This window comes from Setaria italica, chromosome III (assembly GCF_000263155.2).
Source record: "Setaria italica strain Yugu1 chromosome III, Setaria_italica_v2.0, whole genome shotgun sequence".
NCBI lineage: Eukaryota > Viridiplantae > Streptophyta > Magnoliopsida > Poales > Poaceae > Setaria > Setaria italica.
The window spans coordinates 12,596,996-12,669,084 of NC_028452.1; the positions used below are offsets into that span (position 1 = coordinate 12,596,996).

Sequence of the window (72,089 nt, forward strand, 5' to 3'; positions counted from 1 at the left end):
ATCTGTCTAGCTTAGGCAGCCATTGCAATCTCCATCACATGGGATGGGAAAGCTCCGAGTGAGCTTCCCGTGCGAGAGACCAATCAGGCATTCAGGCAATCACAGTCTGGTGTTAGGTATGTCGATGACCATCTCAGATGGCTGAAAGAGATCTTCCCTCGATAATCGTCGTTGTCTGCGCAGCGTGGACGATCCGTCGTTTGATCGGCATCGACGCACGCATCGTACCCGTTGTACCTGAACTGCCTGCAGGAAGTTTTGTCACTGACAGGCTGCGTCAGGTTGGTCATGGTTTGAACCAGTGGGAAACGAAGCAATGGTAGGTCGGCGGCACTGCAGCGTGGTCCAAAGCTCAACTGCAGCCTAGGACAAACCCGAGACGTGCTGGGGCACTGCCAATCGGGACACTTAAAAGCAGGAGCGAGGGTTGCTGACCAAAAGACCCATTATTGCCAGTCACTCCATGTCTGATGTCTCCATTGGAGCCCTTGGTAGGTAAAAGCAAAAACTGAACAACCAATGAAACAATGCGACCGGAAGGGAGAGACGTCGTTCTTCCAAACAAGGCTCCAACAACTTTGAATAATGTCGAGCACGAGCTGGGAAAACGAGTGGTAAAAATGACTTGGTGACTGCACATTTGGTGAGGGTAAGTTTCTCTGAACTGTTTGCTTCTCTGATTGCGTTTTGCTGTGGAGTTCACTAGCACCAGCTCAGAACATGAGCTAGGTGATTTATTCGGAAAGCTTTAGTCATGGTCATTAACCAGATGATTCCAAATGTACCTTTTCATTTGTTCTGGTAACATTTTTTTTAATCACGGGCATCTGAACCTAGAGTACGAACAATCTACCATGAACATGTACTCATTTTAGATCATGGGCGAGCTGATATGATTCAGGAATCGCCAAGCAGATACCACATGACTTCGCCAAAGTCAGATGTGGAACATGGTAGCGATAGCTATGTCAACTAGAAATTTTACTTTATTCTCCCCATCTAATTAGTTTCCTTATGATCACTCGATGACCAATCATTTGGTTTAATCGCGCTCATGCCTGTCGAGAACATCCCCTCTGTTTCTAAACCGTATCAGCTGGAACCCAATAATCAAGAGCAAATCATAAGCAGAGAGGCGTGTGGAGTTAGTTACTAGACTTGGTCATCGAGCTCTAAAGATGTCCTCCACTACTCTGCATTGCTCGGTACATTTCCGAGCTTTCGGGTGTTTGGATTTCAGGCGCTAAAGTTTAGCCATGTCGAAGGTTCGGATGCTAATTAGGAGGACTAAACATAAACTAATTATAAAACTAATTGCAGAACTCCTAGGCTAATTCACGAGATGAATCTATTAAACCTAATTAATCCATCATTAGCAAATGGTTATTGTAGCACCACATTGTTAAATCATGGACTAATTAGCCTTAATAGATTCGTCTCACAAATTAGACTCCATCTGTATAATTAATTTTGTAATTAGACTATATTTAATACTTCTAATTAGTATTTAAACATCCGACGGCTAAACTTTAACCCGAGCCAAACACCCCTTATCCTCCTCTGAAGCACACAGGCATTGGCATAGAAACCCATTGACCGAGGCACCGAGCTCGTCAAGCTCAATGCCGAGTTCTCTTGAGGCACGTTAAGAAATGTTTATGGTGTACGAACGAGATCTTTTATTCGGTGCACGTAAATAAATCCTTTTGCTGATGAGCTGGTTAATCATGGGGGGACGTTAGTTGCGTATTGCTAATCAAATGGGCAAGGCCATCCTTCGCTAAAAAAAGGTTGGCAAATCATTACAGTTTTGTTTTTCCATAAAGTATTAATTTACATTGTGAAATTCTCTTTCTTTGAAAGGCTGCCGATGTGCCATTGGGCAGCAACAAGCAGAATGTTGAGAACAAGTGTGGTTGACACGGGACAGAAACGATCCACGACAGCTGGTTGCGGTTTATCCGCATTGCTTGCCGCTTGTAAGGCACGCATTTCGTCTCCTCTCTCTCCCCCTTCATGTCTCGCTCCAAACCTCTACACCACTCATCACTCATCAGGAGTAGTAGCCACTTGCATGGCCGTCACCTGTCAGCTGCGGTTTCAGCTTCAGACCAGGCGCGTCCCCTCACCAACCAATGATGCTTGCTGTCACCGCACTCACCAAAGAGCTCGAGCACGCCCCGACGAGCTAGCCTGCCGAGCGGATGATCGCCGGGCCGCCTCGCCCCCCTCAGGAAAAAAAAATAACCTGGCGTCGTGGGCAGCGAGACGCTCCTTGGGACACGAAGGAGGAAGGTGCCGTGCGCGCCCATGCAGGTGCAGGCCGCAGCCACACGGCACGGCACATGCACCCGGCTCATGATGGCGATCGATATCTTCTCGGGTGGCAGCAGGCAGCCGCGGCCGGCACTGTCCCGCCCCGCGATCTCACTGATCACGTTAGGTGCGCCCACTCCCACGGGCACGTCCCCTGGCCGCGCAGGCCTGCCTGCACGCGGGCGCGGCCCCGAGCGAGCCGGACGTGGGGCGGTGGGTGGCGTTCCGTATCGGTGGGCGCGGGGGCGTGCTGGTGCCTGCGTGCGCGGCTGATGCGAGCGAGACGAGACGAGACGAGAGAGTACGAGACAACTCACCGTGCACGTACGCGGGGCGGGGGGGTTGACGGCGAAAAGGGAGGTTGTGGCCGGCAGACCGGGTAAAGGGGGGGGAGGACGTGAGCACTGTCGTAATCGCACATCCTGGCGCGCGCAGGCCAGGTAGAGTGCCCGGCTTGGCGCGCGCATGCCCACGAGCTGGAGGAGGAGATTCTGCGCCAGATCATCGCAGCCCCAGCCCCCAGCACAGCAGCCATGGCCAATGGCAACTGGCCTGCGGTGGTTACAGGTCAATTCTCTTTCTCTTCCCTGTGCCCGATCGTCCCATCCATGGTAGGCGCTGGCGCGCTGCTCTTTCTTTCCGACTCCCTCCAGCAGTCCGGCAACTGCATTGTTCGATTTTCTCAGCTCTGAAAAACGCCAGCGCGCAACTATAAATGTGCCCATTTGACCTGGACCAACGAGTAGAAACCATGAAATCTCACTGCAACCGCGTGCAGTAGCAACATTTTCTGAGCTGGCCGGAGCGGATATACCGGCCGCGGCGCCGCAGCTCCAAGGCCCTTTTTAACGTTTGTTTTCGGGGCGGCGTCGGCTTTGTCCCCGATAAATTGCTGCCCGTGTCTCCCCTTTTCCTCCTCTCGGCCCCCGGCTTGCTTGGACTCGCTTGTCCTCGGCACGAGCACGAGGGTGCCTTTCGCACGCACACACGCGCGCAGCCAGCAACTCATCAGCGAGAGAGAGAAGAGGAACGGGAACGGAGGGTGACCACGACTCCACGAGCTACCGCGTTTTAGGTCGCGCCCGCTTGGACTGTTGCGCGAGCTATACCTCGCTCCCACCCAAATCGTCAAAGGAAGTTTGGTGGTGGCTTTCAGCGGGTAAACAGCGCCAGGCGGTGGGAGGAGGAGGAGGACAGGGGAGAGTAGGAGGAGATGCGAGGAGGAGGAGGGCCGGGCGTCGGCACGCCGGGTCGCCCGCGATGGGGCTCCGGCGCGACGACGCCGCGGTCGCTGAGCACGGGCTCCTCGCCGCGCGGGTCGGACCGGAGCTCCGACGACGGGGAGGAGCTGGTCGAGGTGACGCTGGACCTGCTGGAGGACGACAACATTGTGCTGCGGAGCGTCGAGCCGGCGGCGGCGGCCGCCGCCGCCGCGGGGCTGGGGATGGGGGCGTCGCCTTCGTCGGTGGCGCCTCCTCCGCCCCGGCGCCACCCGGAGCCGCCCCAGGCGTCGTCTTCCGGGGCGCCGTCGCGGTCGCGGTCGCCGGCCATGCGCCGGACCTCCTCGCACCGCCTGCTGCAGTTCTCGCAGGAGCTCAAGGCCACCGCCAGCCGCGCCAAGCAGTTCTCGCAGGACCTCACGAAGCGCTTCACGCGCACCCAGAGCCGCGCGAATCTCGCCGGGGACCAAGCCGCCGCCGCGCCCTCGGGCATCGACGCCGCCCTCGAGGCCCGCGCGCAGCGCCGCCGCCGGGCGCAGCTCGACCGCACCAAGTCCGGCGCGCAGCGGGCGATCCGCGGCCTCCGCTTCATCAGCGGCGGCAACAAGGCCAGCAACGCCTGGATCGAGGTCCAGGTCAACTTCGACCGCCTCGCGCGCGACGGCTACCTCTCCCGCGACGACTTCCCCGAATGCATAGGTTCGCTTCAATCCCTCCGTGCTTCCCCTTCCAGAAACCTCAAATGATTAGCTCCTAACCGCATTGGAGTTTCGGATGCAGGGATGATGGAGTCGCAGGAGTTTGCAATGGAGCTGTTCGACACGCTCAGCCGCCGCCGGCAGATGCAGGTGGACAAGATCAACAAGGAGGAGCTGCGCGAGATCTGGCAGCAGATCACCGATAACAGCTTCGACTCGCGCCTCCAGATCTTCTTCGACATGTAAAGTCCCAACAATCTGCGAACTGCGAACTAAATAGTGCTACACGAACACCATCGGTTATGCAGTTCCATTAACGTGTCTTGGTTTTGTTATAATTTTAATCAGGGTGGATAAGAATGCAGATGGCCATATCACGGAGGCAGAGGTGAAAGAGGTAAACATCCCCCCTGGCTGTGTTTGGTGTTTTCACTCGCATTTTTTTTCTTTGCTCTTGCCGTTTGCGGATATTTCGCTAGAATTTGTATTTGGAGTCTTTTGATAATTGAGCTGTCCATTTCCCATGCCTCTGTATATACGTACTTGTTTTTTTGTTGTCTTACAAGTTTATGCTCCCGGATTTACGCATAAGGATTACGGAATCGGTTGGTAGCTTGGGAAAACATCCCGGCGAAACTGGCGGGGAAAGCATCCCCATCACCGGCCGGTCTCCACACATCATTTTTTTTAGCAATTGATTGATATTGTTTGTTCTAGAACGTGGGAGGGGTGTTTCGTAAATTTACTATTGATGGAGATGGAGCTGATCGCCCGGAGACCAGAAGGCAGTAGTTGGTGGGGGCATTTCGGTCATGCTGCCCAATTAGTACACTAATCTGTTCAAACGATGCGTGGAAAGGGGGAAGCTTTTGGATTAGAGTTTAATTTATTTTAGTTAGCTGAGGTCATCGTGGAAAGGGCCAGGCCAGGTTGTTTGTTTAGGCTACTTTTTCCGAGGTGTGAAAAGGATGGTTGGTGATCCGTTGATTGAAAATTGCAATTGTTCTGTTTCCAGATTATCATGTTAAGCGCTTCTGCTAATAAACTGTCGAGACTTAAGGAGCAAGCCGAAGAGTATGCGGCCTTGATCATGGAGGAACTTGATCCTGAAGGGCTTGGCTACATTGAGGTAATAACATGTGTTTTATCCTGTACCATGCATTATCTATGACAAGAGTTGGTGCACATAATTGTTTAGATGATTCCATTTGTATCCACTGATTTTGAAGGTTTTCACGAGAAACATTTTAACTGGAGAAGTGTTAACTTAAGGAATAGGGTGAGAAAATAGTGATTGTGACTGGATATATTTGGGTTTTAAATTGACAATGCACGGCTGCATTGACTTCGTTTTTTTTGGAGAACTTGTTTTAACCTGACAACACGGTATGGTCGGTCCTCAGTTTAGTAGTATTTGGTAAAGACTGAAAGCGAAAGTTGACCAACTTTTCCATCAAAAGAATCCCATTCCTGCCGGTGCCAGGAAGGAATCATTGGTCAGAATCTAAAGGAAAAATGTTATTGCTCCTGCCCAGTCAAACCCTTCCACTGATTTCTTCCTGCTTCCCTTCTGTATCTCCACGTAACATACCAGAAGGCAATGTCGGGTAGCAATAACCTTCTCGCTCATGTTCAGTTCCATCTCAGATTTCTTTTTGACTGCACAATGGATTTTCTTTGTAAGGAACTGAATACCTGGAGGGCAGAGGCTTTGGAGCCCTTCTGTCTAAAAGTTTAGCTATCTGACTTCATCTATGGAGACCCTTGATCTTTATATTTAAAGACATTATACACTGGCTCACTAGGGGTCACATCTTCTAGCAAAAGTAATATAACTCTAGCCAGCAGACATATGCTGTAATTAGACATATATAATGTCAACATTCATATAACAAAAAGAGAGAGCCTAGACATGGCAGCTTAAATTGTTTCCCAGCTATTGTAAAATCCGGTGAGAATATCAACTCCAGCTGTGGGAGCACCAAAACTACTTATGTTCAAGTTGGTTACCAGCTGTATGAGAAACTTCCACCCATCTTCCTCTTTGTTTTGCTGCCTAGTTCTATGCATACCTTTATCCCTACAGCTCATTTTTCTTCAAATGATATCTTCAGATCTTCTGCATGGCAGACCACACAGTATGATGCTTGTTTAAATTGATAAGATCATTCGTTCATATCCACTCCCTCTATTCCAAAATGAAAGAGGTTTCAGGGCCTTGTTAGCCCAACTCCACCTCCAAGAACTCCAGAAATCCATGGATCTGGAGCTGTTGGTACTATGAGAGTGTTTTGATAAATCCTTTTATTTTATAGTCTGGACCGAGATCCAAACAGGACCTTAGTTTTGTCTCGTAGGAAAATATACTGACATCTATAATACCAAATAAATGCATTATCAAAACATATTTAATGAAACTAATTTGATGTCGGTGTATTTTCTATAAACTTGGCCAAAATTAGATAAGTTTGACTTAGGACAAAACATCCATAATGAATCTTAAACTTTTGAATTTTTCCCAATGAAGCATTGTGGTCATCACTGGGCATCTGCTTCTCCATTTATTCCTGAATGGCACTAATCATATTTAGCTGATTATTTCAAGGTCACCTGATGATTGATAATGATGACTGATCCTACATTTGTCAAATACAAGGCTAGGAGTCTCGATGTCCTTTCTTGAATTAAATTTGCCCTAGCAGGTGCTGCTGATAGTTTCATTGGGTGTCTAATACTAATGTATTTGTTTTGAACAAAGTAGCATATCTAGTTCCGTGTTATTTAGATAATTCAATAAGTATTGCTATTTATGTATTTATGCATCTTCCGGTCTTTGAGATAGTGCGACTACAATTGAGAATTGAGTTCATGCCCCACCTTTCTCCATGGGAATTATTGCGTGCATGTTAGACAGCATGTATGGTGGGCTCATATGGGAGCCATGTGCACCACCAGGTGCAATTATAATCTTGTGGGGACCATCTGCAGTTTGGTGGATTGTTTGACTTTTGTCCCTTAAATTGATGTGTATGGTTAATCTGCTTCTTCCCCCCCCCCCCCCCCCCCCCTGAGAATTGAGAATTGTAATTTAGGATGCCCCCCATCCTTATGGGCTCTTTGCTCTGTTATTTGTATTGATGGGATTGATTTTACTAAGACAGTAATTGTTAGTGTTAATTCCACTTAGGCAATAATGCAATAATATTGTGGTTAAAACAATGCTGTGCTAATAAACACAAGTACTGCAGCATTTTGAATCCATGCTCAAGTACCAATATACCGTAGAAGCATCTGTGAAATTACTTTAAAGTACTAATCGTTATCCTGAATCCTAACCCTATGTGATATTTCTGAGCATTTTGACTGTTCTGAAGTCTGAAACAAGGATATTTTTGCTTGGGATTTCCTTTCATGTAGTGGGCTCTTCACTGTCATATTTTTAAAAGTTTATCATAGTTTCGTTCTTTAATTTCATTTGTGCCGCATTCTAAATGTGCCATATTTACATGTCCAATTGTATATATCGCTTTGTTTGTTTATCAGTTTTAGGTGTGAGCCTGATCAATAACCTTTATGTTGAAATCTACAACAAATATATTGGGATAATTTTCCATATTATTATTTTCAATTTGCTGGAGTGCAATTTTGTGACATAGAAAAAAATACTGCTTGTGATTGGCATTGCAGCTCTGGCAATTGGAGACACTGCTACTGCAAAAGGATACCTATGTGAACTACAGCCAGGCGTTGAGCTACACAAGCCAGGCACTAAGCCAGAACCTCGCTGGTCTAAGGAAAAGGAGTCCGATCCGAAAAATTAGCAGCACATTGAACTACTATCTGGAGGACAACTGGAAACGTCTATGGGTGCTTGCATTATGGATTGGGATAATGGCTGGATTATTCATTTGGAAGTTCATCCAGTACCGCAACCGGTATGTCTTTCATGTGATGGGCTACTGTGTTACAACTGCAAAGGGTGCTGCTGAGACTCTCAAGCTGAACATGGCACTTATTCTCTTGCCTGTATGCCGCAACACCATCACCTGGCTGCGGAATACAAAAGCTGCAAGGGCATTGCCATTCGATGACAACATAAACTTCCACAAGGTTAGCCAGTGTAGACTCAAATTACTTCTTTCTTGTCCTCTGTTCCAAAATTGAGGAGGTTTTAGTTTTTTCCTAAGTCAATTCTCTAACTTTGACCAACTTTATAGAAAAATGCACCAACATCTTCAACATCAAATTAGTGCCATCAAATCCACCATAATCTGTCCTGATAGTTCATTTATTTGGTGTTGTAGATGTTAATATATTTTGGTATAAACTTGGTCAAAGCTAGAGAAGTTTGACTTAGGACGAAACTAAAAATCTTATATTTTTGGAAAGGAGGGAGTACAAATACAGCTTAATTAATGGATTGTTCCTCCATACATGATACAGTTAGAGTCAGGACATAATCTAGACCTTTATGTTAGATCAAATTGAATACTCATTGTTCTTGACCATAAGTATTTTATCCTTCCCAAGAGAGGCACTAATCTACCCTTTGCCACTTACATAACAAAGAACATCATTTGGTTGATTGAATCATACACATACCTTATATTTACTTAAAGGAGGTACTAGGGAAGCTAAAACCATATGGTTGGTAACATCCAAATTGCACGTGGGCCATGATGACCATAGCAATTTGCTAAAAGCCTTGGGCAATGCCATTTCAAGGCAGCTCATGACATACCCATTCTTGCTGGCTATGAATGTAGCATAAACATTTAATGGGGTAATTAGTGGTGCCTCATAAGGGCTTTTGTCATAAAAGGGCATATGACATTTCATTCAGTCAAAACCAAGAATATGGCTAAAAGCACAAAATTTTTCTTGTGATGTAATGGCAGACTATTGCAGCGGCAATTGTGGTTGGTGTTATCCTTCATGCAGGGAACCACCTTGTATGTGATTTTCCACGGCTCATAAGTTCACCAGAGGCAAAGTATGCTCCGCTGCACGAGTACTTTGGGGAAAAGAAGCCAACATATTTAGAGCTGGTCAAAGGAGTGGAGGGCATAACAGGGGTAATCATGGTTGTGTGCATGCTTATCGCATTTACTCTAGCAACAAGGTGGTTCCGCCGTAGCCTGGTGAAGCTTCCAAGGCCATTTGACAAATTAACTGGCTTCAATGCATTCTGGTACTCTCATCATTTGTTCATCATTGTGTACATAGCACTTGTTATTCATGGAGAGTGCTTATACCTTATCCACGACTGGTACAAAAAGACGGTGAGATAATCTTCACCTTTTCTCTTAACTCTCTGGACTTCAATAAGTATGTACATGTCTAATATATGTATATATTTTTATTTTGTACAGACATGGATGTATCTCTCAGTGCCTGTTGGTCTGTATGTTGGGGAGAGGACGCTGAGGTTCTTCAGGTCGGGCAGTTATTCTGTCCGGCTATTGAAGGTCACCCTCGAAGAATTTAGAAATCTGAGTTTTGAATTTGTTTACAGTTCTCTGACCCATAGTTCCTTTGCAGGTGGCCATATATCCTGGTAATGTTTTGACATTGCAGATGTCTAAGCCTCCCACATTCCGTTACAAGAGCGGGCAGTATATGTTTGTTCAGTGCCCTGCTGTTTCACCCTTTGAATGGTGTGTGGCTCTTCTTAGTAACTAAACTATTCATAGATCACATTGTCATTGTGGACACCTTTTTGTTTTTCTTTAAGTAGTTAAACAGTTATTTCTGCTTTCAGGCATCCTTTCTCAATAACTTCGGCACCTGGGGATGATTACCTAAGCATTCATGTTCGGCAACTTGGTGATTGGACACGGGAGCTCAAGCGGATATTCTCAGCAGCTTGCGAGCCACCAGTGGGTGGGAAAAGCGGCCTTCTTCGAGCAGATGAGACAACTAAGAAAGCGTATATTCATTCCCTATATGCATATTAATACTCAATAGTCTGTTTCTGCAATTGGGGCTTCAATTTTTTTTTTTTGAAATACAGCTTACCAAAACTTTTGATTGATGGACCATATGGATCTCCTGCACAAGACTACAGCAAGTATGATGTTTTACTACTTGTTGGATTAGGGATTGGTGCCACACCTTTTATTAGCATATTGAAAGATTTGCTCAATAACATCATCAAAGTGGAGGAAGAGGAAGTAAGTGATTTTTCTCATATCACCAAATGGCCTCTTACATCTTTTTGGTGATCTAGAAATTATTAATTGATTTAACCTTTACTTCTTTGTGATTTAGTTGGCCATCTGTTCCAAATTTTTTTTCTCACCAATACTAGACAGGCAGGAATTAATTTATTTGCCTAAAATCTTCAGGAAGCTTCAAGCGATCTTTACCCACCAATTGGTCGCAGTAAGGCACATGTTGATCTTGACACCCTTATGAGGATTACCTCAAAACCAAAGAGGGTTTTGAAGACAACAAATGCTTACTTTTATTGGGTGACACGCGAACAAGGCTCTTTTGATTGGTTTAAAGGAGTCATGAATGAGATTGCTGAACTAGATCAAAGGGTATGTATCATCTAACCATTTTTCATTTACATATCATGCTATTTGTTTTTTCTCTTTGCAAATTTGTTCTTACAGATGCCTTTTGTTCACTATTAGAATATAATTGAGATGCACAACTATCTCACAAGTGTTTTTGAGGAAGGGGATGCTCGATCAGCACTCATCACGATGTTGCAAGCTCTTAACCATGCCAAGAATGGCGTTGATATAGTTTCGGGTACCAAAGTAAGTTCTAGTACTCTTGCATATTTGATGTAGAGTGCTTAGCTTTACTATAGTATCCGATGACAAAAAATGTGAGGCAGAATACTTGTAATGTTCAGTATGCCACTTATAATTTTATTTTGCTATTGGTATGCCATCTTTTTTCCTACTCCAACTTGTTTGGGATAAAAGGCTTTGTTGTCATTATACTGATTTGCTGTTTTTGCAGGTCCGGACACATTTTGCAAGGCCAAATTTTAAGAAAGTCCTATCTAAGATAGCCACCAAACATCCTTATGCTAAAATAGGTCAGATACCCTTCATATTCCTGATATAGTCGAAAGTTTCCCTTCTATATCCTTTTTAGCTGTGATATGTCATTCAGGATGGGAGTGTTGTTTAGTCCTTTATAAAACCTGGACTAGCACTTTTATATAACTAAAATAAGGAACTTCCTATAGTGAAACTACCAATTCTCAGAGGTAAATGCAAGAAAAAGTATGTTAATATGAACTACTTAATGGGTAGATGTGGCAAATGACTTGAAAGTCTCCTTGCAAAAACAAAAGGAGTTTGAAAGTCTACTCTCTTTTTTTTTGGTTTTGCTAATTTCATGCTCCCAAAAGAAATTAAATCTAGTGGTTAAAAATACCCATTTCTGGATGAACCAGTAATCTCGGTACCATCTTCTATGTCTGATCACTTTAAAGAAGGTAACTTTTGTTGTTGTGTACAGGAGTGTTCTACTGTGGGGCTCCAGTTTTGGCACAGGAACTAAGCAAACTTTGTTATGAATTCAATGGCAAGTCTACAACGAAATTTGAGTTCCGCAAGGAGCATTTCTGACATAACAAGGTAAATACATAATAGGGGAACCAAGGGGGAAGAAGATGTGTTGTATGTAAGCCATTTTTGTTTAACACGTTGCCTTCTTCGCAATGAGTTGGAAGAGCAGGGGATTCTGCACATGGTGTTGTGTCGCCACGGTGCCGTCTGCACCGTGATACTCACCAGTTACAACAGCGAGATCTATTGCTTGAGAAACTCAAAAACAGTAAGAGCACATATAGAAAGGGAACTGGGGGTGGTACAATACACATGGCTTCCATCATAGTTGAACAATGAACAGCACATACCCCAGGTGGACGTGGACCGGCAAGGGCCAAGGGGGGGGGGGGGGGGGGATCCCCTCAATATGATCTTCGGATCTCCCATGCGCGGAGTCCACACTTTCTGAGGATGGATATGATTATATGCAGCGTGATGTAGGAAGTAGGATGAAGGCCAGGATGTCACAAGGCTATCTAACTGTATATTTGCATGCAGCTGAGTGGTTGACTGAGTCCACATGCTTGTTCTAACTTTGTAATTATACACAGGGGTGAAAAACAGGAAGAAAGTATAGTTGGTTTTTGTACGTAGTGTAGGTTGGTAGTGACTGGCCCCAGATTGCCGGGCTCAAATTTGATTGAAGCGTGTTTCGTTGCATTGCCTGAGTGAGGAAGCAATTCTTTTAGGGTATGACTGAATGATGTATATCTTACTTTAGTGAAGCCCTTCTTGTTTTTTTATCTTTTCCCCGCTGTTTGTAAGATGTCGAAATGAAAGGATTACGTGTGCTAACTGCTAGTGCTAAATGATGATAACTTGGGTGAAATTTGCACGAATAGTTGCACCTGGTAGAGTTGGTACCTGCTGCTTGCCTGCAACGAGTGAGCCACGATAATCTGCCATCTACTAACTGGGTATCCAGGCAACAAGGTGGGTATGTGGGGTCTCGTTGCTGATACAACCCCGAACGCTTGTATGTGTGTACCAGTGTATGGTGCATGAGTAGCTGGAATTTCCACGATACTACTTCAAGATTTTTCTTTTGAACTCTTGTGCTTGTAGCTCAATGGTAGCAGCACTCTGGTAGTCTGGTAGCACCTCTGGTTTGGGGTTGACTCCTCGTCGGATTTTGATAAAAGTCTATTTGGATCCTTCATTTTCTCCTCTTTTCATTCTTTAATTGGAATCCCTCCTTTCCTTTTGCCTTGATGAGAGAGAAAAGGATTACTATTTTTTGTTACCAGATTATTAGATGTGGCTAGGTGGGTGGTGTTCGACAACGACATCTACCTAGGACCCCCGCTTCCTTCCGCGACGACGGCGGCGGGCGAGATGCATCGCGTCCAATGGCGACCCCGTCCTCGTCTCCTTCCGCCTCGTCGCGCTGCCCGGGGCGTCTCACCTCTACCTTCACTACCCGAGGGAAGCCAAGGGGTTTAGCGGGACCGCGCTCGTGGCGGCACCTCGACTCCGTCCTCTTCCGCGTCGTCGCCCCCTCCGCCCCCGTCACCACCGACTACCCCTGGTGCTGCCACACGGACTACTTCGTCTGCAAGGCGGGAGGCCCCTTCGGCCTGTCGCTCTCCGGCCCTCTCCCGCCGTGCTACGTGGACGGGCGGCGCATGGCGGTGGGGCAGGGGCAGGGCCACGCCGAGCGTTCGCACATGCTGGAGCGTGGGGACATCGGCGTCCTCCGCCGTGGCGAGGAGGAGTTCGCCGTCGCCGACCTCAAGGTGCTGATACCCGACGACAACGATTCCGTGCCGGTGGAAGCCGAGCTCTTCAGGTATCGCTCCAGCGCCGGCTCCAGGCAGTGGGAGGCCAAGCGACTCCCGATCCGCCGGCGCGAGGGTACGGGGCATGGGCTGCGCTGGTGGACGACGGACAAGCGCAGGTCGTCTCCTTCGAAGGCTACATGTGCTGGATCGACTACTTCAGGGGCATCCTCTTCTGCGACGTGCTCGACGAGGACCACGAGCTCCGGTACGTCGAGCTCCCGGTGGCGCCTCCCGATGGCAACCTCCACCACCCGGAGTTCGGCAGGTTGCACCCGTTCGTGACGCGGAGCGTGTGCGTCACGGACGGCGGCACGATGAAGTTCGTCAACGTCGCCCGCGCCGACGTGGAGATCGCGAGCAAACGCAGGCCTGGTTCTGGTTTCACCATGACCGCCTGGTCGCTGGTGACGCCGTTGAACTCCGAGAGGTTAGGCTGGGCGATGGACGGCGCCATTGAAGCGGACAAGCTCTGGATGCACGACTCGTACGCCAAGCTTGGTCTTCCCCTTCTCTCGCCGGAGTTCCCCTTTGTGAGCCTGCGTGAACCCGACGTCGTTTACGCCGTGCTGAGGGAGAGGCACTACGATGGTGGGAAGACATGGGTGCTTGTGATTCACATGAGAAGTAAGGTTGTGTTTGGTTGCCTGGCTAAGTTCCTGACCAGATTAGTCTAATGCAGCTTGTGATTGTTTGGTTGCTTGTCCAGAGTACATAGCCAGGCCAGCGCAATGCAAAAAAGCACCTAAGTCAGGCTACGCTAGTACGTCCGAATCGGGCGTACTAGCTGAGCCAGACTAAATCTTAACCAGGCTGGATCTAAGCCATGTAACCAAACACACTCTAAGGCGCTGCGATCGGCCATTCCCTACAATGAAGTGGAAGATTTCGACCATGGTGAAGATGACGACGTTGAGATCAATGAGATGGCCTCATGTAACATCTACAATAACAGCCCCGTTCTTCCCAGCTTGTTCTCCATGTACTTGAATACATCTACAACGACCTAGCCACTAGCTTGAATTTCGTGTTCTTTTTGACTAAAGTGTTTTGAAGTGGGGTTGGCTGGCTACTCATCCTTGGGTGATCTTGGTACATCCTTCACGTGATTTTCATGGCTGCACGATTTCAAAGTCCCAGAAACAAATGAAATCAAACATCAAATCTCTGCTGTTACCAACCGATCACACATCTCCGTTGACAGGCATACCAAGCAGTGATAATACGAGAGAGTATCAGACATAATTTGGTAGAGATCGAGTTCCGGAAAGCAGAAAAGCACGGGATTGAAGAAGACTAGACTAAAGGTACAGAAAGAGATGCTTGAGATAGAGGAAGGAGATCGAGGCTGGGGATTTGGTTCGTCAGTAGTTAATTCATCTCTGCCTGGGGAACGATGTCATTTTTTTGATACTGGGGAACGATGTCATTTGTAATGTGTTGGTCTTGCAGCTGGGCTGAAACTTGAAACTCCACGGCCCATGGCCCAAATACGCAATAGTCCTTGATGTCACGTGTATATATTTCTTTCTTATAAACAAAGCAAAAGTTGTACAACGACCAAAGTAGCAAAGGTGTTTCATACTTTCACTCGTGAAATAATTTAGCATCTTACTATTACTAATTAGAGACTCTTTTTAAGCCTCCAGATGAAGCCACCTACAATCCTAAGTGAACACTATAGAAAAAGAGAGAAATCCTAAATTTTTTTAAAAAAAAACAGAACATCTAGCCGTCAATCGGTAGACTCAAATCATCATAGCCATGAGATCTATTATATTTTTTAAAAATTACCCACCTATGCCATTATGAAAATAGCCTAAAATAACCACCTAAATGTATATCTAAATTACCCACATCTGCCATTATTTAAAATAAACTAAATCAACCCCCTAATCTTCATCATATTTACCACCGTGCCATTATAAAAATAATTTAAAATAACCTTCTAAATTTCCAACTAAATTGCCCATCACTAATACTTAAAAAATAACTTAAAGTAGTTCGAAGTAACCTCTTAAAATTGCATCTATATTACCATACCATTATTAAAAATAATATGAGGTGACCCTAAATTTGGATCAAATCACCTTAATTAAAATTATACACCAATGTGTGATTTTAAATTGTCTATTTCTTACACTATTGGTATATGATATAATAATTAAGGTATATACGTATGATGTTTGTCACCATTTATACAGATATGGAGGAAGTGATGATAATATATATTTCTACGTTAAAATTATAGCTCAAACTCATGGTCCATTAAACAAATTCAAGCGTATACCTACGATGTAGAGTGAAAAGTTAAATATTATAAATGTGGGTAAAAACGTTATAGAGTAATTACTAACTAAAATCTATCACAATCGGATGAAAATAATAAGTTTACATCTATATAAATACCGTGTTTGAATATTTAACAAGTGAGAGATAGCTCAAGTTAATAGCTTTGTAGCAATATGGTCTTAATTTTTTTTCCATTAGAGACTTCACATTAGTTTTCACAGGACACACTAAAAAAAGACGGATCCTAGAATTTTCCATAAAAATCAGAAACATCAAACATCAATCCTATAAACTGTAATAATCATAATCATTGGTTTATTATATTTTTTTTATAAAAGCTACCCACCACTATTATTATGAAAATATTCTAAAATGAACCCTAAAATATATTATGAAAATATTCTAAAATGAATCCTAAAATATATCTAAATTACTAAACTCTACCATTATAAAAGATAATCTAAAATAATCCCATAATTACTCACGCATATCATTATAAGAGCATAACTTAAAAGGTCATTCTAAATTGTACCTAAGTTACCCACGTATGCCATTATTAAAAATTATCTAAAGTAAATACCTAAATCTTAATCTAATTATCTTCATGTGCATCATACAGAAATAACTAAAAGAAAACTAATATATGATTCTAAATTACCTATTTATGTCATTGTTAATATAGAAATACTAAGTTAAGGTATATACGCATGATAAGTATCACCATGTAGACCATTTATACATGTATGTGACGATGCTAAACGCAATGTATGGAGGTGCGATACAAAATGAAAAAAAATGTGAATGTGGATAAAAAATTATGTAGAGTAATTACTAATTAAAAATTAATTACAATTAGATAAAGATAAGTACACATCTATATATGTTATGTTGAAGTATTGAAAAAAATGAGAGAGTAGTAGGTAAACAAGTTTGATTATTAGATAGGAGTTTAGTTTCTAAATAATTTTTAAATACAATAAAATATTAGCGGGAGTGTGAAATAATTAATACTGCCAAGTTTGTTGTGAGTTGTGACAGCGATGGATTCCCCAAGTAGAGCCGACCGAGCTGTTTGCATCGCCATCATAAACCATTCGTGCGGTTGTGGTGGTGCCACCTGCCATGCCATGCAATCTTTGTTCGATTTAGGGGTATTTATTTCTTTAGTCACTCCTAAAATTCCTGTCACATCAATTATTTAGATACTAATTAGGAGTATTAAATATGAACCAATTACAAAACCAATTGCACAGATGGAGACTAATTTGCGAGATGAATCTATTAAGCCTAATTAGTCCATAATTTGATAATGTGATGCTACAGTAAACATGTGCTAATGATGGATTAATTAGGCTTAATAGATTCATCTCGTGAATTAGTCTCCATCTGTGTAATTAGTTTTATAATTAGCTCATATTTAGTCTTTCTAATTAGCCTCTAAATATTCGATGTGATATAAATTTTAGTCCGAACTAAAGATCGAAACACGCTCTACAGTATAACAAATGAGGTGAGGTCGGCGCGTAATCGCCCTAGCCACGTCGGTAAAAATTTTATTTACCATCCGCTTTCACTTCTCCGGCATTCGTTTCGACCGGCGCCTCCCCTGCCCATCTCGCGCCGTCCACTCTCTAGATTGTCATTCCACATCTCCGGTAATGTTCTCTCCCCACCTGAATGGATCAATCTTTTGAGTGCCTTATTCAATTTGTAACTCCACTTGATAGTGGTTAGGGTTTTGGTATTGGTCATCTTTTTTTCTCCATATTACTGGTTTTGGGGATGTTCTCGCCTGTCAATTTCGTCACCAAGGTCAATTGATTGGTCCAGGGATATGTTTCCCTCGTGATTGATTTCCTTTTCTTCTCTCACATCTGATCTGGTTGGCAAGATTTAGGCTTTTTTCCCCTTTCCCTGTTCCTCTAGCGTTGCCAGGATTCCTTGATGCAGATCTGGTTCAATTTACACGCTGCACTAAGCTTCACTTTCTTCTATGCCTTTTGTTTCATTGGTTTAATTACTTTCCTTGCGTACCTGTTGGTTCAACATTTACAGATGCCTTTTGTCCTCTCATGACTTGAGTGAATAAAAGAATAACTTCAGATTTTTTTCTATATATTTGACCTTTAGCCTTGATGCTCCATTATTCTATTTGGAGAAAAGGCCATCTCACAGGTTAGGCATCCTAACTGAAGCAAAGCTGGCTTCATATTTTGTGGCGATTCTGGTAGTTCTGCTTTTTTAGAACACTGTTGGTGTTCAAAAAGTCCGTGACATATGAATATTTATACTTTTATCCTATAGCCAAAAGCCCAAAAGACCGAATGCTTAACATGCTGCTTCATGTATGCACCTTCGTGCGGGGTTGGACTGTGATTACCATGTGCACAACTAGCACATTTGGGGTCTGAGCTATGGTTTGAGATGTTATGGAAAACTGGACAGAGCCTTTGATGTAGGATACGTTGCCTCTGACAGAATAGGATATTAGCATCCCACGCAGGTGTCGCACCTTGTTCATGAGAATGGATACATGAGGGAACAGTTGCATAAGGTGAGCCTTTATTTTGCTGTATTTCAACCCATTAGTTTTTTTAAAATCCTACTGCCAAAGTAAAAATGCTTCCCAAGCAATTATGGGTTATTAAGTTATATTTCACTATGATATTAATGATGTGCTATTTTAAATACATTTTGCAACCAAATTGACCATCAATGGTGCGTGATCAGTTAGACTTGATTGCTTGGTGTTTTGTAGCCTTGATCACTTAGTGTTAAGTTTTCTATTCAGGTCCAAAACATCATGCACATATATTTGAACTGGATTGGATCATTTCAGAATAATTAGTTACCTTCAGAAATAGGGATGCCAATTTCAGTAATCATAATCTTGTTTTTTATTTAGTAATGATGTTGCTAACCAATTTCATTTAATCATGAACCTTTTATGTCATATTTGTACTCCATGTCCAAAAATATCATACACGAATACTAGACTAATCTAAACAGTTGTGGAATGGAATAATCATCTGGGTTCAGGATCATAGATGCTATTTTTTTCTTACTATCTCTTATCAACTTTAATGCTCTAGGCTATGTTGGAATTATCACCACAGCTTAATGAATCAAAGAAGATGGATGGTTAATCCTTCTACTGCTGTCCTTTTTCGCAGTAGTTAGAACTGTCTCTTCTGAAGAGCCAAAAGAATCCTTACTGCACACATCTCTTTTGCAGCAAACTGTTTCAGCTACTATATAATCTGACAACCTTATTGCACACATCTCTTTTGCAGGTTGTTCTTCACCTGACAGGTAAAAGGTCTAAAGCATCCTTTGCATATTGTGTGCAAATCTTCTTTTCATATGTTACTGATTGTTTCAAATATTCTGGTAGCATCTTTATGTTAGGCAAAGGACCAACGGTTATAGGATTCTTCTGTTGTATGATGTTTTCCATCACGATATGCATACCATCCAATTATTTCCATAAAACATGCCAATTTAATATTTCCACAATTGGATGACACGATTTTCATAAATTGATGTGTTTATGGTACATTCTAGGAGGACTAAATAGTAATTTTTTGACTCAATTGTATGGTTGAAGTAAGGTAAAATGATTGCAAACTGCATATGATTTTAGAACTTAAATTTACCTATATGTTAGTCCAAGTAAAACTCCTGCGACAATGCTTGCATACATTGCCCCACCAGACCCAATTATTTGCCTAGCTACTTAATCCTATACTGAACTATTAATGAGGGAACTCATGAACATAAGGCTGCTTCACTGCTCCAAATAAAGCTCCTACAAAATGTAGAAGCTGTCCCGCTTCTTTGTGTTTGAATCTCTTCAGTTGAGTACTGTTGTATAATTAGGATAAACAGGACACATCCATCTAAACTGAGCTTTATCCTAATTATAATTTCAGAGCTAATTTTTTTGGTTCTCGTTGATTTGAATGGCAACCAGGACAATGTACATGGCAGCAGTTTTGGGGAGCATGTGAGTTCACGTCGATGATAATCAAGGTGAGTACTGATATGTAATGTCTAAAGCTTTTGTATTTAGAATAAAATGTTATAGTCACCTGCATGAAAACCTCTTGCTGTGAAATGCCTATACAATCCTTTTTGTATGTTGCATGGGAACCATACAAGATTTGTGCTTAGACACACATAGAACTTTTGGGATCAGTGATAGGCTGTTCGAATGATTAGTTCACCATAAGGATTTTTGTTAGTTTCATTAGTCTATGCTATTACTGTGTAAGACATGCTCCAAAAAGCATAAATCTTACCACTGAATTAGGTCTATTTAGTTGCTGCATTGCTACAAAGAAATTATGATCAAGCACTGCAATTTTATTCTGTGCAATTACTCATCTAGAATACATTTAATTGATGTTATTGAATTGCCAAAACTTACCTTCATTATCTTTTTCTGTTTAAATTCTGAATGTAATTGCAGGTACACTTTGTGTGGTACATATTTTAGCTTCAATGAAATTTAGAGAGAAATGCAGCTTTCATATTTTCTTTCTTATCTGCACTTCTTACCTAGCGATGATATCAAATCATTAACTCTGCGAGGACTTATATTTGGTAAGGTATGTGTATACCTATATGCACTGACAAAAATAGATGTTTACTTGAGCCCATCATTTATATGGTATATATGCAGCTTCTCATCTTATTCCGACTTCTGCTGCTCTAAATTCTATATGCAACTTCGGTCTCATCTTTTTCTGACTCTTGATGCTCTAAATTCTACATAGATTGCTAATGGGCATGGAGGGTATCATGAGATTTATCCAAGTTTCTTACCAAGGGGCATCACCCTATTTTGAATCTGCAATGCTGCAAACAAAAGCTACAGGGAATCAATCTTAGAAGAAATTCAGATAATCATCTTTTCTCAACTTTGCTACTGCAATAGGCGATGATAGCTCTACCTTCATATACATTGGCTCATACTGAGCAACTAAGGCCCTACACACGCATGGAGCCAATACAATCTTTTGCTTTCTATGGGTACATTATCACTTACTATTTGTAAATATTGTTGTTTCCACCTTTCAAGAGACATTGGATCCATACCTATTTTCTTCGTTTTGGTAGAAGAAATATCGATGCCCTCCCACGGTACAGCTCTCTGCAATAGCTCTTTGGGTTGATTCCTACATTTTACAATTTATGATATGGCCAGGGCACTTTAAAGCCATTTTTAATTTGATGCAACCCCTAGCAATGCACTTACAAATGTAGTGCAATGCCTCCACTGATCTACTGTACACGAATATGCTGTGTATTATCCAATCATCTACAACACCATCAAAATCTACAACGCTCCCGTCTTCGGCTCCTTCTGAACTGGCGCATCTCCGCTACAGCTAGAGCTAGCACACTCGACTTTGCAGCCGTTGGATGAGCCGATCCAATGGTCCACAAACAGCCCAGGTAGCCCTGTCTTCTTCTATCCCGCTCCCGCAGGCTCGATCCGCCGCCGCCGCCGCCCAACGCGCTCCCGAGTCCCGACCGCCGTTGGCCAGCATAGGACGACGCCGGCGAGCCACCGCGACAAGCCCAGGTGCACAAGCTGGCCTCCGGCTTCTCATCTTTGAACTCCAACAAAGCACGCCATCGCTCCCACCCCTCACTTCTTCCCCGTCTCTGGCCGCTCTCTGCCGCCGGATCCACTGCCGCCGCAGTAATCCGTTGACTCCCCGGCCCTAACCAACCCAACCGGCCTCCTCCACCTCCGCCGGGCCGGCCTGCCAGCGGCGGCCTTTCCCCTATAACCACCACCACTCCCAGAAGGAACCCCCATCCCCAAATCCCAAACCCCGAACACTAACCCTCACAGTCACAGGAGAGCAGCCGGAGTTGGGGAAGACGTGGATCGTTGATTGCTCTAAAAATTCGGGTGCTGGCCATGGAGAAGAAGACCGTCGTTCTGTACCCGGGCCTCGCCGTTAGCCACTTCGTCCCCATGGTGAAGCTCGCGGACGTCCTGCTAGAGGAAGGCTACGCCGTAGTGGTCGCGCTCATCGACCCAACCGTGAAAGGAGACATCGCCCTGGCCGCCGTCGTCGACCGTGCCGCCGCCTCCATGCCGTCCGTGGCCTTCCACAAGCTCCCACGGAACCAGGACTCCCCCGCCGTTGTCCACGACGGCAACTTCGTCGTCAGGTACTTCGACCTCGTGCGCCGCTACCACCAGCACCTCCATGGCTTCCTCCTGTCGATGCCGCCCGGCAGCGTCCACTCCCTGATCGTGGACATGATGTCCATCGAGGTCCTCGACGTCACCAACAAGCTCGGGATCCCAACTTACACCTTCTTCCCCACCAACGCCTCCGCCCTTGTCGCGTCCGTCCAGGTTCTGTCGAACCGTGCGGAAGGCCAGCCGAGTCTCAAAGAGGTGGGAGACATGCCTCTGAACTTCCATGGCGTCCCACCAGTGCCCGCTTCTCATCTCAACACTGAACTGCTGGAGGAACCAGGGAGTGAGACATACGTGGCAGTGATGAACATGTTCACCAGAATACAAGAATCCCAAGGAATTCTAGCGAACACGTTCGGATCGCTTGAGGCTCGTGCAGTGGGAGCTCTTGGCGATCCACGGGTTTTCCCCAAAATGCCTCCGCTCTACTGTGTCGGTCCGTTTGTCGCCGGGTACGGCGAGGCAAAAGAGAAGCACGAGTGCCTCGCGTGGCTCGACGGGCAACTGAGCACAGCGTGGTGTTCCTCTGCTTTGGAAGCACCGGCGCTGGCAACCATTCAGAGGAGCAGCTAAAGGAGATGGCCATTGGTCTGGAGAAGTCCGGGCACCGGTTCCTGTGGGTGGTGCGAGCCCCTGCACCCGACGACCTGGAGAAGCCGTTCGACCCCTGCGCCGACCCAGACCTCGATGCCCTTTTGCCCAAGGGGTTCTTGGAGAGGACCAGTGGGCGTGGTCTCGTCGTCAAGCTGTGGGTGCCGCAGGTGGAAGTGCTCTGTCATAGGGCGACAGGAGCGTTCGTGACGCACTGCGGGTGGAACTCGGTGCTGGAAGGGATCACCGCGGGCGTGCCGATGCTCTGCTGGCCTCTGTATGCGGAGCAGAAGATGAACAAGGTGTTCATGGTGGAGGAGTATGGGGTCGGCGTTGAGGTGGTCGGATGGCAGCAGGGGATGGTTAGGGCCGAGGAGATGGAGGCCAAGGTGAAGCTGGTGATGGAGGCCGAGGAAGGCAAGCGGCTCAGGGCACGGGTCTCCCAGCACAAGGAAGCCGCCGCAGTGTCCTGGAAGGATGGTGGCTCGTCGCGCATTGCTTTTGGCCAGTTCTTGTCGGACGCAGGTTGTCTCGGGCAGCGACTGACACGCCCATGATGCGGTGGGTCAGCTACAGTTTGGAAGCATCATTGCATTTGCTGCACGCCTGCAGTCTTTATTGGATTTCAGCATGGTGGTATGTTCCTTCTATATGAAGAACTTGAACTCATTTCTAATTATAACAACCTTACATATATGAAAATTAGCATTACCATAGTCAGTTTAAGAGCCAATCCCAACCTTATATATATGCCATTAAATGTTGTCAATCACAGCCCAAATTTTGTTTAGAATCGCTGGCTGGGATTTGCTGTTTTTCTCCTGCGCTGCTCAAATTGGTTGGTCTTGTTGGCGTCAGATATTTGTGATGCATCCTATCGCTATTACAAGTCTATGGTCCTTGCCTCCTTGGTTTGGATTTGAGTTGCTGATAGGTTTGCAGTTGGTGCACCGCACGCCATCGCCGTAGGGCCGCAGCCGCACGCAGTCGGTAGCCGAAACCCATCAGCTCTTGGAGGTGAAGACGTCCATGAGCTAGACAACAACGGAGCTCGATGGCGCCGCGACCCCGAGTATGCGAAAGGGAAAGGCCATCGGCCAACCTGATGGACGAGGGAGTGTCGTATTCGGGTGTTATGGGGGCCTGGATCGGAGTCGGACCACTGCCAACCCAGACAAGAAGCTGCGGCCGCCGACCACGAGCTCGGGGGAGAAAACTAACCGGAGGAAAGGAGATGGTGCCCTACCGCCACCATGATTGTTGCCGTGCGGGCTTCCACCAGTGAATCTCTGGCAGCGGCTGGCAGCGGCAAGACGGAAGAGGGGGAAGGTACGGAGGCGGAGGCACGAGGTGGGGTGCCACACCCCTACCCCCTAGGACAACGGGGACCAAAGAGTTTTTCGGGCAACCCCGATCAAGTTGGCCAGCCCCAGTAATTTTTTTTCGAAATTATTGGCAGGAGCTCTGCCTATTCATTTAAGAGGAGAAGAAATTTGGACATAGTTTTACATATAGACTACATGAAAGGAAACGACCTCAAACACAGGAAGTAACAATAAGAAACTGAAAAACATCATGAAAGAGCAATCTCCTCTCGGATGAACGGGGTACCGCACGCCCTTCTTCGAAGCATCACGCCATTCTGAATTAGTTGAAATACCTGATCCGGTCGCATGGATTTGTTGTCAAACACCCGACAATTTCTTTCTTTCCAAATATTCCATGTGGTGTACATAATAAGAGCTGCCACCGATCTTCGCACCTTTCTTGCAAAAGGCTTCAGGAATTCATTCCACCATTCCTGTATGTCCTGAGCTGGAATCATGAAGCAGTCAGTAGGCCACCCCATCCAAGTGGCGAGAAGCACCCAGATTTCCTTTGCATATGGGCAATGTAAGCATAAGTGAACAGTCGTTTCCGAAGCTTGGTCACACAAAGAGCACACATCTGAGCATGGCCAATTCCTGATCAAGAGTTTATCTGCTATCAGAAGTTTGGACTGAGTCATGAGCCAAGCAAAAAACTTCAGCTTCCCTTCAGCATAAGCCTTCCAGATGCTATCACTTTGCAATGGTGAATAGGTTCCTCTTAGCTGGGCAGTGTATGCAGATTTTGCAGTGTAAACACCGTCTGCCATCCACCGCCACTTAATTGAGTCTTCCTGATCTGTCAGCTGCACATTTTGCACTAAATCCCATAGGACAACAAATTCAGCCATCTCCTGAATTGAGGACATGCGCCATAACCCCCTGGTCCAATTTTGGTTTAGAAGATCTTCCTGAACCGTCTGATTCTTTCTCCATGCCAACTTGTAGAGATTTGGAGCGATATCCATCGGTGCTTTGCCTTGTATCCAGGTACTATGCCAGAATTTAGCCTTTGAGCCATTCCCAATAGTGACAACCGTACTTACTCTGAAGAATAGTCTGTCAATATGATCACAAGGTACTGTTGTGCCAACCCATGGTCTGTGAGGGTCACTCCATTCAATCCAAAGCCATCTTAATCTCAAAGCTCTACTGAACATCTCAAGGTTTAGAATGCCCAATCCTCCCAGGTTATTAGGCAGCATGACTTTCTTCCAAGTGACTAGACAGTGCCCCCCATTCACATGTTCTGATCCTTTCCATAAGAAACCTCTCCTGAGCTTATCAATCTTCTTTACGGCCCATTTTTTGAGTGGAAAAACAGTGAGGAAATAGATTGGTATTGATGTGAGCACCGATCTGACCAAAGTTACTCTTCCAGCCTTGTCCATTAGTTTACCTTTCCAAGTTGGGAGCTTTGCAGCAATTCTGTCTAGTAAAGGCTGAACCTCCACCCTTCTTAATTTTCTTAAACTTAAAGGCAGCCCAAGGTATTTGCATGGGAAATTGTTCACTTGGCAAGGCATGTTTTGCATAACCTGTTGTAGTGGAACCTGCTGGCAGCATATAGGGTAAACTGCAGTCCTGGCCAGGTTTATATGTAGGCCTGAAATTGCTCTAAAAGTATCAAAAATTTCCTTGACAGCATCCACTTCTTCTTTTACTGGATTCAGAAATAAGGCAGCAACATCTGCATACAAACTTATTCTAAACTTGGCATGCCTTCCAGCCAGAGGAGTCAGATAAGAGGTTTGCTCTGCTAGATCTAGGAGCCTCTGCAATGGCTCCAATGCCAAAATGAAGAGCATGGGTGATAGAGGGTCTCCTTGTCTTAGGCCTTTTATATGTCTGAAGAAAGAAGTTCTTGACCCATTTACCAAAACTGAGGAGGAAGCAGTGTGTAGTAGCACAGAGATCCAATCCCTCCATCTTGAGCCAAAACCCATGTGCTCCAATACCTCCATCAAATAATCCCATTTAACTGAATCAAAAGCTTTAGCTATATCAAGCTTTAGGAATAAGGCTGATTTGTGAGCTCTATGAAGGAATCTGATTGTGCTCTGAGTGTATAAGAAGTTGTCATGTATTGATCTCTTCCTGATAAAGGCACTCTGATTCCTGGAGACAAGCTGATGCAAGTGCTGAGCCAATCTGTTAGCTAGAAGTTTTGAAATGATCTTGGCAATACTGCTGGTGAGACTGATGGGCCTGTAGTCATTGATCCCTTTAGCTTCAGAGGTATTAGGCAGCAGTACAATGTGGGCAGAATTAAGTAGGTTGAAGTGCTGATCATGAATGTTGTAGAAAAAATGGATGGCTGCCACTAGATCATCCTTTATGATATCCCAACAGTTTCTGAAAATTTTTCCTATATAACCATCAGGCCCTGGAGCTGATTCTTGTTTCAGATCCATAATCACTTCTTTTATTTCCTCCTCTGTGAATTCTGTCTCCAAGTGGCTCGAGTCATGCCTAGGCATGTCAATTATTTCCCAGTTTAGAGTTTCTAGTCTTGTGTCAGAAGATCCCAGCACTGAATTGAAGTGATCGTATATGGCCTTTTCCTTTTCTTCCTTTTTGTGTAGAGTCCCTTGGGTTGTTTGCAAACTTTTGATGTACTTTTTCTGTCTTCTTCCATTTGCAGTGATAAAGAAAAATTTGGAGGAAGCATCTCCTGCTTTCAAGTAGTTGACCCTTGCCCTTTGTTTTGCTCTTAATTTTTTAATTGCTGACATAACCAGGAATCTATTCTTGAGGTCTCTCTTCAGAAGGATTTCTTGTTGGCTCAAAATTCTGTGCTCCTGAACCACATCAAAGATCCCAATTAGCTGTTTTGCTGCTGTCATCAAAAGTTTGTTGTTCCCAATCTTTGATCTTGCCCACAATCTCAACTTTTTCGCAGTACATTGCATTTTGATATGTAGTCTAAGGAAAGGATTATGGATGTTAAGCTCTCTACTCCAGGATGCAGCAACCTCTTCCTTGAATCCCTGTATGGTGGGCCAGAAGGACTCAAATCTGAATCCCTTATAGCTTCTGTAATAGCTTTCAGCAGATAGGATGAGGGGGCAATGGTCAGAAACCAAAGAGGCATCAGCCTGAAGTTTGCAGTGTGGCAGCATGACCCCCCAATCAGTGGAGCAAAAGAATCTGTCTATCCTAGTGTGAGTGACATGATTACTCCATGTATATTTCCTTCCTAACAAAGGGATTTCCTTTAACTCGAGATCCTGCACTGTATTTCTGAATGCCCCCATAATTCTTCTGTTTATGTTATCATTGCTCTTATCATCAGCATTCAAAATCATATTGAAGTCCCCCATTAAAAGCCATCTGTCAGATTGTACTGGTTTGCATTGCTTGATTTCATTGAGAAATTCCAGTTTTGAAGTATCATCCTGTGGTCCATAGACTCCAGTCACCCACCAGTCAAGGGGATATGTCCTGACCTCCAATTTGGCTGTCACTGTATTTTCACCAATTTGTGGCTCACTCAGCTTGTAATAGTCCTCATGTGCAGCAAGAAGAACACCCCCTCTTGTTTCCTGAGCTGCCAAGAAAGTGAAGTTCTTGGCAAATTGAGTGCCCAAAGTCTGTCACTATGAGAGTCAATGTCTTCCAGTTTAGTCTCTTGCAAGCATACCACAGTGGCTTTATGCTCAGACACCAAATCTCTGACCACCTTCGTTCTAGCTTTAGCATTCAACCCCCTCACGTTCCAGTTAAAAACAGTGCAATGTTGTTCATTCATTGTTGTGGAATTGTAACTCAAATAACAATCTGCTCAAGACCGGACCCCCAAAGCAGTCTTCAGTTACTTTCAGTGTTACTTCCTCAACAGTTGGTAAGAAAAAAGAAACATGCAACTTGCAGCTGATTAACACACACATCCAGCAGGTTACACCCCACCAATTATTATGCCAACAGACACACCACCTGACAACAAAGACTTCACTAAACAAAACATACAAAACTAAAGCCGTTGGCTTGAACTTCATGGTTGCTTGGTAGATGATGGTTTTCAGGTTACTTTTATTCCCTCCAGAATGAGCAGCTTCTGTACGAAGAAACAAGATCGCTGGACTCCACGTCCCTTTTATGCAAGACAAGGCTGAGCAAAGAAATAACTTCCGCATGTACGGACGCTGGACGAACTGTGGTGATGAAGGACGCCAGGATCCGACAGCTGAGCCGGGGACCGTTGCCGTCGCTATCGGTGTGAATCACGTGTTAGACAGAGGCTGAGGCTCAAGCTGATGCTGCCGTGCGACGCAGTCCGCACCATCAACAGTACAGAAACGCTAGCTAGCCGGGGACCGTTGCCACCCCTCTCCTATTTGAAGCCACCGTTCGATTACTCATGCATGATAAAGTAGTGATAACCTTCATCTTGCCACCATCGAGCTAACCAGAAAAATCAGCCGGCCATGGAGAAGAAGACCGTCGTGCTGTACCCCGGCCTCGCCGTCAGCCACTTCGTCCCCATGATGCAGCTCGCCGACGCCCTCCTGGAGGAGGGCTACGCCGTCACGGTCGCCATCATCAACATTACCAAGGACCAGAACATCGCCTTCGCCGCCGCCGTCGACCGGGTCGCAGCCTCCAAGCCGTCGGTCACGTTCCACACGCTCCCTCGGATCAACAACCCGCCCACCGTTACCAACGATGCGCAGTTCCTCATCGGGTACTCGGAGCTGCTCAGGCGGTACAACGAGCACCTCGGTGAGTTCCTCTGCTCCATGCCTCCGGGAAGCGTCCACGCGGTGATCCTGGACTTCACGTCCAACGTGGCGCTCGACGTCACCAAGGAGCTCGGGATCCCGGCTTACACCTTCGTCGCCTACAGTGCTTCCGCCCTCGCGGTATATCGCTCCAGCTTTGTTCCATCCGCACGGGGGGTCAGCTAAGCTTCAAGGAGCTCGGAGACTCTCCTCTCGACTTGTTTGGTGTCCCACCCGTGCCGGCTTCCCATCTCTTCCGTGAAATGCTCGAGGACCCAAAGAGTGAGATATACCAAGCGCTGGTGAACATGTACTGCAGGAATCTGGAGGCAAACGGCATGCTGGTGAACACGTTCGCGTCTCTAGAGGCTCTGGCACTGGGGACTCTCAAGGACCCGCGGTTTCTCCCCGGAGGTGAGTTCACGGTGCCTCCGGTGTACTCCGTCGGGCCACTTGTGGAGAAGGCTGGTGAGACCAAAGGAAAGCACGAGTGCCTCACATGGCTCGATGAGCAACCGGAGCACAGTGTCGCGTTCCTCTGTATTGGAAGCTTGGGATTCCACTCGGAGGACCAGCTCAAGGATATTGCCGTTGGCCTCGAGAGATCCGGCCACCGGTTCCTCTGGGTGGTGCGAGCACCTCTTCGTGACAACACGTTCGCGGTCCATGGTGACCCGGACCTCGACACACTCCTGCCGGAGGGATTCCTGGAGAGGACAAATGGCCGTGGCCTCGTCGTCAAGCTATGGGCACCGCAGGTGGACGTGCTTCGTCACAAGGCGGTAGGCGCATTCGTCACGCACTGCGGGTGGAACTCTGTGCTAGAGGGGGTCATGGCTGGTGTGCCGATGCTCTGCTGGCCTCAGTATGCAGAGCAGAAGATGAACAAGGTGTTCATGGTGGAGGAGTTTGGGGTTGGTGTGGAGGTGGTCGGGTGGCAGCAGGGGCTGGTCAAGGCTGAGGAGGTAGAGGCCAAGGTAAGATTAGTGTTGGAGAGTGAAGAAGGGGCCCGACTCCGGGCGCGGGTGACGTCGCTCAAAGAGGCTGCAGCCATGGCCTGGAAGGAAGGTGGGTCATCGCGTGCAGCATTTGGTCAGTTTTTGTTAGATGTGGCGGACCTAGAGGGACGTACACGTGCTTGATGCATTGGTGCCTCTTGTTACTACAAACATGCATGCGCACATTGTGCCTGTGATGTTCAATTATACAGCAGAACAACTACAATTTGGAAAGGATTCTTGCTCTTCTTTTTTATTGTTTGCTCCTAGAGGGACTAGGAGAGACTGAACATTCAATCTGATGTATGCATCGAGTACTCTTCGTGGCATAACACCAATATCAATGTTCTTTTTTTTCCCGAGGAGAGCCACTTTCAATGTTTTGCCCTTGTTTATTTTTTAGAGATGGAAGAGTATATTAAATCCATTCTTAAAAGTAAACTTCCCAATGCACAGGTTGTTGTTTGTTGAAATTATTGCTTTTTTTCTGTATTTTATCTTCTTTACCAATACACTAGCAAATATGCCCGTGCGTTGCTATGGGTACATAAAAACTACATCGATATATTACCATACTATATAATATGGTCTATATGTAGCTAATTATATTTTAATATGACTTAATATGTACCTTTTGATGAAATGGATGTAGTTGAGAGTTCTAAGAGTAATATCTATTTAGATGTTTGCAAATTAATCAATTAATGTATGGACTTATAAATTATGGTTATGAACCACAAATTTGATTGTTGCATATCATTTTGTACCTTTTTTCAGATAATGTCTTGTGTGTTGAATATAATCCGATGAGAAGGACTGCATTGAAACTTTATATTTATTTCAATGCCCTTATTACCTACCTAAAGGACCTTTCTTTGAAAAATATGTTTGTAAAGGGTTGTCATCTAAAAATCCAAGACTCATCTAAATATCTTACAAACTTCTGAAGTTTTGTATTTAGAGCAATCACTTTATTCTGAGGTAAAAACACGGTACATAGAGAATGGTACACCGATAATGCGAGTAACATCTGCAGAATTACTGCATATGCTTACAGTGCTCCAAGTGTTATTAATAGTTGGAACTATGACAGCAAATTCTTCACTAGTGAAGCTAGGATACATCTTCTGCATCCACTATCCAAAATCACACCAAGTAGTCCACACGTGGCATTACAGGATGGATAACCCACATGGTGACGCATTCAAGCAACCACCGCAGTCCCAACAGAGCTGGAAGTAAGAACAACATCAGATTCAGACCGATCTTGACCATCCCATATCTCGGGCAAAGCTTCCTTGATGTTATGAATGCTCTCCAGAGCATGGTCAGCCACGAGAACAAGTGTCGACCTGCCAACATGCAAAATTCAGGAAGTTTTGTAAATTAAGTTTTTCCTTTGAACAAGATGATGGTTAATGTGGAATCTGGGCTATGTACGACGTCTTACAATCACAAGATGGAAGCCTGCAACCTTTCCTGAAGCTATGTTCCGAGTGCTGTTGTCAAAAAAATATCTGAAAAATATATAGAAGGTAAATTTCCACCGGGGCATTCCTTGCTTGTTTGAACGTGTACTTGGTCATGTTTCAGAGAGGAGAATTCTTACTGTCTTCTTAGGATCAACATTTGCAATTCGAATTGCAGCTTTCATGCCTTCAATGGAGGGCTTGCAGAGGATGGGTGATTTGGGTCTGAACCCATTTGATTCATTCAGATCAACCAAGTCGGCAAATGTTTCATCCTTGAACAGCATGCAATTCTGGGACTGAGCATATCAAACCATTGCAAGGATTCAGTGTCTCAAAGCATATCACACCATCAAAGCAACCCTGTAAACCCAGCCTGTGCAGAGCCTCCTCCGCATGTGCTTTGTCAGAGTTTGTGAATACCTGCAACAACCAAAATTAGGTTGGTAAAAATGCTCTCTTAATCATTTTTTCAAGCATGTCATTTGTGAGTACAGCAACAAAACAGAAAAACCGGTGCTTCTCATACTATTTTTCTCTATGGAATTGAAAGTAGGAGGGTCCTCAAAACAGGGTTGGGCCTCAGATTGTGATATGGCAAGGTACCATGAACATTTGCATGAAACTCATCATTGTCAAACTCGTAGCCTAATGCCTACGGAGAATAGCGATTGTGTGATTAGAAAGGAGAAGAAAATGTACAGGTCATGGTAAACACTCAATGAACAACTAATGAAATATGAGTTGTACCTTAAGGCTAGCCATTGTGGTGCCCCATCCGCGACCTCGGGGACGACCTCATCCTTGAGATCAGCCCTCACCTGCCGCGCCTTCCTCGCCGCCGTCCGATCGTCCCCTGAATTGCGCCGCTGATTCCGCGCGCTCCGTGGGGATCTTGTTCTCGCGGACGACCGCTCGTGGGAGGCGCTGCAGGAGGACCAGTCAGGCCTCCTCCGCCCCATCGACACCAAGACCCTCGTCCACGCGTAGTACCGCCGCCGCCTCCTGCTCCGATCCGCCGCTGCCGCCGCGGCCCGCATCTAGAAGGGTCGAGACGACGAGTGCACGCAGCCGCAGGCCGCCGCCAAGCGCCCGGCCGACCTCGCCGCCGAGGCCGCGCGGGGTAGCGGCAGGGCGCCCCGCTCCGGCCTCCGCCCGCGCCCAATCCCCTCCTGCGCCTCTCTGTTGTGGAGAAAGGAGAAGCCTTTTCCCCTTAACCCCCTCCCTTCCCTCCTTTTCCCACCCGAGCCCCCCTCTCTTCAGAATATGGACTGCGGGTTCATTACCAAAAACTTGAGGGGCTTTTTTGCAAAATGACCATGACGGTTGGAGGGAGGGGAACGAGGGAGCTGAGCTCTTTCCCCTTTAACCCCCTCGCTTTCCTATTTTTTTCCAACCGAGCCCCCCTATACTCAGAATTGGACTGCGGGTTGATTTCACGCAACGTCAGGGTTTTTTTTGCAAAATTAGGGCGACGGACGAAAATTACTAGCAGAGACGTTGCTTGCTTTAATAATAGGTATAGATAGACGGACAATTAACTTTATTTTGTGAGTAAAGAAAGCTCTTTATTAACTGAACAGATTTGTTGTTACAATCATTTTGGATAAGGTGTGACACGCACGCAGGAGTTCCTCAACCAAACTGCAGAATGTAGTCTAGCTAACAAAGCTAATTCATTTGCTAGCTGATTACCCTCTCTCTCTTACTTGAGTCATCCTCCATTCGCCAAGCAGTTGGGATAGCTCAGTTCTGACTTGTCGATGTTCTCGCTCTGCAAGGCCGCGACTACTCATGCGCAATCCGATTCAATTATCACCGGCTGCCGACACCGTTGTGTAGCTAGGCGAATTCCTTCCACACATGCTGTGGTCTCGGCTACTGCAGCTCCTGCGCGTCTGAATAGTACGCGCCATGCACTGAAGTGCACATTTCCTTTACTGTCACGCGCGACCACTCCTATATTCTGTTAAGAAAAATATGTGTGATGTCTATGCGATTTATCATAGCGAAATGTAGCACTAGAGCGGCCTACACGCATGCGACGGTAACGTGCAATAATGCAGTCCGCAGTGGTTCAAAAGCACCTTGTGTTTGGCTGCTTGCAACATTATTCTCTAACTCTCGTCTGGTTTCAGATAGTTTCGTACTCCCTCCCTCCGTTCCAAATTATGTTCCAAATTACAAGTTATTTTAATTTTTTTGAGAGTCAAACTATTTTACGTTTGATTATAGAGAGGATAATAAAGATTTATGTCACCGAATAGATATACTATGAAAATATATTTAAGGAAAAAATAATAGTACTTCTTTGATATCATGAATGTTAGTACTTTATTGTATAAATTTGGTCAAACTTGAGATGTTTTGACTCTCTAAGAAAGTTGGAAAGACATAATTTGAAACGGAGGAAGTATTGCTCATTTTTAGTGGCTAGCATCGGTCGACAGCTAGCCAAACAAGCTAGCTGATCGAGCGTGGTCCTGTTCATTATATACACGTGGAATTTGAGCCGTATTCCGGTAGGTTCTAGTTCTTGTCACTTTAGTTCAGGGCGACAACAATTGAGCTGGGTGCTGCTGCTATAAAGGTACTCTTTAACTTGTCACCCGTCTTCTCCTAGTTTCAAACCATTGCTCAATTACTCAGGCACAATAACCTTCATCCAGGTTCCTTGCGGCCTGCTAGCCACAAAAGCAAGCCACAGCCATGAAGAAGACTATCGTTCTCTACCCTGGCCTCGCCGTCAGCCACTTCATCCCCATGATGCAGTTTGCCAACAGCCTCCTAGGGGAGGGATACGCCGCCGTGGTCACCCTCATCAATGTTACCATGAAGCACAACATCCCCTTCGCCGCTGACGTCGACCGAGCCGCAGCCTCCAAGCCATCGGTCACCTTCCACACGCTCCCCTCGGATCCAAAACCCTCCCACCATCACCAACAACGTGCAGCTGCTTCTCGGGTACTTCGAGCTCATAAGGCACTACAACAAGCACCTCCATGAGTTCCTCAGCTCCTTACCTCCACGAAACATCCACACAGTGATTGTGGACTCACTGTCCAACGAGGCACTTGATGTCACCAAGGAGCTAGGAATCCCTTCTTACGTTTTCTTCACCTCAAATGCCTCTGCCCTCGCTGCGTTCCTCCAGGTTCCTTGGGTCTGCACGGAGGGTCCGCCAAGCTTCAAGGAGCTAGGAGACGCCACTCTCAACTTTCATGGTGTCCCACCCGTGCCCGCTTCTCACCACATGGGTGAAATGCTCAAGGACCCCGAGAGTGAGGTATACAAGGTGATGACAAAATCGTATAGTAAGAATCTGGAGGCAGATGACATACTGGTGAACACGTTCGCATCGCTAGAGGCTCGGGCAGTGGAATTGTGGAAGCCCTCACGAACCCTTGGTTTCTCCGCCAAAGTGGGTTCACGGTGCCTCCGGTGTAGTGCGTCGAGCGACTCGTCGAGAGTGCCGCTAGCACAAAAGAAAAGCATGAGTGCCTGGCATGGATCGACGAGTAACCAGAGCATAATGTTTTGTTCCTTTGCTTTGGAAGTGTAGGGGCCGCCAACCACTCGAGCGGTATTGTCAGACCTCGAGAGATCTGGCCACCGGTTTCTGTGGGACGTACTCGGCAACCTACCGAGGAGTATCTTGAGATAGTAGATTGGTTGGTGGGGATTGTCGAACCTGGAATTTGATGGTAAAAGCGAGGACACAAATTTATACAAGTTTGGGCCGCCAGAGTAGCGTAAGACCCTACGTCTTGTTTGAGGTGTTATATATTGCGCCCTGCACTTGGGTGTTGTTTGGTGTTGAGAATTTGATCCTCTATTGTGGTTCTATGAGGTCTTCGCCTACCGATCTAGTAACCCCTGTCCTCCTTTATATACTGTAGGGGGCGGGATTACTGGTCGGTTACAAGGTAGGAGTCTTAGTAGGATTACAATGTATGAGTCCTAGTAGGGTTACATGGGAATTCTAGTAGAAGTCCATCTTCTTCCTTCCTTGCGGGTACCGGGGATCTATCCCCGACAAGCCCCCGAGCACTTCATAGTCGAATGCAGCAGTCTTCGAGAACTTTTCAGATCCTCACCGAGTAGTTTAGTGCTCCTCGAGTACTTTGTCTGGCTTAATCTTTAAAGTTCCTCGAAACTACCATGAAGCTATGGTGTGCTCAAGCTCTTGATCGTCTTGATTTTGTAATCTTCATCTTTGGAATGTGATATGGAGGGCGGCGAAAGTCGCACTCCATATGAAGTAGCCCCTGAGCCTTAGGTTGAATTGAAGAATCAGATTGAGGGTCAATAAAATCTTAAATCTTCTTCTTTCATCTTGAAAAAATCAACTGTTAGGTATAGCTTATCAGCCCCCGAGTCTTGAAATGATTAAATAATCAATTCGAGGGTCTAGCGAGCTTAATCTTCATGCCAATCATTATCTGAGTAGTTTTGCGGCATCCGGCCCCAAGCTTATGCGTCAGGTGAGCCGTAGAAGCCACTTCGAGTAGTTATTTGAGGCTTAGCCCCCGAGCTTGGAAGCTAGTTGAGCCATTGGAGATATTGCAGGTAGTAATCGGCGCTTAGCCCCCGAGCCTAGGAGCTAGCGTAGCTATTGGAGGTACGCTGAGCGCCCTGGAGAGTCGTCGTCAAAGATTGACCTCAAAAAATGCATATATTATGTAGCATATTTGTAGAATATTGGAACTACTAAAATTTATTTAGTGATGAATATAATGTAAATGTTGTGTGTCATGCTCTTATTTTGGCCATATTTTTCCCGAGTAGTTAGCCTGTTACGTTTAGACTCTTAGTCCCTGCTTAGCCATTGCCACTGTGTGTGATATCTTTGTCTCGTGTATGCATACCGGCACTGTTGCTATGAAGATCTTTGTCTTGCGTCCTAGTGTTTAGGTATGACAGAAGATCCAAGACTTTCATGAATTAAGGCTGTTCTGCTCGAGTAGATTAACAACCGCTAAGAGAAGATATTTAAAATAAGTAGTTGGTATTACACCAAAAAGACTGCGAGATTGCGTGTAAAGTAGTCATTGAAACTTTTCTACCTTTTTGGCTAGAAGAGCGTGTGTTGAAGCGCATAGGATTTGTGCCTCCGTAGGGTGTGACCGCTGTGAGCCTCCAACACTCAGTGCACCAAACCCGTGGCCGTAGCCTCCGAAATTCAATGTACCAAGCCTGTTGGCGGAGCTTCAAAAACTCAGTGTACAAACCCGTGGCTATAGCCTCCGTAATTTGGTGTACCAAGCCCATGACTGTTGGTTAACATGCCCCAGGAATAATTGGCAAACCGTAGCTTTGAAGGGTAATTTTCGTCGAGAGGTGTACACAAATAAGTAGTCGGCGCGTTGCCCTGCATGTGGAAAATAACCAGGAAAATTTATATGAAATAATTAAAAAAATAACTTAGCTTGATTCATGGACGATTGTTGATAAAGCCGTAGCAGTCGTCGTGAAGTCGTGATGGTTGTTGATGAAGCCGACTAGTCGGAGTCGATTCCGACTAGTTGTTCCGACTAGTTGTCGACGGTGTGAGGTCCACCCTCGACTAGTTTTCTAGCCGAGATGAGTAGTTGAAGTAGTCGTTAGAGAGCCGACGTAGACGTCTTGCTCTTGCAGAAGTAGTTGATCACATCGTCGGAGATTTATTGATGTTGCCACACAAGCTGAAGTCCTTCTGGTAGCTTTTTTGGTGTGTGCATAGCTGAATACACCATTGATTTCCAGCACCAGAGGGAACAGTGGTAGCTGTTTCTTTATTTTGATGCTTAGCGCGATTTTCCGTCTCCGATCAACAAAGCTGGTCTCCTCTTCGGACTCGACTAAGGAAATCGATTCCCTGTAGAATTCCTTTTTGACGCTGTCCAATTCTATTCCATCTCGATCTTGATGCTTGGAAACGATCAGCGGCTGGTGAATTGCTCCACTCCACACTCCGTTTTGAATTCCAATTCGGCGAGAACAGATGCTACCTCGAAATATAGCTTGTCTGGTGACTTCGCCTCAGACTCCGACGCAGTTGGACACCGAGTCGCTAATTGGATAGGAGAACAATGTTCTTGTCTTATAGAGTAGATTGATCTTGATGAGGTCCTTCAAGCTCACCCGATGATCTCGACGGTCACCCCTACCTGGCACGCCAGATATCGGTGTTTTATACCCGGCAACCTACTGAGGGGTATCCTGACGTAATAGATTTGTTGGTGGGGGATCGTCGGATCTGGAACTTGATGGTAAAAGCGAGGACACAAGACACAGATTTATACAGGTTTGGGCTGCCAGAGTAGCGTAATACCCTACGTCCTGTTTGGGGTGTTGTATATTGCACCCTACACTTGGATGTTGTTTGGTGTTGAGAATTTGGTCCACTGTTGTAGTTCTATGAGGTCTTCGCCTACCGATCTAGTTACCCTGTCCTCCTTTATATACTGTAGGGGGTGGGATTACTGGTTGGTTACATGGTAGGAGTCTTAGTAGGATTACAATGTATGAGTTCTAGTAGGATTACATGGGAAATCTAGTAGAAGTCTGTTGAAAATGCATCTAGGCCCCTAAGTGGGTTTTGGTGAATTGAATGACAGAACGATTAAAGGACTAACTTGTTGCCTAAGATTGTGAGCAGGTTTATATTAGTATACTCATGTTATAATATTAACTCATCAAGTGAATGGTTATCATATGGGTCACAATGAAGGTAGCAAGCAAGTATGTGATCCCTTTAAGACAAATAAAAGAACAACAACAAGCAAGAGTTGAATGAAGCTTGGGGATGAGTTTCATAGGTTGATCTATAACTCTCCAAGCAACTTGATAGCTTGTCTTACCAAGAGAAAAGGGGTCATCAAGAAAAGTATGAAATATTCATAAGAAGGAAAATTGCAAGACTTCATAAGGAAAAGACACGAGCATATGATCTATTCATTGGTCTCAAATGAGATTTCATTTATTGATGTCAAAAGCAAAGCTAAACTCAATGTGGGAAGAATGGGTGAAGAAATCAAACGAGGTACTAGAGATGAGGGACTAAGCAAGCTTTGGATAAGCGACGGCTTGTGCTATGTGCATATTGCTAGGGTGAAGTAGCTAGTATCTGGGAGATTTCGAGGTATCATTTCTAGGCCTTACCGAGGGAAGAAATGCAACGCATCTAGTCTATCATGGTTGGTGAAATGGAGTGACTTAAGATTCCAAGCACACTTTATCATAGACAAAGGAGAGTCTCAAGTCACTAGCTCAAGTTGGATGTGCTCAAGTTGAAGGTTAGGTTGAAAGCCCTCAAGTATCTAAAGATGAAAGTATGGCAAGAATGAAGACTTACAAGCTCAAGTGGATGTTATGGTATTTATATTTACCCTTGAGTATAGGTATGCCGTACTATCAAGAGGGATGCAACATTAGCTAATTGACAACACCAAAAGTGCTCTTAGTTGACCTATGTGAGTTTCACCCTGAGAGATATCCCTGAGTGAATTAAAAGATTCCAAATCTTCCTTTTAAGGGATGGCTTATCCTTTAGGTCAAACAAAAGTGAGTGTTGAAAACTTAGAATTGTCCCAGCCAGACCGGTCTAGGGGCCAACGGCTAGTTTTCAATATGGACCGGTTTGACCGGTCTAGCAGATCGGTCTGATTGGTTTGCCTAGTGTGCCAACGGCTAGTTTTTGTGCTTTGGGGTATTTATACCCCACGACCTCCATTCTTGGGGGTTGCTACTCCTAAGGCAAAAATAGTATTCCTAGCTCATCCTAAGCCAGGCCAAAGCCAAGAAAAGCTCTCCCCAACCCCTCTTTGTGAGGTTGTGTGATTCTAGTGAAATCTTGTGAGTTGGGTGTGAGAGAGAAGTCAAGTAAGAGCAATTGTGAGCTGAGAAGAGCAATCCATAGCTTGAGCACTTGTGGTTCATGTTGAAAAACCTTTGAAGCATTTGTTACTCTTGGAGGTTTGACTCCTAGATGGCTAGGTGTCGTCGGCTAGCTCCCAAGGTGTGGTGAGCAGCGGCAAGTTTGTGAGGGTTGTGATCTTGCCTCTGAAAGGGAAAAGATCAACTAGTGGAGACGAGGAAAGTGGTTGAAAGAGACCCAGCTTGTTGGAAGGGAGTTGGAAAAGACTCGTATTGCAATAGGCTCCTCAATAGAGACGTAGGATTCATTGGGTTGAATCTAAACTTCGGACAAACAAATCCTCGTGTCTTCATTGTGGTTTGCATTACTTGTTGGATTCTAGCAATTTACTTGTGCTTCCGCTTCGATCTACTTGGGTGTGTCATCACTATATGCAGGGACCACTTCATACTACTGAATATCATCTACAAGTAACACTCCTCAAGTTTGGTAATTGCTAGAAGTTGAAGAGGGGAAGAGCAGCTGTTAGTCAGCTGCATTGCACCAGACTAGTCTGACCGGCCTGTCCAGGCAGCAGAAACTTAAGTGGTTTGAATTTGGGTAAAAATTGTCAATTCGCCTATTCACCCCCCTTAGGCGACATCAAGATCCTTTCAGTTGGTATCAGAACTTGGACTCACATTTAAACTTAACTATCATGAGAAAAGATGTCAACAATAAGTGAGGTAACTTTTGAGCCACTCAATTGCGATGGCTCAAACTACGTTTCTTGGTCTGCTTATGTACTCAGTACTCTCAGGATCATGGGTCCATCATTTGAGCACATTTTAGTTGCTAGCATTCTTCCTCCAAGTTTTGATATTGACCATATTGATTGGTCCGAAATCACTCAAAAGGAGTTAGAATGCTCGCAACTCAATGCTTGTGTTATTAACTTCTTGCGTAGCAATCTTTGTGAAGATCTTCAGGATATTATCTTTGACATTGAAGAAGTTCGCAATGATGCACATCTCATTTGGAAGCTTCTCATTGCAACTTATGCTACTCCCGAATGCATTAACGAAGACCAAGTAGAGGAAGAGTTACCTAAGGAGTGCTCTAAATCATGTCAAATCAGCATGCACACTCAAGTATCACTTCTCGCTGAAAAGAAAGGCCAAGATGATCAAGACATGGTTCCTCTGCAGGAACTGGTCAGACTGGTTGGACAAACCGATCAGACCGGCTCAAGTAGAGAAACCAGTTCAGTGAGTGCCACGACCACTTATGAAGGCCCAAGCCAAGCTTCATTCCCTACAAGCTCCATTACTTCAAATGATGAAGCTGATTTGTGCCTAATGGCCAAGAAAAAGGAAGAAGAAGGTTAAGAAAGAGAAAAGCAAAAAGGTTGAGTTGTCAAGTTCTTCCAAAGAACTTGAGTTACTCAAATCTGATCATGACTCCCTAGTTTGTAAGTATAATTCATTAGCAAAAGATTATGCATGTATTACTAAACTCTATCTTGTGTAGCATCATTAGAGGAGGTCAATGAAGTGCTTATAGCTCAACTTGACATGCTCACTAGTAAGCATAAGGCTTTGCAAGCCACTCACAAGGAACTTGAGTGTTCCCATGAGAGGCTTGTGGAATCATATGCTATACTAGACATAGCTCATGAGGTTATGGTAACATCGCTAAAGACTACCCAACCTCTCACACACACATGCTCATGCTCACAAGTAGAAATCAATTCATTTAGTACTAACCCTTGTTGTTCTCAAACAAGCCAATCTAGCATTGAGCATGTATTTGTAGAATCTTGTGATGACCTAGTAGCTCGAGAAAATGATGAACTAACGCAAGAGGTCGAAAGGCTCAAGAAAGACTTGAGTGAATTGAGAGGAAAGAGTCAAGTGCAACCTTCTCAAGATAACCATGAAGACATGGTGAAGAAACTTGAGAAAGGATCAACCGACACTTGCTCAACTCCTCAACTTCATCTCAAAAACAACAAGAGCAAGATTCAAGAGGAGAACAACTTTAAGCATATCAAGTGCTTCAATTGCTCAAAAATGGGGCACTTTGCATCAACATGCCCCAACAAGCTCAAAGAGAAGAAAACTTTCTCAAATAAGCAAAGAATATGCTACAAGTGCAAAGAGAAGGGACATATCGGTGCTACATGTTCGATCGAAGCCAATGGGGGTAAAACTGACCCAGACCGGTTAGACCGATCAAGGTTAGTGAAGTCCCTCTTCACCGCAGCAAGAAGAAGAAAGCCACACCGGTGGCCAAAATGTCCAGTGGCAAGTGCAAGCAAGAAAAGCAAGAAGATACAGTGTCAAGAAAAGACAAAATTCATATTTGCTACACTTGCTGGCAAAAAGGTCAGATGGGCAAGGATTGTCCCAATGGTAACGTTCTCAACTCCAACCTTGTCCATTATGATTTTAGCAATCTTAGGAATGACAAAGTTGGTACTTATGCTATAAAAGTGATTGACTCACCTCAAACTAGCGTAAGAGCCATTTGGGTTCCTAAGAATCTTGTGACTAACCTTCGTGGACCCAATAAGGTTTGGGTACCAACGAATGCTTGCTAAAACTTGCAGGATCAACGAGGTGCATCGGGTGCTTGGCTAAGACAAATATATCAAGGATGTATCAAAATGGCCAAGAGAAAAGCTATGTTGTCAAATTCACATAACCAATGCCATCTCGGTAACCAAGTGCTTATTGCAATGTCCTAAGTCAGTCATATCAGCTTATGAAACTCTGTATGGTACAATCTCACAAATTCTAAAAATATGTGTCATGAAAGTGACTTGGACTAAATTGTGAAGCTTACTCTCGTATGCCATATGATGTATTTAATGGCTCTCTATGAGAGCATGTATCCTGTTCTATTGCAGAAGTTTATAGAATGATTAATTAACTAACTCTTGGAACAAGACACAAGAAAGATGATCAAAATGGGATGTCTCTGACAAGACCGATCTGACCGGTCTGGACCTGAGCTGCAAATTGATGAGGTCACCAAGTCCTTGATCATCACATGGAACCTTGAAGATCATGCATCTTTGGCAGTAAGACCTTTGGCACTAACTTAAGTTGGCTAAGTGATACATGTGCCATGACCAAGATTGTGAATAATCTCCTCTCGTTCATCTATGGACAATGTGCAAATAACAAGAAATTCAAACTCTTCTTGCACCAATTTAGGGGGGACTTATTCAATGCTTGTGTCATTTGTGAGACTAACAATTTCTTCTAGTAAACTTTTAGTCTTGTATATTTGTGCACTTTATGCTATCTCATGGTATATTATGCTTTGGCTAAGAAAAATCAATGAGAGATAGCACTATTGTTAGAGAGTTAAGATACACACAAAAATAAATGGCTTAGGCAAAGGTATGCTTCTTATGCACTCTTGTCTCTACCTTATGCATCTAGGCTTTTTCTCATGCTAGTGTGTGCTCTTGCATGTGATTACCTCAAGTTACCTTAATGTGCCTCTTTTAGATATTTGGTTGATACCTTCTTAACATTGACCCTGCGTTATAGGCTTTCATATAAAGTAAGGTACGAACTAAATATACTAAAATGCTTCCTAACTTGAAGTGGTTGCATGCTCTATGTGACATAGGATAGATGTTTGGACATGCAACTAGCATGCATAGGATGTGTGTTATTTTGAAAATATTTGGCTCCTGTCCTTGTGACTCAATTGACCCTCTTGTGACTATTGTTCACCTTGATTGCTTGATGGCTAGTCACAAGTGGTGAGATTTTATCAAGTCCATATAATCTTTATCTATCTCTCTCACTTCTCTCTTGGAAAAACAAGAAATCTTGATCTACTTGGACTGCCAATAATCTCTCTAAAGATTTGTCAAGTTTGGATTCATGTCTATCAAAATGCTTTACCCAATCTTGAGAAGAAAGAAGTGGATCAAAACCATCCTCAGCATTCATCTTGTCGCCTGGGTCAGACCGGTCTGACCGGTCACCCAGGAAATTTCTCATTTTCACCCCTCCGAGCTTTTAACTATCTATACCTTTCTTCTTACCCCCTTTACTCCTCATTTCACCTGAGACCTATCCCCTCCTATCCTCAACACCGGCTCGTCTCATCCTTGGGTGATTTGGAGTTTTAACCAAGTTTTGGCTTGCCTCCTTGAAGGATTCATCTCTCCCAAGGCGGCCTGACCGGATTCTCAACCGGTCATCCGAATTCCTCTCAAGTTATTCTCTCCAAAGGTATTCAAATCACATTCTTGTCCGATCTATCATTTCCTTGTGTTGATGTGAAATCCCTATGGTAGATCATCTCTTGATGATCCTTAGAAGCTATGCTTGTGATATGACTCAATTCCGTTGGCTGCATTGACGAGGATCACGATTTAGGGTTAGACTGGATAGACCGGTCTAACCGGTTAGGTAGACCGGTCTGACTGGTCTATACAGTCCAGCCCCAAATCTTGAGTTTCTCATGCATGCTCAACTTTATTTGTAAAGGATTGCTTCTAGCACCTAATTTTTCATATTCTATCAGTTATGGCTTCCAGGATTGATGTATAGGACTATTGGTATATTTCTGGGTGCAACCAGTCTGACCGGTTGCTCAGACCGGTCTGACCGGTCTGGCCTAGAAATGTCCCAATTTTCCTAGTTCTTAGCTCTTTAATCCTTACATCCATCCAATCTTATTCCTGGTGTCTTACACTTTCTCTTTCACATATCTGTGACCCAAGATCAGTAGCCATGCCTAAGGGACCGCATGCCGAAAGAATTAAAAAGATAAGAGAGGAAGAACCGATTGTGCATGGAGCTAGCTCTTGATCTTTGAGGCCGCAAGGACAGAAAGAGCTCCTGCAGATGATGATATTGAGGAGTGTGAGGAGAGTGATCATGAGGCTAATAGTGATGACATTGAGGAGGAAGAGTTCACTATTCAGCATCGCAATGGCAAGGAGCCCGCTGGTAGTGATGGGAGCAGCAATGATAATGATGAGGGTGGAGAACATGATGATGATGGAGATGATGGTGGAGGCAATGATGGTGGTGGTGATGATGAGGACGACCGTCAGATGCCTAAGATACGTAAGCCTCCTTATCCTATATCAAGGGGGCCTACAAACTACTTTGGAGATGGTATGATTGGGCTTGCCAAGAGGCTAAGGAGAGAGGATACCTATAATGTGCCTAAGAATGATTTCGACTATAGATTTTAGAATTTATTTCAGCAGGATTACTACACCACCGTCATTCTTAAGAAAACCAAAATCACACATGAGGCACAGTGGGTAGATTGGGACTACATGAGGAAGAAAAAGGACCCTATCTTTAATGAAGTCATGGAGGTTTGTGCCAACAAAAGGGTAAAACACATATTGGGCTTCAAGCACAACTGGAATAGAGAAATTATTGCACAATTCTTTGCCATTATGTACTTTGGATATGTTGGAGATGAGCGGGCTATGATTTGGATGACAGAGGGTGAGAAGTACCACATAACCTATCTTGCATTTGCAGCTATGTTCCGGGTTGGAGATGATGATGCTCTCCCAAAGCTTCATGATGAGGGTGTTCTTGAGGTGTCAAAAATGCACTTTATGTATCCCAAGAACAAGAGAAGAGATTGGGGCAAGGTCAAACACTTATATACTTACTATGTAGTCCTAAACCGTCTCCTTAGAAAAACTCTCTCTCCTAGGGATGGAAATCCCTTCGATGTCACACTCTTCCAAAGGAATTTGATGGTTGCTTTAAAACCGGGAGAGCCTCCGTTTAGTGTGGGAGATTTCATTTGGCAAGAGATCAAGAATTTATCTGAAAATACACAAAAGATCTACAGCTATAGCCCTTACATCATGTATATGATTGAAAAGGTGACAAAGGCAAAGTTTCCTAGAGATGTTCAACACAAGCCTTTGAGACCTCCAGTGAACAAGACTCCCACCATACCTTCTCCTCCACCAAAAGAACCAGCTATTCATGAGCATAGGATAGAGGAGAGGCGGCAGCAATAGCAGCCAGCTGCTGCCCAGGCTGAGACTGGTCTGACCGGTCCCCTAGGCCGGTCGGACCGGTCTAGCCCTGGGTAGCATATCCACTCACATAGGCCCTCCTCTCCACTAAAAAAGTTCTTCAATATGTTAGTGGGAATCTATAAAACTTGGAGGGACATTGAAGTGGCACAGCAGAAAGAAAGGAAAGACAATAAGAAATTGAGAGACTTAATGAAATTATTGCATAACCAAATGAATTTGCAGCCTCCTCGGTCCTCTATCTCTCGCTCACCTCCAGATGTTGAGATTCCATCAGTTGAGGCTAGAGTTGGAGAGTACATGGCAGCCCGATACCTTGATCAATATGGCAGCATGCTATTTCCAAATGTGGGAGACTCATCCTTGGTTCCTCCTTCACAACCATCTGCAGGAGGGTTTGATGCCTTTATCTCAGATCTTAGACCTAGCACTCATGGTATGTCCAACAGCACTCTCGCACCTCTTGAGGATATTACAGTATCGAATTCCATTTACCTAATGTCTCCCATGGATTGGTTGGATGATTGAAGGACTTTACTGGGCCGAGGACTCACCTGAGGATTTGTGATCAGCTACACCCTCTCTTGGCCCTTTTATGGATGATTGATGACAAAGGGGGAGAAGAACTGGATTAAAGCCTCACCATCTTGAAGATTTAGTGTAGCTGGACAGGAAGACCAGTTTGACTGGTCTCAGGACAAGTCTGACCGGTCTGAGTCTGCACAGCTGTGTTGGCCAAGTATAGGCAGTCTTTGTGATCCAGAATCTGTAATAAAAACTCTTGTTTAGTGTTTAAACTCTATGGTTTGAGAGAGACAGTCAAAGTCTATAAAACTTAATCTTAATTTCTAGTAGACTTGATGTCTTGTAATGTGTGCCATTGTGTGTGTAGAACCTTATTTATGCACTTAAGTGACTTTGTGTTAGTTTGCTTTGCATGATTGGTGACTGCCCTGTGTATGTGCTGCCTGGGTAGACCGGTCTGGCAGAACGGTCGGACCGATCTGACCCCTGACAGCACACACACCTATTTTCTTTTAAATTATCTGGTGATCACATGTCATATGCATCACGTGTTATTTGTTCACAAACTTTTTAATGCACCCAACGGATGCTGAAATTTAGGGGGAGCTCCATGTCTATCTTGAAAATGTGCAAGTTGGCATTTTAGGTCAAATTTGATGAGATCAAAATCAATGCACATACTAAGGGGGAGCTTTATCTAAATCTCAGCATTCAAAAGCTTCATTGATATATCTTATGTTAGCTTTAATCGGATTGTCATCAATCACCAAAAAGGGGGAGATTGAAAGTGCATCTAGGCCCCTAAGTGGGTTTTGGTGAATTGAATGACAAAACGATTAAAGGACTAACTTGTTGCCTAAGATTGTGAGCAGGTTTATATTAGTATACTCATGTTGTAATATTAACTCATCAAGTAAATGGGTATCATATGGGTCACAATGAATGTAGCAAGCAAGTATGTGATCCCTTTAAGACAAATAAAAGAACAACAACAAGCAAGAGTTGAATGAAGCTTGGGGATGAGTTTCATAGGTTGATCTATAACTCTCCAAGCAACTTGATAGCTTGTCTTACCAAGAGAAAAGGGGTCATCAAGAAAAGTATGAAATATTCATAAGAAGGAAAATTGCAAGACTTCATAAGGACATGCTAAAAGACACGAGCATATGATCTATTCATTGGTCTCATTAGTGGAAGCTTGCAAGTCATGAGAGATTCTTCATCAACTTAGATAAAACATTTGAAGAGGATTTCAAATGAGATTTCATTTATTGATGTCAAAAGCAAAGCTAAATTCAATGTGGCAAGAATGGGTGAAGAAATCAAACGAGGTACTAGAGACGAGGGACTAAGCAAGCTTTGGATAAGCGACGACTTGTGCCATGTGCATATTGCTAGGGTGAAGTAGCTAGTATCCGTGGGATTTCGAGGTACCATTTCTAGGCCTTACTGAGGGAAGCAATGCAACACATCTAATCTATCATGGTTGGTGAAATGGAGTGACTTAAGATTCCAAGCACACTTTATCATGGACAAAGGAGAGTCTCAAGTCACTAGCTCAAGTTGGATGTGCTCAAGTTGAAGGTTAGGTTGAAAGCCCTCAAGTATCTAAAGATCAAAGTATGGCAAGAATGAAGACTTACAAGCTCAAGTGGATGTTATGGTATTTATATTTACCCTTGAGTATAGGTATGTCGTACTATCAAGAGGGATGCAACATTAGCTAATTGACAACACCAAAAGTGCTCTTAGTTAACCTATGTGAGTTTCAACCTGAGAGATATCCCCGAGTGAATTAAAAGATTCCAAATCTTCCTTTTAAGGGATGGCTTATCCTTTAGGTCAAACAAAAGTGAGTGTTGGAAACTTAGGATTGTCCCAGCCAGATCGGTGTAGGGGCCAACGGCTAGTTTTCAATCTGGACCGGTCTGACCGGTCTAGCAGATCGGTCTGATCTCGGTCTGATCTCAGTCTGCCCAGTGTGCCAACGGCTAGTTTTTGTGCTTTGGGGTATTTATACCCCACGACCTCCATTCTTGGGGGTTGCTGCTCCTGAGCCAAAAACAGTATTTCTAGCTCATCCTAAGCCAGGCCAAAGCCATGAAAAGCTCTCCCCAACCCTTCTTTTTTAGGTTGTGTGATTCTAGTGAAATCTTGTGAGTTGGGTGTGAGAGAGAAGTCAATTGAGAGCAATTGTGAGCTGAGAAGAGCAATCCATAGCTTAAGCACTTGTGGTTCATGTTAAAAAACCTTTGAAGCATTTGTTACTCTTGGAGGTTGACTCCTAGATGGCTAGGTGTCATCGGCTAGCTCCCAAGGTGTGGTGAGCAGCGACAAGTTTGTGAAGGTTGTAATCTTGCCTCCGAAAGGGAAAAGATCAACTAGTGGAGACGAGGAAAGTGGTTGAAGAGATCCGGCTTGTTGGAAGGGAGTTGAAAAAGACTCGTATTCCAATAGGCTCCTCATCGGAGATGTAGGATTCATTAGATTGAATCTGAACTTCGGATAAACAAATCCTCGTGTCTTCATTGTGGTTTGCATTACTTGTTGGATTCTAGCAATTTACTTGTGCTTCCGCTTCGATCTACTTGGGTGTGTCATTACTGTGTGCAGGGACCGCTTCATCCTGCTGAATATCATGTACAAGTAACACTCCTCAAGTTTGGCAGTTGCTAGAAGTTGAAGAGGGGAAAAGCTGCTGTTAGTCAGCTGCACTGCACCAGACCGATCTGACCGGCCTGTCCAGGCAGCAGAAACTTAAGTGGTTTGAATTTAGGTAAAAATTATCAATTTGCCTATTCACCCCCCTCTAGGCGACATCAAGATCCTTTCAATTGGTATCAGAGCTTGGACTCACATTTAAACTTAACCATTGTGCGAAAAGATGTCGACAACAATTGAGGTAACTTTTGAGCCACTTGATTGCGATGGCTCAAACTACGTTTCTTGGTAGATAACAAGCTTCTCATTTTATTTCGAGACCGAAGAATATCCCAATGTCATCATGCCTCTATCTTCACCTGAATTTACTTGTCATATATTACACATATGCATCGTGGAATCACACATAATATTCCTTCTTGTGACATTTATCTTCAACATAAGCAATCTTGAAAATATGAGACTATGAAACCAGCCTCTAATCATTTTCTCCACCATTACTTGTTTCTATGCTTAGATGCACTATGTCACATGTTACACTTGCTCCTTTTACCATATGAGCTTATCAATACAATTCTTTGTTATAAAGGTTATTTACTAATAACTTTATACATGCTCATATGCTTAATAAGTTCATTAGACCTTTAATCTAGTTGTCATTCAATACACCAAAACCCATTAGGAGCCTAGATGCTCTTTCACAGGGGCATGGACATGCTTGATGCATAGGTATGGCGCATGTTGTAAATAAAAATATGAACGTTGTCGCTATAGTGTTCAATTATTCAGCACAACGGCTAAACATCGGAGTGTACTCTTGCTTTTACCGGTTCTCAATAGCTGATTGCTGGCATATGTTCGCCGACGCCCTTGCTTTCACCCATCTCTCAAACTGTTCGATGGAAAGGCTCATTTATACTAAAATCATGCTTGCTCAAGCAGGTCGCGCTTAGCCATTATATGTGCATGCAGCAATATCAAAAGGTAACATAAAAACACTATATAGGCATAATTATTTTGTAAAGATATTGTTGCACCCTTCTTTCTTCTGTACGGAAAATTTCAGTGCACCAACAACCTTCAAATGAGCAATCTCACCAGCATAACAAATGGTTCAACAAGTATGGGCATATTCTTTTAGTGACATCTGCCGGAACAAATACACAAAGCAATATAAATTTATCATGCAGGCGTTGGTTTTTTGGAGAATCAATGTCACTGCACAAAATTGCAAGCCTGCAACCAATCATCTATGTACTAAAAACAAATCCACAAAGCAAAATCAATCTGTCAAGCAGACTTTAGATTTCCGGAGATAGGGCTGTAAACGAGCCGAGCTTGAGCGAGCTCATCGCCTCAAGCTTGAGTTTGTTATAACGTCGAGCCGAGCTTGATCTGAGCCTCAAAAACTGTCCGAGCCTACAATCAGGCTCAAGATTGGCTCATTTATAATTCGAGCCGACCTCAAGTCAAGCTTTAAGCGAGCTAAATACGAGTAGTTCGCGAGCCTTGAAATTTTTATTGGTCACAGATTTAGTTGATCAAAGCCTATATAGTAATCAGACTTGAGTCATTATCTTGCTTGTAAACTTTGAGAATTTAGACAATGCAATTAGGCAAAAAAAATAGATTAATTACATGTGTATATACCTCATAGGGTCACAGCTGGTTGTAATACACAAGCTTACTCGAGCTTTTCGATCTCGATTTCGAAAAGCTCACGAGTTTTCGGTCAAGCTTGAGCTTGGCTTGTTTAGAATTCGAGTTGATCTTGAATCAAGCTTAAGACGATCTCGAGTTTTTATTACAGCCCGAGGATCAAGGTTAGTTTGTGGCTGCAAAGACGTGTTTAGAAATACTCCGATCTTATATTTAATAGTCCAAGCTGTCTTGCAAGCTCTGTTTCATCTTTTTTTTTCTTTATGCTTATTTCTCAATTAGGTCATTTCAAAACTATGACTAGCAATATATATTTTAAAGTAATTTAGCATGCCCTTACAAACGAGTCCACGTGTAGGAACCATAATTGTAGTCCCTGTGACCCTGTCATGTCTAGTCCCTTTCACTTTAGGAGGCGTTTGATTCCTTTTACTTATTTTTAGCACGTGTCACATCGAATGTTTAGATACTAATTAGGAGTATTAAACGTAGACTATTTACAAAACCCATTACATAGATGGAGGCTAAACGGCGAGACGAATCTATTAAGTCTAATTAATCCACCATTAGCAAATGTTAACTGTAGCAACACATTGTCAAATCATAGACTAATTAGGCTTAATAGATTTGTCTCGACGTTTAACCTCCACTTATGTAATGGGTTTTGTAAATAGTCTACATTTAGTACTCATAATTAGTATCTAAATATTTAACGTGACAAGTGCTAAAAATAAGCAAATGTAACCAAACGGGACCTTAATTCAAACGGGTGTGCGGTCTGCCATGCCGTTGCTGTCCCTACGCGATGGTCACTACCGACTGGAGTAGAACCTAGAGTGATGGTGCCATGTGATGCAATCAGCAGAGGTACTGTTAGAGGCTCTCTTATTTTTCCACCCAATCTCCGGGGTATTTGGATCTTTAGTCCGGACTAAAATTCATATCACATCGAATATTTGAAGGCTAATTAGGAGGACTAAACATGAGCTAAATATAAAGCTCAGATGGAGGCTAATTCCCAAGACGAATCTATTGAGCCTAATTAATCCATCATTAGCACATGTTTACTGTAGCACCACATTGTCAAATCATGAACTAATTAGGCTTAATAGATTCATCTTGCAAATTAGCCTCCATCTGTGCAATTTTTTTTGTAATTAGTCTATGTTTAATACTTCTAATTAGTATCTAAGCATTCGATGTGATAGGAATTTTAGGAGCTCCTAAAGAAACAAACAGGACCTTGCACTGACAACTTTCATATCTTGGTTCCTTGCGGTTGCGGCCTGCCTGCTAGCCAGAAAAAACAAAGCCGGCCATGAAGAAGGCCATCGTTCTCTACCCCAGCCTCCTCGTCAGCCACTTCATCCCCATGTTGCAGCTCACCGACGCCCTCCTGGAGGAAGGCTACGCCGCCATGGTCGCCCTCATCGGCGCTACCTTGGAAGAAGATGCCGCCTTAGCCGTTGCCGTCGACAGAGTCGTGTCCTCCAAGCCATCGGTCAACTTCGACACGCTCCCTCGAATCCAGAACCCTCCCAGCGTCAACAACGATGTGGATATGCTGCTTGGGTACTTCGAGCTCCTGAGGCTCTACAACAAGCACCTCGGTGAGTTCCTCAGCTCCCTGCCTCCGCGAAGCATCCATGCGGTGCTCGTGGATTCATTTTCCAACGCGGTGCTCGACGTCACCAAGGAGCCTAGGATCCCAGCCTACAGCTTATTCACAACAAACGCCTCCAACATCGCCATATCCCTCCAGCTTACTTGGATCCGTGCGGAGGGCCAGCCAAGCTTCAAGGATCTTGGAGACACCACCCTCAACCTCCATGGTGTCCCACCCATGTTGGCTTCTCACTTCATCGAGGAAATGCTCGAGGACCCTGAGAGTAAGATGTACAAGGATGTGACAAACTCGAACATCAAGTCCGACGTCATACTGGTGAACATGTTTGCATCTCTAGAAGCTCATGTAGTGGGAGCTCTCAAGGACCCTCAGTTCCTCCGTGAAAGTGGGTTCACGATGCCTCCGGTGTACTGCGTCAGGCCACTTGTCGGGAGTGCCGCTAATAGCACAAAAGAAAAGCACGAGTGCCTCGTGTGGCTCGACGAGCAACCAGAGCATAGCGTTGTGTTCCTCTGCTTTGGAAGCGTAGGGGTAGCCAACCACTTGGAGGAGTAGCTCAAGGAGATCATGGTCGGCCTCGAGAGATCCGGCCACCGGTTCCTGTGGGTTGTGCAAGCCCCTCTCGGCGACAACCTAGAGAAGGCGTTTGGCGTCCAAACCAACCCAGACCTCCACACGCTCCTGCCTGAAGAGTTCTTGGAGAGGACCAAAGGGCGCGGCCTCGTTGTCGAGAAATGGGCACCACAAGTGGACGTGCTCCATCACAAGGCTACAGGTGCATTCGTGACACACCGCGGATGGAACTCCGTATTGGAGGGGATCATGGTGGGCGTGCCGATGCTCTGCTAGCCGTTGTACGCGGAGCAGAAGATGAACAAGGTGTTCATGGTGGAGGAGGCTGGGATTGGCGTGGAAATGGTCGGGTGGCAGCAGGAGTTTGTCAAGGCCGAAGAGGTGGAGGGAAAGGTAAGGCTGGTGTTTGTAACATCCATAAAATCTACTAACTTAAAGCATCCGCTAAAAATTCATCTTCAAAATATTTTGACCGTTGAGCTCCCGAAAATCCTTTCCTTCCCGGCGACTTCGCCGTCCCGACACCCAACGCTGGCAACCACCTTTTCTTCCTCCGCAAATTCCGCCGCGTGCTCGTCAAAAATCCGTCACGCGTGCCCGAACATTTTCCGCATTTTTCGCCGACTCTCCCTCTCTTTTCTCATTTTCTTCCCCTTCTCCTTTTTTTCCTTTTCTTTTTCTTTCTTCTCTTTCTCCCTTTCTTCCTTCTTCCTCCTTCTTCCTTCCTCTTTCTTCTTTCTTCCTGGCCGAGCGCATGCTTGCTCCTCTAGCGCCTGGCCACCCCGGCCCCTCTCCTTAGCCCACCATGCCCCCTGCCGCTCACCCCGTGCCTGCCGACCCCCGACCCCGCACGCCGCTCGCCCCGCGCCAACCGGCCGCCGCTCGCCACCCTTCCTCGGCATGCCTTCCCATGCACTGTGCACCCTGTGCTCCTTGCCGCCCGAGCCTGACCCCACCACGCCCCCCACGCAGAGCTCCACTACACCACGCCACCGGCCGGGAATCGCGGCCGCCATTAATGTCGCCAGCCGTCGCCCGCCCCTTCCCGCTAGCTATAAAAGGGCCAAGGCCCGGCCGTCCCTTGCCACCACCTCACCCTCACCTCCCAGCTTGCCGCCCCCTACTTCCCCTATGCCACCACCCCTGCGCGCCGCTGCAAGGCCAACCGCCACCGCCTCCCTATCCACCGCCGGCACCCCTCTCCCATCACCATCCGCCCAAGGTGAGGGCCAAAATGGGTCCCCCATGAGCCCCTCTACCTTCCCCCGCTGTAGGCCTTGCCGCCGATGAGCTTGGCCGGCCGGCCCGCCGCCGGTTTTGCCCCCCACCTCCCTGTGCTCATGCGCCAGGAAGAAGGGAAAAATCCCCTCCAATTTCGATCTAACCCCCTATTTTCCCCTATTCACAAACCAGCCCTCCCACCTCTTTCAAAGTTCTCTCACGAATATGTCCTTCCACCTTCCAGAAATATTCGCGAATTGGCCGCTGGTTCTTGTAGTTTAGTCCTAAAACTTGTGTTAAGCCCCTAATACATGGTTATATCATCATTTCATGCGCCAAACTTCCTCCAATTAATCCCAAATTCGACCACGACATCCTCCAATATACTCTTGCCGAGTCATCTTCAAATTTCATGAAAATACTCATTCCTTCTATTTTCCGTTCGCGTTCTCTGTTCGAGCTCAACGGGTAAAGCTTTAATTTTCTTTTATTTATTGTGTGCCCGATTGTGTGTGCCGTAGATCGCGGAGTACTTGAGGAGGAGCACGAGGACGAGTTTTACCACAAGCCCGAGCCCGAAGACCAGCACCGCAAGTAGGAACTCCCGGAAGGCTTTGAGGACGGCAAGTCCAATCTAACCCTTTCATGCATATTTATCCTAAATTTTCAAACACAACCTATTAGCCCGTTTTATAAATTGCATATTGTTTTACCGCTGAAACATGGTTGGATAGCCACCCCTTGATTGTTATGATTATTCCTTGATTGTCCTATAATTATCTCTAAATATGACTTGCTCTGTTTGGATGATAATTACTGCTAGAATGCTTAGGATCTTGTTACTCAATTCAATAATGACTACAATGTGTTTTTAAAAACGGAAAATGGGTTTCCGGAAATAAAGGAAAGACATGCTTAGATGAGATGGATGGATGTTTCTTTTGTGAAATGCCAATAAGTTGGGCTCGTACCTTGGTGGTTGAACAAGGTTGGGAGATATCCATCTTGTCACAAATTAAGGATCGAGTTGATGTGCCATAATTCCTAACCCAACCATCGTGCAACCACTCGACCGTTGTATGTGGCAACGGCTTAGCATAAATCCAGTAGCTAGTCTGTTAGTCATCAGGAGAGCTGGTGAGCAACGGGAGACCATGGAGAAGGAATAAGAACTGTGTGAACTTAGGTCATGGTTAAGACCTTGTTGGTGGGTCATTAACCCCTTGGTTGCTTCCGTGTTGACTAGTCAGGCTTAGCTAAGGTGGGTAATGGCTTTGTTAGGATCTGCACTGACACTAAGGTGATCGTGCTGCGGTACCCTACTTTTGGGAAAAGTGTACAATCTCTGCAGAGTTAAAACCTATCCGGGTAGCCGTGTCCATAGCATTGGATGAGTTACGGCTTGGTCACATAACTAGTACTTGGAGATGGATGATTTTCATGGCGTGTGTTGGATTTCGGAAGTGTCCGGCAGTTGTGCCGTGAGCTATTGCGGATGGGGAGTCCGGTAGTATTAAAACTTGGATCCTTTGTGTAGGATCAACCCCACTTAATGATTCGGTTACCAAAAGAAATGCTTTGTGAAAACTCTTTTGAAAATGAACCCTTGCATGTGTTAAAATCTAGCTTTACTGCAAATAAACCTTATCCTTATCCTTGTTATATCCTGTGCATATTCTTGCTTGTTTCCCCCACCGTGGTTCAGGTTGGACTTGTTGATTACTTTTGTACTCACCCTTGTTTTGTTGCTTCAGAGAAAGACCCGGACTTCATCGCCGAGGATTTCGAGTAGGAGGTCGTTTCCGCACCCAACGTTGCCTGTGGTGTTGGCCTTTGCAGAATGCTTCCGCTGTCGCTTAGTTCCGATTGCAGCTCGGGGTCCGACTGGACTACAACTTGGATCTGTATCGTTGTTGGTTTGTTTCTCCTTTGGGTGTGGCTTGCCCGCCCGCTCCTTCGGGAGCTGTACGATTTTTGAACCATCTGTTGAATAAATGTGTTATCAGCCTCCTGTGATTAATATTTGTATCACATTTAGTCTCTACTTATGTGGGGACGCTTTGGGTGGTATCAGAGTCGTCGTTAGCTGTAGGACGCGACCATTAGGACCGAAAAAGCCTTTTTGACCAAAATAAATGATTTACAAAATTTCTTGCTTCCCGTGCTCAATTTGAAAACTGATTTACGCCTCGATTCTTTCCAGATGGCCGAAGAAGGATGGGTTAATAGCCACTGCTTGGAGGATCCCAATTTTCTCAGGTTGTTGTTCGCCTGCTTGGACCGCCTCAGAATTTATGAGCGCCCAGAGTACACCAACAGGGAGTACGAGGATCGTGGAACCCTTCGGTGTGAGATGATTATCTACATCGGAAGGAGTAGCCGCTACCCTGACATCCAGCCATGGAATGTGACTGCCACCGGCTTTCGGCACAAGGACACTTACCAAGTGGCAACCCGAAAGGCTCTGTGCTTCCTATGCCAGATTTATGAAAAGCACATCGGCCGCACTCCGATGAGATTTTACCCGCCTGTCAGGAAGAACCGCCCGGTCTGGCTGGCCCGGGTGAGGATTTTGGAAGGATGTGGACAGTGCGAGGATGAACCTACTATGCTCCATATGGCTACCTACCTTCTCACCTTAGACGAGCTCTACGACGAGCAGGCTGCAAAGCTGAAGCAGCAGATTCGTAGAGCCGAGGCCGCCCAAAGTAATGAGGCTGCCGCCATTGAGGCCCTTAAGGAGGCCAAGGATCGGCACTCCCGGGAATTGAAGGATGCCCATCTCGCGAATCGCGCAAGAAGGAAGATGCGGGCTTTTGAGGATGAGGAGGCCCCAATCCTGGATGGGAATCCCGTTGCCCAAGGATCCGACAAGCGGAAGAGCCCTGATGCTCCACTAGCACCACAACCTACGGAGACTTTTGGGAGAGGCTCTGAAGTTGTCGGACCACCCTCGGTGGAGAATGAAGTGCTGACACTCCTCATTCCGCCAGAAGACCACTCCGTTCAGAATGAAGACTCGCCCCGCGAGTAGAGTACCCAGCACAGAGTTGTACCCCAAGCAATGAAACCATCCAGAGTTTAGAGTTGTACCCCAGTTGTGTTGTTGTACTGGTCGTGTAGTGCGTGTTTTGGCCTCACCCCAAGTGTTGCAACTGCCTCGGTAATAATAAAATCGTTTGTGCTTGTTGTTTGTTAGTTTGTGTGCTTGTCTACAAGTGGTGGATTCTATCTTTTTGAAAACACAAATTAATTAACTAAAACATCACTTTAAGTCCAAATCCAAGTCTCATGAAATTTCGCTCAATCTACAGATGCCTCCCAAGCGTGCCACAAGGACCTCTCCAAGTGAGGCCCATGCCACCCCTAGTGTAGAGAGATAGCCGGAAGGGCAAGGACCACCACCTGCAGTGCACCATGAGGAACAGGAAGTGAATCAGCCTGAAGGTAGAGGAGAAAGCCAAGTGGGAGCACAGCAGCCACCACCCCCGCCTGTTCTGGGTCTGGTGCAAGTGATCAACAACCAGACCCTTCTGCTGGAAGCCTTGGCCAACGCCATCACTCGCCAGAGGCCCCGCGAGCAGAGCATGAATGAGAAGTTGACAGACTTCCTCCGGACCAAGCCACCCACTTTTGGTGGGTCTGTCAACCCTCTGGACGCAGATGACTGGCTGCGAGTTACTCAGAGGAAGCTAGAGCCGTTTGGATGTGAGGGTAGGGATAAGGTTCTCTTGGTTGCCCATCAGCTCACTGGGACTACTCTAGCCTGGTGGGAGAATTACTGCACAGCTACCTAGGATGCCTCCACTATCACCTGGGATGAATTTGTGACAGCGTTCTGCCGCTATCACATTCCAGCGGCCACCATGAAGCGCAAGGCAGATGAGTTTTGGGAACTGTGCCAAGGCAACAAGTCCGTGGAGGAGTACACCTATCAGTTCATGGAACTGGCCCGTTATGCTCTAGAGGAAGTGGACAAGGATGAGAAGAAGCAGGATATGTTCAAGAAGGGATTGAATGCAGAACTAAGGACCCTGCTTACTCCTCAGATCTACCCTGACTTCAACACCTTGATGAACATGGCCATCCTGACCGTTTGAGCCAAAGCAGATGAGTGGAGGGACAACAAGCATCGGTTCCTGAAAAGCAAGGCTCACCAGCAGGACCAATTCCAGAAGCCGAGGAGCTTCATCCATCCAGTACCCAAGTCCCAAGCTCCTATGCAGTACCGGACCCAGTCCCAAGCATCTTGTTCTCATCAACCCAATGCCCCATTCAGGAGCCAGAACCCTATCAAGGCCCCACAGAATAGTGCCAGTCAAGTTACTAGCAACAGCAGGGCATACTTTAACTGCTGTGAGCCAAGGCATTTCGTCGCCAACTGTCCATATGCCAACAAGCCATCAGCATCGGTTTTCTCCAACTCTGTAAATGGACCAAGGGCAGCATTGTCAAGAGCCAACCGTGTTCCATGTTGGAGGTATGCCCTAGAGGCAATCATAGAGATGATGATATTCCATTTGTATCCATGATTTGTATATTGTGTTCATTGAATATCCATTAAAGGCTACTTGAATTGATTTGCAATTATGTGAATTGTATGTGAAACTCTTTACTTGTATGGTTATTCTAAAGTTGTCCCTAGTCGAAGTTCATGTGAGGACACACATGAATATTAGATTAGCACATGTATTAGTTGATGACTATGTTTCACAAGTCATGGACATGGAGATGTTGAACTAATAATGTGGACACATGTGGAGACATGTGCGAGGCCTGACCCAATAGAGAAGTAGTTCTCTCTTCAAACAACATATACGCTTTGTCCTTAGACCTGAGATTGTCGCATGTATTCAAGATGTGGATCGACCTACTTAGGGGCTATCAAACGCTACGCCGTAACAGGGTAGTTATAAAGGTAGCTTTCGGGTTTGTCAAGAAGCATGCTATGAGACATGGTCAATCAAGATGGGATTTGCCCCTCTCTGATTGAGAGTGATATCTCTGGGCCCCTCGAGTGATCGGATCCGAAAATGCATGGCCATGCTACGTACGGTTAAGAGTTAACCTACAAAGGGATTCCGAATCACAGGATCGAGAAAGAGCGGTCGGCTTGAAGCTAGACCAAATATCGTGAGGCAAAGGGAATAGCATGTATATTATGTTGTGGTTCGTCTGATATGATCTTCGTGTGCGTATAGGAGTTGGCACGTCTTGCTAGAGGCCGCTACCGACTATTGGGCCGAGTAGGAGTACTCGGGCCATGTCTATACGTATCCGAACCGATAGGGTCACACACTTAAGGGGCTGGAAGCCCAATTCGGATGTGATCCGAGTTGGATTAGGTTTAGAAGTACTAATGGGCCTCGGACCCAGAGGCCCGTTAGGAACCTCTATAAATAGAGGGGTGGGGGCGCCCTAGGGTTTACACCTTTTGGCGAAACACATCTGCCGCGCCTCCCACGCCCTCGCCTGTTGCAACTCGCGGATCTAGCAATCCAGCTTGCGACGCTTCCTCCCTGCACGTGTGGATACCTTGGAGGTGTTGCGCCTGTAGCACTTGGACGAGCCGCCGACGAGCCACGACGAGCCGACGACGAGCCGCGGTACGAGGGCGATCTTGCTGCACGTGGGTGAGCTGCTGAGGAGCTGCTGGACGTTGACGTGATCGACTACGTACGACTACGTTGATCGACTACGTACGACTATGTTCATTGTCTTCGCTGCATCGACGCAAATCTACATCTTCCGCACCAGTAGTACGTCGAGTGGTAATCCCGTGATCCTTATACGGCAGTTCTTCCTGGTTTTACGTGGTAGAAATTTTGATTTGCGCTAGTGTAGCCTACCTCGTATCCCAACAGTGGTATCAGAGCCGTAGCTGTTTAGTTCTGGATTCGGGATGTGTGCATATGGAGATATGTGAGTTTTCAATTTGATCTATGTCCTAGTTTCGTGTTCTTGCTGCAATGGTAGTGTAACGACATACTCCTACCGGTCGGTTTCCGCCATCGGAGTTAAGTGATACACGTAATTCCAGTTGCAGAGAGCGAAGATCAATGTGATTGGTTGAATCGAAATCCAGGTTCATACGCCAGGCGCATGAGATGTGCAATAGTAGATGGGATCTACTACCGGGGTCGGGATTTTTGCCGTGTGCGTATGCTTCGGTAAATCAGCCGTAACTTTTCGGTACAATCTTGGATTGGGATGAATTTTATATGAAAATTGATCTACAGAAAAAGTTACACATGAAATTCAACGGCTTTGCCGTTTTCGGCGAAATTAGATTTTCCAAATTCGGCTTGGAAGATGGAGTTTCGGTCATCCGAAGTTTGGAACGTTAGGACGCTTAACTCTATTTTGCAGGATGTATGTATGTATCTTGTGATCAGTATACCCCTTTGTGTATATGATGCATGTGTGTAACTCATTCGTGACCTGCGTGTCGCGCGTACGGCAACACGGCAGGAGCCATATGTGTTGTCACCTTAATGTATTTAATGGTTTGCGTACCAATCTATGATGATCCAAGCAACTATGTAATCTTCATTACTAGCTTCTTTACTAGCTATTAGTCGTAATAGCATGTTATAGGTCTTGGAGGACTCATCACCAGGAGGATGGCGCACATGGAACATGGAGATGGAGATCACCATGGTGAACAGGTTCTATGGAGATGGAGATCACCATATGAAAACGGGCCATACTGTGTCACAACTGTGTGAATGCTATTCTGTTTATGTTTTACTTTCTGCATGATGTGATGTTAGAAGTAGAACGATCCCTCACAAAGTTTAAGTTAGTATGCCCTCCCAACTAAAACTTGCACCGTCCCATATCTTGTACAATTAGTGGTGGGTCTATGAAATTAGGGTGCCACTAGTTTTCCTTGATTAGACGGGTTTGTGTCGGACACTTACACGCATAAGGGTTGGTTTGCTTAACAAGGTTATCTTAACGGTTAAGGACCTTGGGGCATAAAGGTTGGGCGCCGAGACATGGAGATGTCACCCAACAACAGGAGTCATATGTGATATGATTAGCAAAAGTTGCCTACCGATCTACCCTGTTTGCTAGCGGTGATGCTAAAGCTCACTAGTAGACTTGTTAGTTGTGGATCCTGAATCACTAAGTATCAATAGAGGGATATTGATTTTAGTGGGAGTAGATTCTGTTAAAATAGTTTAATGTGATTTGCTCTATCATGGATACGTTTTTCTTAGTGTATTTTGCATTACTTTTGTTGTAGATTAAATGGCACCTAGCAACACCACACCGTTTGCTTTGCGTTCGGTCCTTGAGATGGACAAGTTGAATGGAACAAACTACTCGGATTGGATCCGTAACCTGAGAATTGTTCTCAGGGCCGATAAAAAGGAAGATGTTCTAGACACCCCACTACCACCAGTACCTGCTGATGATGCATCTGCTGCCGTTAAGGCTGCTTACAAGAAGGCATTTGATGCTAATCTTGAGGTAAGCTGCCTTATGCTTGCTTGCATGGAACCCGAGCTACAAATACAGTTCGAAACAAATCATGAGGCACACGATATGATCGTGGCGCTCAAGGACATGTTCCAAACACAAGCTAGGACTGAAAGGTTCAATGTGTCCAAAGCCTTTCTGGAGTGCAAGCTAGCAGAAGGCGCAGCAGCAGGACCACATGTAATCAAGATGGTTGGTTAGACTCAGCGATTGGAGAAGCTGGGCTTCCCAATGGGCAAAGAGTTGGCCACTGACTTCATTCTTTCATCTCTTCTGCCTAGCTATGGGAACTTCATCTCGAACTACCATATGCATGGGACGGAGAAGGGTCTGAATGAATTGTGTGGTATGCTCAAGACAGCAGAGGTAGACATTAAGAAAAGCGCTAGTACCAGCCATGTGATGGTTGTACAGAACAAGCCTACCTTCAAGAAGAAGGGCAATTCTTGGAAGAAGAAGGGTAAGGCTGGAGTGTCCAAGCCAAAGCCAGCGCCCAAGGCTAAAGCTGGACCTGCTCCCGATAAAGAGTGCTTTTATTGTCACGAACCTGGTCACTGGAAGAGAAACTGCAAGCAGTATCTAGCTTCATTGAAGAATGGCGGAAGTAAGAGTACTTCTACCTCAGGTACGCTTGTTGTTAATGTTATAGACAATATTTTTCTCGCTGATACAATTATTAATTCTTGGGTATTTGATACCGGATTGGTTGCATATTTGCAATTCGATGCAGGGAATGATAAAAAGTAGAAGCGTAGAAAGAGGAGAAGTTGATTTCCGTGTGGGCAATAATGCAAGAGTTGTTGCGTTGACCGTCGGGACGATGCAACTCCACCTCCCGTCAGGATTTATTATGGAGTTGAATAATTGTTATTTCGTTCCTAGTTTAAGTCGAAACATTTTGTCTCCTTCATGCTTGATGAAGGATGGTTATTCATTTGCGAGTGAAAACAATGGTTGTGTGATCTCTAAGAATGATATGTTTATGGCTTTTGCACCCATTGTGAATGGATTATTTGTTTTAAATCTTGATGGTTCACCTGTCTGTAATGTAAGTGCTAAAAGGCCTCGGCCTTATGATTTGAGTCCTACCTACTTGTGGCATTGTCGTTTGGGTCATATAAGTGAAAAGCGCATGAAGAAGCTCCATTCTGATGGACTTCTAACTTCGTTTGATTTTGAATCATACGAGACATGTGAGGCTTGCTTGCTAGGCAAGATGACCAAGACGCCTTTCACAGGATTTCCTGAGAGAGCAGTAGACTTGTTGGAACTCGTACATAGTGATGTATGCGGACCAATGAGCACGATGGCTAGAGGAGGATTCCAATACTTCATAACTTTCACTGATGATTTTAGTAGATATGGCTATGTCTACTTGATGAGGCACAAGTCTGAAACCTTTGAAAAGTTCAAGGAATTTCAGAATGAAGTTGAAAATCAGCGTGGCAAGAAAATTAAGGCCTTACGATCTGATCGTGGAGGCGAGTATTTGAGCCACGAGTTTAGCAATCATCTAAAGAGTTGCGGAATTGTTCCACAACTTACGCCGCCTGGAACACCTCAGAGAAACGGTGTGTCCGAGCGACGTAATCGAACTTTGTTAGACATGGTTCGATCAATGATGAGCCAGTCGAACCTACCGTTGTCATTTTGGGGATACGCTCTAGAAACAGCAGCTTTCACACTTAATAGGGTACCATCTAAATCCGTAGTTAAGACACCATATGAGATATGGACTGGAAAGGTTCCTAGTTTGTCTTTTCTAAAGATTTGGGGATGTGAAGTGTTTGTCAAGCGACTTCAGTCGGACAAGATCACACCCAAGTCGGATAAGTGCATTTTCGTGGGATATCCAAAGGGAACTTTGGGATATTATTTCTACAACCGATCAGAAGGCAAAGTGTTTGTCGCTCGGAACGGGGTTTTCCTAGAGAAAGAGTTTCTCAAAGGAGAAAAGAGTGGAAAGACAGTGCATCTTGAAGAAGTTCAAGATGAGCCGATCGGGCAAGAATCAATGAGTGATGCTAACGTAGCAGAACAAGTTGAGATACCTGTAATAAATGCCATTTGGAATAATATAGTAACCATGAAAAATTCAGAAGAAAATTCAAAAGAAAAAGAAGGAAAAATGGCAAAAAGGTCAAATTCGGCCAAATTTTGACCGAAATTTGAATTTCAAATTTGAAATTCAGAAAAATTTGTCAAATGTGTGGAATACAAGTGTAAGAGCGTTTAGGACTAAAGGATCAAGAATTTGAAACTAAGTTAGTGCTAAATCTCTCGGAAGAATCAGAGAAAAGAAAAAGAAAAAGTCGTTTACTGTTCCTCGTCCGACAATACAGTTCCAGGAAAAACAGCTCAGAGTCTGTTTTGGAAATTGAATTCTGGAAGAATTTGCAACTAAGTGCATCAAGACAACTACACTATATTGAAGTGTGAACCTTGGACTGCAATAATCATGTGTTGTTGGCCAGGAATAGTAAAAGGAAGGAAGTCAACCTCGAGCTCAAAGTCAGCATAAAATCACAAGTGACTGAAACCCTGAAATTTTGTTAAGTCTGAATGACAGTATGACCTCAACTTTGGGATTGAATTCAGAACCATTTAAATCAAAAGAGGTACTCGTTCATGAGCAAAATGGAACAATGGGACAATGTAGAACATGTTTGAGTAGAAGTTGGATTGGAAAAACCAGATTTAGGCCACTGAATTGGATTGGCAAGTTGAAATCGACACTACTGTCGGTAACTGACAAACTGAACCTTTGATTCAGTTGATTCAGAATCAATTCGAGCAACATCTCCAAATTCCACCGGTTTGATGATTATCTCGGGATGAAGCCAAAACAAAAGATGGAAAATTCAAGTTTATCTGTAACTTTCTTTAAGCATCGGTGTGCCGTTGGATCAAAGATCAACCACGATTGGCTTCTGAAGATCGCGGGCATCAGAAGAGCGGTGACAGAGCACCCAGACGTGTCGCCGCCGCCGTCGTCGGTCGTCCGCCAGCATGACTAGCTAGGCCACCTCCTCACCACGCAAGCCTAGCCGTAGGCCACGGTGGCAGCCATGCGCGCGGTGAAACCCTTGAATGTTTACTGTTCCCGCGCCACCGTTTCACTGCTTTCCCTTTTTACCGCCGCCCGCTCTCCTCGGATCAGTATCGCCGCCAAGCAAAATTCGACCACCTCCGAGCAGCTCTCGTCGATTCCTCTCGCCCACTCCTCCACAGACACCCCAGCCACACCCCGAGCTAGGTGTTGTCCCACATCCTCGCCGGAATAGCCGTGCTCGCCGTCGCTTCTATCCGCCGCCGTCGCGCCGCCCGCTCACGGTGAGAACCACCTTGCGCTACCTTTCTTCTTCCTTGAGCAGTCGTGGTCGAGTCCTTAAGGTTCCAGGACGGAGTAGAAGTAGTCGTTTGAGTCGGTTAAGCAGTTGTCAAGGGTAACGACGGCCGGCCGTGGGTGTTGCCGCCCGTCGCCGTGGAGGGGGTAGCTCCGGTCGTCTCCAAGGGAGCTGTCGCTGCGTGCGGGGTCGTGTAGGGTTAGGGTTGGTGTCGTCGTCTAGACCCGCCACCGGGAAGGCGCCGGCCGGCGAGCCGCGCCGCCCCCTGTTCCGGTCGCACTTTTGGCGGGAGGAGGAAGAAGGAGCTGTGCACCTGGGCCCGCGCGTCAGTGATAGAGAAGGGGAGGGAAGGCGCAGGCCCAAGGCGGTGCGGCCGTCTTGGGCCGGCGTGTTGAGGCCCAGTGGCGCGCGCGGGTGACCCGAAGAGAAAAGGCCGGAGGCCCAGAGCAGCGACACAGGCCGGCGTCGCGTGGAAAAGAAAGAAAAAGAAATAGGGGCCGTGGGCCGGTGCTGGGCTGTTAGGGGAAAGGGAGGCGGAAATCGGCCCGCGGGGCCCGTCGGAAGGAGGTTAAGGCCGGCGGGTAGATTGAACAGGAAGGTGGGGTCCGCGTCGTGGGGCCCAGTAATTCGTGAGAGAGGGTAGGGCGTGGGTGAGTGAGAAAAGTTTTTTCGGGGGAATTTCGGGAAAAGTTAGATTTCTTTAGTAAAATAATCCATTTAAATTCGTTTTGCACCATTTTAATCACAGAAATTTGTAGGAGTGTCCAAAATTAGTGAAACCAATTTTGTTAGGCTTGTTTTATTTTCCTTTATACATTAAAATTTTTACACCCTAAGAAAAATAATAAAAATTTGGGTATTTATTTAATGCCTTCCTTTTTAGGTAATTAAATAAATACTTAATATTTATAAAATATATAAAATATGAATAATACTTTATCAATCACAAATAACTCTTAATTCATAGGAAATTAGATTTTCAAGTTAGAAACTATTTACCACCTTTATCAAAAATTTAAAAACTATAGGAAGGGTTAAATAAGAAAAATAAAAATATAGGTTAATCTTTTTAGATTTCTTTTGTGTGTTGACTTACAACCTATTTGTGATAAGTCGTATAGTCCTTGTTGGCTTGCAACTTTATCATGAAGGAAAGTTGTATAGTCTGTTATTTAAAAAATTTGCATTCTAACCCCTGCATGTATGTACCGTAGATCCAGAAGCGCCAGAAGAGGATTACTGGGAATTTTCAGAAGGACCCTTGGAGTCTGACGAGGTGTTTGAATTTGTTCCTTGTGAAGCAAATCCGTCGGCTTCTACTAATCTTTTTAACGATCAAGGCAAGCCCCGGTGCATTTATACCTATCTATTTTGGAGTCGTTATTTCATGTGACTTATTATCAGTTATTTGAGTTATAAATGCACTAAGTCTAGGAGTTGCTTGAAACCTATTCTTGTGTACAATCATACCTTGTTTTAAGGACATCTTTGCCACTTGTTCAAACCTTAGAAGACAACCCCAGTCTAGAAATGCTTACTTGCTTACATGCTTGGTTTACCAACCTTAAGGAAAACTCTTAAGTCATACATGTTGCTTATGAAGGACAGTTTGGAATATGGAAAGGGACAGAAGCTAGAGATGTAGTTCTGTCTGTTAGATTAATCTGGTTAAGGACCGATTCGTGTCTTAACCATTGATCAAGTGATAACATCTGATCACTTGCTGGGTATGGGACCAGTAAAGCCCAGTAGATTAGTAAATTCTATGATCAGGAATGCTTCGTACCCGCATTTGACGTGCTGGAGATTGGCAGGGGTGTAGCCTGAAACTCACATGGAGATCAGGCCAGACGTGGGGTCCCATGTGGGGGTGCATCCCTGGGTCCGGGTAGTTGTATTCCTAATCACTGACTTTACTAATCGAGAGGTTGCTAGTACGACCTGGACAGTCGTATAATGCTGGTGATCAGGGTACTCTCCTGCAGGATGTATTTAGATCCGGATCGCCGCAATTCTCGGTTATGAATGCACTTGATCGCTGTTAAGCTTCGTAGCATGAACTCATGGGATATAAAATTTTCTGTTGCCAAGTACTGTATGAATTAACAGTTATGATCGTTTTACTTCTGTTATCATCTAGAATGGTTAGGTAACAACTTAACTAAACTAAAAGACAAAACTAAGGCCTCACTCGTAGTAAGCTTTTTCGGCAAAAATCGTGTCAACCAAGCACACCCAAAGGCTGACATGCATTCCAAAGAAAAACTATTATATTGATTAGTCGGGTAAGACTTGCTGAGTACCCCGTACTCAGGGTTTTCCCCCTTGTGGTTATCTTTCAGAAGCTACCCAGGAAGTCGCCGAGGAGGAGACCCCGAAGACCTAGAGTATTGACCTGAGTCTCTCAATACTCTAGAAAACCGTGCATCGACGCATCTTCTCCTAAACTATTATGTTTAATCTTAGAGCTTGTCTAACTCTGCATCACTAAGTTTGTCTCAACTTAAGTCTTGTAATAACTCGTACCTCTTAATTATGTATGTAAAAATGTAATATTTGTTGATATTATCCCATCGCGGATATTATCCTGATGTACGGTGATGAAACACGCCGTGGATCTTTCGAGGAGTCCTAGGGACACTCGACGGACTACCGGACTTATGCTGTTTTAGGTGCGTTTCGAATAATTGCTGCTCCGACAGCGATTAGGCGCACTTAAACCAGCTTAAGTTGGGCGGTTCCGCCACAATACCCATGGCAAGAGAAGTACCGCCACAACCACGAAGGTCGGCAAGGCTCCGCGAAATGCGGGAAATATTATTGTTGGACAATGATGAGCCTGCGACATATGCAGAAGCAATGATTGACCCAGACTCCGAAAAATGGCAGAATGCCATGCAATCCGAAATAGAGTCCATGGGAGACAATCAAGTTTGGAACTTGGTTGACCTGCCTGATGGTGTTAAAGCCATAGAGTGCAAGTGGATCTATAAGAAGAAAAAGGATATGGATGGAAATGTTCACATCTATAAAGCACGACTTGTCGCAAAAGGTTTTCGACAAGTTCAAGGAGTTGACTACGACGAGACCTTCTCGCCCGTAGTGATGCTTAAGTCCATTCGGATTATTCTAGCTATAGCTGCATATTTCGATTATGAGATATGGCAGATGGATGTCAAGACAGCTTTTCAGAATGGAAACCTAGCTGAGGACGTGTATATGATACAGCCTGAGGATTTTATCGATCCGAAAAATGCTGGAAAGGTATGCAAGGTTCAAAGATCCATTTATGGATTGAAGCAAGCATCTAGGAGTTGGAACATTCATTTTGATGAAGTGGTCAAAGGGTTTGACTTCACCAAGAATGAAGAAGAGTCTTGTGTTTACAAGAAGGTTAGTGGGAGCTCTGTAGTATTTCTAATCTTATATGTGGATGACATATTACTGATTGGGAATAACATTCCTATGCTTGAGTCCGTAAAGACTTCATTGAAAAATAGTTTTTCGATGAAGGACTTAGGGGAAGCGGCATATATTCTGGGCATTAAGATCTATAGAGATAGATCGAGAAGGCTTATAGGTTTAAGCCAAGATACTTACATTGACAAAGTGTTGAAGCGGTTCAGCATGGAAGAGGCAAAGAAAAGGTTCTTGCCTATGTCACATGGCATACATCTCAGCAAGACTCAGTGTCCTTCGACTGCTGATGAGTGGGATCGCATGAGTAGAGTGACATATGCCTCGGCTATTGGATCTATCATGTATGCAATGATAAGTACTCGCCCAGATGTTTCATATGCGCTAAGTATGACAAGCAGACACCAATCTGATCCAGGTAAGAGTCACTGGACAGCGGTGAAAAACATTCTTAAGTACTTGAGAAGGACTAAAGATATGTTCCTCGTCTATGGAGGTGAGGAGGAGCTCGTTGTAACAGGTTACACCGATGCTAGTTTCCAAACCCACAGAGATGATTCAAAGTCACAATCAGGATTTGTGTTCACGCTAAATGGTGGTGCTGTTAGTTGGAAGAGTTCCAAACAGGAGACGGTGGCCGATTCTACGACAGAAGCCGAGTACATCGCGGCTTCGGAAGCCGCGAAGGAAGATGTTTGGATAAGGAATTTCCTCATTGAGCTTGGTGTGTTCCCGAATGCGTCTAGCCCATTGAATCTCTACTGTGATAATAATGGGGCAATTGCACAAGCAAAGGAGCCAAGGAACCACCAGAAGAACAAACACGTTATGCGGCGATTTCATCTCATTCGAGACTTCGTTAACCGGGGTGAGATCAAGATATGCAGAATACACTCGGATCTGAACATTTCTGATCCGTTGACAAAACCACTCCCGCAGGCTAAGCATGATGCGCATGTAAGAGCTATGAGTTTTAGGTACCTTCTAGATTGACTCTAGTGCAAGTGGGAGACTGTTGGAGGTATGCCCTAGAGGCAATCATAGAGATGATGATATTCCATTTGTATCCATGATTTGTATATTGTGTTCATTGAATATCCATTAAAGGCTACTTGAATTGATTTGTAATTATGTGAATTGTATGTGAAACTCTTTACTTGTATGGTTATTCTAAAGTTGTCCCTAGTCGGAGTTCATGTGAGGACACACATGAATATTAGACTAGCACATGTATTAGTTGATGACTATGTTTCACAAGTCATGGACATGGAGATGTTGAACTAATAATGTGGACACATGTGGAGACATGTGCTAGGACTGACCCAACACGAGAAGTAGTTCTCTCTTCAAACAACATATACGCTTTGTCCTTAGACCTGAGATTGTCGCATGTATTCAAGATGTGGATCGACCTACTTAGGGGCTATCAAACGCTACGCCGTAACAGGGTAGTTATAAAGGTAGCTTTCGGGTTTGTCAAGAAGCATGCTATGAGACATGGTCAATCAAGATGGGATTTGCCCCTCTCTGATTGAGAGTGATATCTCTGGGCCCCTCGAGTGATCGGATCCGAAAATGCATGGCCATGCTACGTACGGTTAAGAGTTAACCTACAAAGGGATTCCGAATCACAGGATCGAGAAAGAGCGGTCAGCTTGAAGCTAGACCAAATATCGTGAGGCAAAGGGAATAGCATGTATATTATGTTGTGGTTCATCTGATATGATCTTCGTGTGCGTATAGGAGTTGGCACGTCTTGCTAGAGGCCGCTACCGACTATTGGGCCGAGTAGGAGTACTCGGGCCATGTCTATACGTATCCGAACCGATAGGGTCACACACTTACGGGGCTGGAAGCCCAATTCGGATGTGATCCGAGTTGGATTAGGTTTAGAAGTACTAATGGGCCTCGGACCCAGAGGCCCGTTAGGAACCTCTATAAATAGAGGGGTGGGGGCGCCCTAGGGTTTACACCTTTTGGCGAAACACATCTGCCGCACCTCCCACGCCCTCGCCTGTTGCAACTCGCGGATCTAGCAATCCAGCTTGCGACGCTTCCTCCCTGCACGTGTGGATACCTTGGAGGTGTTGCGCCTGTAGCACTTGGACGAGCCGCCGACGAGCCACGACGAGCCGCGGTACGAGGGTGATCTTGCTGCACGTGGGTGAGCTGCTGAGGAGCTGCTGGACATTGACGTGCGTACGACTACGTTGATCGACTACGTACGACTACGTTGATTGTCTTCACTGCATCGACGCAAATCTACATCTTCCGCACCAGTAGTGCGTCGAGTGGTAATCCCGTGATCCTTATACGGTAGTTCTTCCTGGTTTTACGCGGTAGAAATTTTGATTTGCGCTAGTGTAGCCTACCTCGTATCCCAACATTCCAGTCCGTAGCAAGAACAACCCCAGCAACAACAACAGCCAGTAGATGAGGCCACCCCAGCAGTCATTTGGACGAGCCCGTGTCAACCACATCAGCGCGCAAGAGGCTCAAGAAGCTCAGGGTGTGGTACTCGGTGAGTTTCTTGTCAGCTCAATCTTGGCAACAATACTTTTTGATTCTGGAGCATCACATTCTTTTATATCGTCAAGCTTTGTGGACAAACACAACATACCTACAGTACTACTAAAGTTACCCCTATTAACCGAATGCCTATAGCTGACATTCAGTGTCAACTAGGTTGTTACCGGGTAAGGATCAATTTAAGTGGGGTAGAATTCTTAGCAGACTTAGTAGTACTTGAGTCTAAAGAAATAGATGTGATCCTTGGAATGGATTGGTTAAGCCTACATGATGGTCACATAGGGTGTGCAGATAAGATAGTACATCTGATCAATCAGGACGGTGTGCGAGTAAATTGTCACACTCGGGGAAGTGGACTAGACTCGATGGTTTTTAGCATGGAGGCCAAGGCCATAGAAGAGGTCCTGGTAGTCGGTGAATACCCAGATGTCTTTCCTTAAAAACTGGTTGTCAGTGAATACCCAGATGTCTTTCCTGAAAAACTACCTGGAATGCCCCCAGACAGGGATATAGAGTCCGTAATCGACCTTATTCCTGGAACCTCCCCTATAGCTAAGAGACCCTATAGGATGGCAGCATCCGAGTTGGTAGAACTGAAGAAACAGTTAGGGGAATTACAACAGAGTGGTTTTATCAAGCCTAGCTCATCCCCGTGGGGAGCCCCAGTACTATTTGTCAAGAAGAAAGATGGGAGCATGAGGATGTGCGTGGATTATCGCGCACTGAACGAGGTCACCATTAAGAATAAATATCCTCTCCCCAGAATAGATGATCTGTTTGATCAACTGAAAGGAGCCAAGTATTTCTCCAAGATAGATTTGAGGTCAGGATATCATCAGCTCAAGATTAAGGAAAGTGATATTTCGAAGACGGCCTTTGTCACCCGCTATGGTCAATTTGAGTTCACTGTGATGTCTTTTGGACTAACCAATGCAGCTGTGTACTTTATGAATCTCATGAACAAGGTGATTATGGATGAGTTAGATAAGTTTGTTGTAGTTTTTATCGATGACATACTTATTTACTCCAAGAGTGTCCAAGAGCATGAACAACATCTACGGGTGGTGTTAGAAAAATTGAGAGCCCACCGACTCTATGCCAAATTTAGCAAGTGTGAATTTTAGCTGGAGAAAGTAGCATTTCTCAGCCATATTTTGACCATAGAAGGAGTAGCATTTGATCTGAGAAATTCAAGGTTGTTTCCAACTAGCAGCAACCCACCAATATTAGTGAAATCAGAAGCTTTCTTAGTTTAGCTGTGTACTATCGGAGGTTTATTGAAGGATTTTCCAAGATAGCCCAGCCCATGATGGAGCTGCTCAGGAAGGATAAGAAATTCACCTGGACAGAGTCATGTAAGAGAAGTTTCCAAGAACTGAAGAAAAGATTGACGACCGCCCCAGTGTTGACCCTGTCGGATATTCAGCGGGACTTCATCGTCTATTGTGATGCATCCCGACAAGGATTAGGATATGTCCTTATGCAGGATGGGAAAGTAGTGACATATGCTTCTCGCCAGCTTAAGCCTCACAAGCAGAATTACCCAACCCATGATTTGGAGTTTGCAGCCGTAGTGCATGCCCTCAAGATTTGGAGGCACTATCTGATTGGGAATAAGTGTGAAATCTACACTGACCACAAGAGTTTAAAGTACATCTTCACCCAACCAGATTTGAACTTAAGGCAAAGTAGGTGACTAGAATTGGTTAAGGATTATAATCTGGAGATCCATTATCACCCCGGCAAAGCTAATGTGGTGGCCGATGCCTTAAGCAGAAAATCCTATGGGCAGCTTGGACCCAAGGATACCCGTTTGCAAGCAGAAATGGCACGGTTAAATATGCACATTGTTCCTCAGAATCCCAGCTGCAAGCTAAGTGTTCAGCCCACCTTGGAGGATAAA

At 45.1% G+C, this 72,089-nt stretch overlaps 2 protein-coding genes and 4 pseudogenes across 2 annotated transcripts; 5 read left to right on the top strand and 1 right to left on the bottom strand.

The window, feature by feature from the left end:
* Positions 1–3,237: 3,237 nt before the first annotated feature.
* Positions 3,238–12,606, top strand: LOC101755919 (respiratory burst oxidase homolog protein A). The gene is made up of 14 exons (XM_004961368.3): positions 3,238–4,235; positions 4,317–4,476; positions 4,583–4,631; positions 5,250–5,363; positions 7,922–8,344; positions 9,133–9,516; positions 9,607–9,702; positions 9,776–9,891; positions 9,996–10,163; positions 10,248–10,407; positions 10,582–10,779; positions 10,876–11,004; positions 11,213–11,291; positions 11,720–12,606. Exons 1-14 carry the CDS (start codon positions 3,530–3,532, stop codon positions 11,827–11,829), a joined length of 2,892 nt encoding a protein of 963 aa, XP_004961425.1. The 5' UTR covers positions 3,238–3,529; the 3' UTR covers positions 11,830–12,606.
* A 504-nt stretch (positions 12,607–13,110) lies between these two features.
* Positions 13,111–14,665, top strand: LOC101753094. The gene is made up of 2 exons (XM_022824935.1): positions 13,111–14,221; positions 14,438–14,665. Exons 1-2 carry the CDS (start codon positions 13,730–13,732, stop codon positions 14,597–14,599), a joined length of 654 nt encoding a protein of 217 aa, XP_022680670.1. The 5' UTR covers positions 13,111–13,729; the 3' UTR covers positions 14,600–14,665.
* A 6,574-nt stretch (positions 14,666–21,239) lies between these two features.
* Positions 21,240–26,966, top strand: LOC101756325 (annotated as a pseudogene).
* Positions 26,967–28,123: 1,157 nt separating this feature from the next.
* On the top strand, positions 28,124–30,146 carry LOC101756728 (annotated as a pseudogene).
* Positions 30,147–30,696: 550 nt separating this feature from the next.
* Positions 30,697–32,978, bottom strand: LOC101753908 (annotated as a pseudogene).
* Positions 32,979–51,302: 18,324 nt separating this feature from the next.
* Positions 51,303–56,439, top strand: LOC101754308 (annotated as a pseudogene).
* The last annotated feature ends 15,650 nt before the right edge of the window (positions 56,440–72,089 follow it).

What these genes read in the sequence shown, in the direction of transcription:
- LOC101755919 (XM_004961368.3), top strand. Translation starts at nt 3,530, where the DNA reads ATGCGAGGAGGAGGAGGGCCGGGCGTCGGCACGCCGGGTCGCCCGCGA. An exon ending in AAGGGCTTGGCTACATTGAG is followed by an intron (nt 5,364 to 7,921) that starts GTAATAACATGT and finishes TTGGCATTGCAG; the next exon opens with CTCTGGCAATTGGAGACACT. An exon ending in TCAAAGTGGAGGAAGAGGAA is followed by an intron (nt 10,408 to 10,581) that starts GTAAGTGATTTT and finishes TAAAATCTTCAG; the next exon opens with GAAGCTTCAAGCGATCTTTA.
- LOC101753094 (XM_022824935.1), top strand. Translation starts at nt 13,730, where the DNA reads ATGTGCTGGATCGACTACTTCAGGGGCATCCTCTTCTGCGACGTGCTC. An exon ending in TGATTCACATGAGAAGTAAG is followed by an intron (nt 14,222 to 14,437) that starts GTTGTGTTTGGT and finishes ACACACTCTAAG; the next exon opens with GCGCTGCGATCGGCCATTCC.